Source organism: Zingiber officinale, chromosome 10A (assembly GCF_018446385.1).
Source record: "Zingiber officinale cultivar Zhangliang chromosome 10A, Zo_v1.1, whole genome shotgun sequence".
NCBI classification, from domain to species: Eukaryota; Viridiplantae; Streptophyta; class Magnoliopsida; order Zingiberales; family Zingiberaceae; genus Zingiber; species Zingiber officinale.
The window spans coordinates 33,743,674-33,815,762 of NC_056004.1; the positions used below are offsets into that span (position 1 = coordinate 33,743,674).

At 38.3% G+C, this 72,089-nt stretch overlaps 2 protein-coding genes and 2 long non-coding RNA genes across 4 annotated transcripts; 2 read left to right on the forward strand and 2 right to left on the reverse strand.

Moving 5' to 3' along the window:
- Positions 1–19,684: 19,684 nt before the first annotated feature.
- LOC122028089 lies at positions 19,685–21,720 on the reverse strand. The gene is made up of 2 exons (XR_006124638.1): positions 21,561–21,720; positions 19,685–20,388 (listed from the first exon to the last, which is right to left on the reverse strand). It is a non-coding gene; the product is annotated as an uncharacterized LOC122028089 (long non-coding RNA).
- A 137-nt stretch (positions 21,721–21,857) lies between these two features.
- On the forward strand, positions 21,858–23,410 carry LOC122027781 (B3 domain-containing protein REM5-like). Its single transcript, XM_042586788.1, has 4 exons — positions 21,858–22,221; positions 22,439–22,733; positions 22,811–22,992; positions 23,072–23,410. The coding sequence occupies exons 1-4, from the start codon at positions 22,165–22,167 to the stop codon at positions 23,324–23,326; spliced, it is 789 nt and encodes a 262-aa protein (XP_042442722.1). The 5' UTR covers positions 21,858–22,164; the 3' UTR covers positions 23,327–23,410.
- A 1,504-nt stretch (positions 23,411–24,914) lies between these two features.
- Positions 24,915–30,283, reverse strand: LOC122027255 (amidase 1-like). Its single transcript, XM_042586181.1, has 9 exons — positions 30,053–30,283; positions 29,773–29,925; positions 29,564–29,688; positions 29,000–29,125; positions 27,328–27,510; positions 27,078–27,225; positions 25,900–26,068; positions 25,369–25,503; positions 24,915–25,281 (listed from the first exon to the last, which is right to left on the reverse strand). Exons 1-9 carry the CDS (start codon positions 30,181–30,183, stop codon positions 25,129–25,131), a joined length of 1,323 nt encoding a protein of 440 aa, XP_042442115.1. The 5' UTR covers positions 30,184–30,283; the 3' UTR covers positions 24,915–25,128.
- A 22,873-nt stretch (positions 30,284–53,156) lies between these two features.
- LOC122027820 lies at positions 53,157–54,729 on the forward strand. Its single transcript, XR_006124531.1, has 4 exons — positions 53,157–53,456; positions 53,565–53,670; positions 53,741–53,987; positions 54,371–54,729. It is a non-coding gene; the product is annotated as an uncharacterized LOC122027820 (long non-coding RNA).
- The last annotated feature ends 17,360 nt before the right edge of the window (positions 54,730–72,089 follow it).

Consider the following 72,089-nt stretch of genomic DNA (forward strand, 5'->3'; position numbering starts at 1 on the left):
CAAGAAAACTTTGGAAAGGTTCGAATTGAGATCCAAGTGTCTAAATATGGTACTTGGATCGCAACGAGCCGTGTACAACAAATCAGGTCTTGGTTACAACCCCAAACAAACAAACAAATCATACCTATCTCTAATCAGCCAAAATGTTAGAAGTAAAGTCCAAGCATGGGTCCAAACAAAATATTTAATCAAACCAACTAAACCAAATCTCTACTTGGTCCCTAAGAGTCAAATCCATTACTTAGATAGACCTTATCTAAGCTATGACTCAGGGGGAGCAACTAGAAAAATAATACAACCAACCTGATTAACCAAACTCATACACTTAGGATTAGGTTTATTTTTCTGCTTAGAATGGTTAGATGAAAAAGGTTTACCAAACCCTACAACATAGCATCGAAATGGATTGGGACGATAGTACGTCAAGGAAGCTTTGTTGAATGCATGTCTAGGCTGAATATGGAATTCTACCTGGTGCACTAGACTTAGTGGATCTAACCGAAGCTACCCCAGTCAAACATGGGCTAGTTAGACCAAAATTTAGTATTAAGTTTTTTGGGCAGGAACAGTTAGGAAAGTCTTCAGCAAGTGGTCTATCGTTGATACACAAGAAGACCATATGCCTCGCCACTGAACTGAAATCTTATCCTTAGGACGCTTGCTTGATTAACCCAAAGCTAAGTTTGAATCTAATATGGGTTCAATAACCTTTTTCGAAGTTCAATCTTAAATAAAATAATCATCTTAATTAAAACTTAATAAAAATTATTTTAAACTTAAAACTTAATTAAAATTATTTTAACTTAAAATTATTTTTTAAAACTTAATTAAAATTATCTTTAAACTTAACTTAAAATTTTAAACTTAATTAAAATTATTTTAAACTTAAAATCTTAATTAAAATTATTTTAAAACTTAATTAAAATTATTAAAATTATTTTTAAATTTAATCTAAATTAAAATTATTTTAAAACTTACTTAAAATTATTTTTAAACTTAATTAAAATTATTTTTAACTTAAAATCTTAATTAAAATTATTTTAAAACTTACTTAAAATTATTTTTAAACTTAATTAAAATTATTTTAAACTTAAAATCTTAATTAAAATTATTTTAAAACTTACTTAAAATTATTTTTAAACATAATTAAAATTATTTTAAACTTAATTAAAATCTTAATTAAAATTATTTTAAACTTAATTAAAATCTTAATTAAAATTATTTTAAAACTTACTTAAAATTATTTTTAAACTTAATTAAAATTATTAAAATTATTTTAAACTTAAAATCTTAATTAAAATTATTTTAAAACTTAGTTAAAATTATTTTTAAAACTTAATTACAATTAATAAAATTATTTTTAAACTTAATCTTAATTAAAATTATTTTAAAACTTAGTTAAAATTATTTTAAAACTTACTTAAAATTATTTTTAAACTTAATTAAAATTATTTTAAACTAAAATCTTAATTAAAATTATTTTAAAAATTACTTAAAATTATTTTTAAACTTAATTAAAATTATTTTAAACTTAATTAAAATCTTAATTAAAATTATTTTAAAACTTACTTAAAATTATTTTTAAACTTAATTAAAATTATTAAAATTATTTTAAACTTAAAATCTTAATTAAAATTATTTTAAAACTACTTAAAATTATTTTTTAAACTTAAAATCTTAATTAAAATATTTGAAAACTTAATTAAAATTATTTTAAACTTAATTAAAATTATTTTATACTTAAAATCTTAATTAAAATTATTTTAAAAATTAATTAAATCTATTTTAAACTTAATTAAAATTATTTTAAACTTAAAAACTTAATTTAAACTTTTTAAATTTTAATTAAAATTTTTAAAAGTTATTTAAAATCTTTTAAAATTTAATTTAAAACTTTTTAAAACTTAATTAAAACTTTTTAAAACTTAATTAAACTTATTTTTAAAAATTAATTAAAACTATTTTAAAACATAATTAAAATTATTTTATAACTTAATTAAAATTATTTTAAAACTTAATTAAAATTATTTTATAACTTAATTAAAATTATTTTATAACTTAATTAAAATTATTTTAAAATTTAATTTAACTTATTTTAAACTTTTTAAAACTTAATTAAAACTTTTTAAAAAACTTATTTAAAAAAAAATTTAAAACTTAAAAATAATAAAAAAAATAAAATAAAAAAATTGCGGTTTTAATGTTCGGTCAGCCGAACGGAAGGTTCGGTCGACCGAACGAACGTTGAATTAATCACACGTATTCAATTAATCGGTCGACCGAACCGGTTTATCATTCGATCGAAAACATTAACCTTCAACCGTTCACCTACCTTTTCGACTACCCTTTTTCTCTGCCAAAGTGAATTTATCGGTCGACCGAACACTTGTCTGGTTGACCGAACTCTGTTTCACCGGTCAAAAAGGACGTCGAAATAAAGGGATCGGTCGACCGAACCATTGATCGGTCGACCGATCACCCTCTATATAAACAGAATCGGGCAACCCTCGAGACTCATCCAATCCATTCTCCCCTCTTCTACTTCTTAATCTGTTCGCCGATCCTAGCCTCAGTTCGTGTCCGATAATGCCTCGGTACTTCTCTATTCTTTTCTTTTTTAATTATTTACTGCAATATTAATTTTCATTATTCTCCTTATAGTGAGAAAAGTAGAGCTATTGCACAACGAGAGACTAGCTCTCTTAATCCCATCCAGGACCCAAGGTTTTCTTCTGAGGAATTAAGGCAATCTTTTCCTAATAAGAAATTTAAGGTGATAGGTACTTGATGTCTTGACACTCAATTCTATCAAACTTTTTGTTCTGAGGCTATAGATATAACGCAACACTATCAACTTGATAGCATTATCTTTTGTAGGCATGCATACAATCCTATTCTCTGTTCAGAGTTTTACCACAACTTGTGCGAGCTTGATCCTCATCACTATAGGACTAGGGTTGCCACTAGAGAGATGCTCTTTGATATGGATATGTTTCTTATGTTTTTACAAATACGATCCTCAATAAACTGCATCTTTTTCAGTGCTTCTCTTCCAGATCCATTACCTGCTCTGTTTGCACATCTTACTCTTGATATTATGTATGCCGACTTCTTTGAGGGACCACATCCTAAAAAGATGTCTGCGGTACCACTTAGTCCGAAAGAAAATGCTTTTTATAAGATGGTTGTCTCCTGCATTCATCTCCTGTCATCTAGAGATCAAGGTGTTTTACGACCAGTCCATCTTTTTCTGATGTATGCATTGAGACATAGACTAGATTTTGACTTGGGCTACTGGGTATTCCGATCCATTATCTACTATTCGGGGTACAACACCTCGAATAAAGTTCATATGATCCAGTGTCATGTCCTTACTGCCTACATTGCTTCTCTGGGTGTGGGAGTTCATCGGGGTGAGTTGATTGAGTTATCGGATTTTGATCTTGTCGGGGTTAGGCAGTTGTCCTTGGCTAGGATTGGGACTAGCGCCGAGGCTCTTGTGTACAAACGGACTCATCCACACTACATTCTGTTGGAGCAATCCCAATGGTCCGTGGAACTATGTGTTTTGGTGTTTGGGCAAAGGGTTTAAGTTAGGTTCACCCTTATATTTGATATGTGTATTTGAGTTGTGCAGGTTTGCAGGATACACATGTGACTCAGGTTAATGGCTTCGGGTCTGGTGAAGGATAGAGCATCCGAGGGACCGTGGACAAGGCAGCAAGGACAAGGACCGAGGGAAGCGACTTCGAGGCATACGGGAAGGATGACATTGGGGAAGAGCCGCGGGCTTGAATGCATCCGAGGGACAAGAGCCAAAGGAAGTAGGGTTGAAGGCAAGAGGTCAAGGCTGCAAAGAAGCATCAAGTGAGTCATAAGGGTGAGGGTACGAGTGCACGAGAGATTGTACTCGGAGTAAAATCCAAGTTTTAAGGTTTTACTGTAGCGTTACTATAGCGCTACTATAGCAGTCGACTGCATATTTTAGCAGTCGACTGCATGTTTTAGCAGTCGACTGGTGCAGTCAACCGCGCAGTCGACTGGGTGCGAACAGAATGATTTTGTTCGTTCGGTCAGTGGGGATCAGTCGACTGCATGTTTTAGCAGTCGACTGGTATCGAGCCGTTAGGATGTAACGGTCGAATTTTCATAGAGGGCAGTCGACTGCATGTTTTGGCAGTCGACTGGTAGGCGGAGTTTTCAACCCGCAGCCTATATAACCAAGGCTTGGGAGCTTGGTTATAGTTGACGAAAGAGAGGTGGTTAACCCTTATTAGTAGTCTACTTGTGCCCTAGCTTGTAAAGAGTCCTTGGTGAGAGTTGTGGTGAGGTTTCTCCACCCACAAGGAGCTACGTGAGCTAGCCGGAGGTCTTTCGGGGAGTAATCCACCGACGGATAGGGATCATCCACCTTACGGACAGCCGTGGAGTAGGAGCCCTAATCTCCGAACCACGTTAAACAATCGTGTAGCTTGGTTTGCATTCTTTCTTGTCTTATATTTAGTTTAGCTTGTTTGTTTTATTTGTATTCCGCTGCACAAGCTAACATTGTAAGAAGAGTGATCGATTTGGGGGTGTCGTCTATCCAACCCCCCTTCAAGCCGGCCGTCCGATCCCCAACAAGTGGTATCAGAGTGAGGATGCTCTCCGTTGGACTAACTGCCAAGGAAGCACAAGATAACCAGCTTGATTGAACCGCCAAAGTTTGAAGGCGTAGGCTTATGGGACATTACATATTGGATGATGAAGATGGAGGTCTTCTTCAACACAGATTGGGACACCATGATGGTGGTCAAAGAGCCGTTTGAAGTCCCGAAAGATAAGAAAGGGAAGAAGCTCTAACCACGACATTGGACGGAGGAGCAAATCTCACGATTAAAGGCAAATTCAAAGGTAATATCAATTTTAATTGATATGTTGCCTAATGATGTTGTGAGTCGTGTAGGTAAATATGAGAATGCCCATGAATTATGGAGCAAAGTGAAGAAATTTTCATGGGAGGAATTCTTGCCTACACAAGAAGAAGAAGAAAAATCCGAAGAAAGTAATGAAGTGGTCCAAGAGGAGAAGAAGGACCAATCGGATGTGGAGCCCAAGGAGTTGGGATTAGTAGCTCAAGATGAGGAGGTGGAGCAAACGGAAGTTGAGTCACGCTCAATATCTGAGGAGGAGAAGGAAGATGAGGTATCATCTACATCCTCAAGAATTGAAGAAGATTCCAAGACAAGTGAAGAAGAAATAGTCTTGGAAGTCAACATAGCAAGCACTTCCACCGAAGTGAAGTCAAAGAACAACATAATTTACTTCGGTTGCAATGAAAAAGGACACTACAAGAGTAGGTGTCCATTGGGTAAGAGAGAGATATCTCCTAAACTCAATTCAATTCATTTAGAGTCTAATTTGAGTTGTAGGAAGAAGAAGGAGAAGAAGCACATTAGATGCTTCACGTGTGGAGAAATGAGTCATTATCACACTAAATGCCCAAAGAAGAAAGAGCTCAAGAAGTTGGCGCATTTGAAGATGTGGGAAAAGAAGTGGAGGAAGAATGGAGGCTCATGTCAAGGGAGAGCTCCAAAGGTAAAGGGTAAGGTAAACCCTAATTTAAATTTGAAGTCAAATTTAAATTCCTCCATGCATGTTAGGAAAAATAATGTTAATCATTATATGCCCATACAAAATTTTGATTTCAAATATCATGATAGGAGTAGAGTAATTGTAGATCAAAACCCTAGGAGACTCATTCATAAAAAATCTAGAAATGGTAGACCTAAGGAGACCCAAGGCATTAATCCCAAGAAGGAGAGACATATGCCTAGAAAGGGTAGGTCTAGGAATGTCCAATTTGGACAAATTAACTCTAGGGTTAGGAACCTAGAGAAGGAGAATCAAGTCTTAAGGGGAAAACTTGATAAGTTAGAACAATTCCTTAAGAGATTCAATGTTGGATCTAAGGAATTAAATATGGTGTTGGGTAGCCAAAGACCCAACCACGATAGATCGGGCTTGGAATACCGATCTAGTCCCTCCAAGGCTAATGAGAGATCATGTGCTAGGGTGGCAAATGATCATGGCAAGGGAGAGCCCTCCAAAGCTAAGGGAAAGTCTTATGCTAGGGTTGCATATGACTATAGCAAGGAGAAGCCAATAAATGATAAGGGAAAGTCATTTAAAGGTAAGGAAAAATTAACCAAGGATAAAGTGTCTAAGGTTAAGAAAGTTAGATTTGTAGGCCAAGTGTCACCGGAGGTGCACCGATGTGGCCTAGTCATTGTGGATGAGTCACCTAGGGAGGTGGCTAAGGTTATGAGCTCTAGGGGGAGCTCTAAGAGTCAAGTGTTAGGACCTTCGGATGCGGATAGAGAGGGGGGTGTGAATAGCCGACCCCAAATTCACGTTTCTTCCTACTATTTTAGTTAGCGCAGCGAAAATAAAAGATAGAAACGAAACAGGAGAATATCAAACCTCAAACGCGACGATATAACGAGGTTAGGAGATGATACTCCTACTCCTCGGCGTGTCCGAAAGGTGGACGAATCCTATCAATCCGTCGGTGGATGAGACCCCGGAAAACCGGCTAATAAAAACTCCTTCTGGGTGGAGAAACCTCGCCACAATCTATCTTGCAACAGCAAGATCGGAGTACAAAGATAAAGAAAGAAGCTAAGAACAATATGAATGTAAAAACACTAGTTTGCTTGCCTTCTCATCGACTGGTGATGAAGCAACCACTTCACGGATGCCAACAACAGTAGCAACTAATCAGTTGGAGTCCAGCCGAGGGAAGCTCACACGAAGCTTCAGCAATGGAGAGCTCAGCAAAGCTCAGATCGCAGGAGCAAGAAGAAGTTAGCCCTTATCACCTTCCTTTTCTGTAGAGGCCTCAATTTATATACTGAACCTGCGAAGAAGACACAGAAATCTAGCCGTTGTGACTCAACGGCTAGACCTGGACCGATCAGGCTCCACCCTGATCGATCCAGGATGGATCTGATCGGTCAGGGGACCGATCAGGCCCTAGGCTGATCGGTCCCCAGACCGATCCCAACTCTCTCAGAGAGTTGGTTTAGGGCTCTGATCGGGCTGTGGACCGATCAGGCCCTAGGCTGATCGGTCCCCAGACCGATCCCAACTCTCACAGAGAGTTGGTTGCAGAGCCCTGATCGGTCTGTGGATCGATCAGGCCATAGGTGGATCGGTCCACAGACCGATCCCTTCTATTCCTTCTCCCAATCTGTTTGGTTACTGATCGGTCACCAGACCGATCAGAAGACCCACAGTGAGAATCAGTGTATCACTGGATCGGTCAGCAGACCGATCCAGATACCCATAGTATCACTGGATCGGTCAGCAGACCGATCCAATTTCCCAGCCTTAAACCCTAAAGCCTTCCTGATCTAGAGAACGAGCTACCGAGCCTTCTCCGACTTCCACGTCCGGTCCAGAGAACGAGCTACCGAGCCCTCTCCGACTTCCACGTCCGGTCCAGAGAACGAGCTACCGAGCCCTCTCTGACCTAGTCCAGAGAACGAGCTACCGAGCCCTCTCCGACTCCCACGTCCGGTCCAGAGAATGAGCTACCAAGCCCTCTCGGACCTAGTCCAGAGAACGAGCTACCAAGCCCTCTCCGACTTCGTCCGGTCCAGAGAACGAGCTACCGAGCCCTCCCTGACTCCATCCAGTCCAGAGAACGAGCTACCGAGCCCTCTCTGACCTAGTCCGGAGAACGAGCTACCGAGCCCTCTCCGACTCTATCCAGTCCAGAGAATGAGCTATCGAGCCCTCTCCGACCTCCCATGCCAAGCTTCCATACTTGGACTTTTCCCCGTGCCAAGCTCCCTGCTTGGACTTTTCCCGTGCCAGACTCCCTGCTTGGACTTTTCCGTGCCAAGTCTCCATACTTGGACTTTTCCCGAATCAGGTCAACTCAAGTCGGGAATCAGGTCAACTCAAGTCGGGTCAACCAGGTCAACCTTGACCAAAGGTTGCACCCACAATCCACCAAGTTCCTATTCTTGTCAAACATCAAAATACAACTTCTCTATACTTGTCAAACATCAAAATATACCTCGAGTCAGGTCAACTCGAGTCGGGTCACCCAGGTCAACCTTGACCTAAGGTTGCACCAACATCAAGTTGGGACCCATGTCCAATGGATCTCAAGTGAGTTTTACTTGGGAGTCTAGGTTAGGTCATGAAATGTGCCAAGTGGTTTGGAGACGGATTTGAGTCTCAAACCTAGGGAATTGACACACATGGGTTGTGTTTCATGCTTGGAAATATGACATTGGGGTCATATAGCATGATAATTTATTTTGGATGTATAGATGCCATATAAACCAATGCTAGGGATGCATTGTGGGTTAGTATAGGCAAATACATCAAGAGGAAGCCAAAACTAGGACTTTAGGTCAAAGTTCAATTGAACTTTTTAGCTAGTTTTGTGTTTTGTGTCAATCTTGGGATTGGTGATAGATATATTTATATATATTTTTTTTCCCAAGTAGACATTAATATAATAGACCTCTCCATAAAATTTGGAATTTTTTTGGAGGTCTATGGAATTTCTGGCGCATTTATGAAGTTGGCCAAAAAAAGGCTGATTTTTTCATGAATAGTGTACCAGTCGACTGGTAACAGTGTTTTTAAGCACAGAATGTCTCTGTAAGCTCGTTTTCATGGGTACAGTCGACTGGTACTTCTTGCAGTTGACTGATACTAATCTGAAAGTGTTTTCAGCACTGGATTTTGACCGGGTCAGCTCTTATATGTGTATGAAATCCATGGAGGATTAATACATGAGTTTAGGGTCAATTTGGATGAAAAATTTTCAACAATTGGGATATTGTTGGAGAACTTTTGGATGTTAGGCAAAGGGGGAGAAGTAAGGTTTAGTTGGAAAAACCTTAGTGCCTTTGCGTAGGGGGAGCCTTGTGATAGGTTCTTAAATAGCCCTATGATAAAATTCCTAGCTCAATGGGGAGCCTAGGTGTAGGGGGAGCCTTGGCATAGGTTCCAATGCATGGTGCATTTTCGTTTCGGCATTGTAAGTCCAAGTGTATAGCCTTGGCATCGTAAGTCCAGTCGGTGTTGTAAGTCCAAGTGTGTAGCCTTGGCATCGTAAGTCCATTTGGTGTTGTAAGTCCAAGTGTATAGCCTTGGAATCGTAAGTCCATTTTTTTAGCATATTGTTTTGCTATTTGTTTTCCCTAACTTAAACGTATTGCCAAACACCAAAAAGGAGGAGATTGTTGGAGCAATCCCAATGGTCCGTTGAACCATGTGTTTTGGTGTTTGGGCAAAGGATTTAAGTTAGGTTCACCCTTGTATTTGATATGTGTATTTGAGTTGTGCAGGTTTGCAGGATACACATGTGACTCAGGTTGATGGCTTTGGTTCCGGTGAAGGATATAACATCCGAGGGACCGTGGACAAGGCAGCGAGGACAAGGGCCAAGGGAAGCGACTTCGAGGCATACACGAAGGATGACATTGGGGACGAGCCGCGGGCTTGAATGCATCTGAGGGACGAGAGCCAAAGGAAGTAGGGTTGAAGGCAAGAGGTTAAGGCTGCAAAGAAGCGTCAAGTGAGTCATAAGGGTGAGGGTACGAGTGTACGAGAGATTGTACTCGGAGTAAAATCCTAGTTTTAGGATTTTACTGTAGCATCACTGTAGTGCTACTGCAGCAGTACTGTAGCGCTACTGTAACAGTCGACTGCATGTTTTAGCAGTCGACTGGTGCAGTCGACCGCGCAGTCGACTGGGTGCGAACAGAATGGTTCTGTTCGTTCGGTCAGTGGGGATCAGTCGACTGCATGTTTTAGCAGTCGACTGCACCAGTCGACTGCAAGTTTTAGCAGTCGACTGGTATCGAGCCGTTGGGATATAACGGTTGAATTTCCATAGAGGGCAGTCGACTGCATGTTTTGGCAGTCGACTAGTAGGCGGGGTTTTCAACCCGCAGCCTATATAACCAAAGCTTGGGAGCTTGGTTATAGTTGACCAAATAGAGGTGGTTAACCCCTATTAGTAGTCTACTTGTGCCCTACCTTGTAAAGAGTCCTTGGTGAGAGTTGTGGTGAGGTTTCTCCACCCACAAGGAGCTACGTGAGCTAGCCAGAGGTCTTCCAGGGAGTAATCCACTGACGGATAGGGATCGTCCACCTTACGGACAACCGTGGAGTAAGAGCCCTAATCTCCGAACCACGTTAAACGATCGTGTAGCTTGGTTTGCATTCTTTCTTGTCTTATATTTAGTTTAGCTTGTTTGTTTTATTTGTATTCCGCTGCACAAGCTAACATTGTAGGAAGAGCGATCGATTTAGGGGTGCCGTCTATCCAACCCCCCTTCAAGTCGGTCATTCGATCCCCAACACATTCCACCGGCTGTCAACGACCCTATTGCTGAGGATGATCTGGTCCCAATTTCTGCTCATTCTCCTGTGTTTATTGATCCAGGATTTGCCATGATGCCTTGCTTTGATTTTTCTCAGAGCAGTTCATATGCTCCTCCTCCTCTGACTAGTGACTTTTTTACCCGTCTTCGTGACGATATTTTTAGTCGCTTTACCTCCTTAGAGACGAAGATGGATGATCAGTACAACTCTCTTCAGGGTCAAATTGTAGATTTTCGTCAAGAGATGATCGATCGTACTGATGCTTTAGAGCAGGAGCAACAGAGGCTATTTGACTATTTTAGAGATGATGAGGATGATGCGTGATTTTAGGGTTGATTACTTCTGACTTAGTGTATCTTTTAACTACTTTGACCTATGACTATGTTTGATCTTTAGCACTTTTTATGTTATAAACTTCTTCAGTAGCTTTTGGTAAGTTTAGAATAGGTTTTTTTTTTATTTTGAAAATTATTACATAGTCTATTTTTCCAAAATTATTTTAGTAAAAATTCCCTTTTCAAATTTTTGTTTCAAAACTCTTTCAAAAATTTTCTTTTTCTGGATTAGCCTAGGTCTTACCGTAAACTTGTATGATCCTATAGTTCTAGGAGCCAACATATCACAAGCACAGTAGGATCCCTTGTTTGATAACTTAGAATGAGTGAGATGCTTAGGACCTAGCCCTAGATTTCATATGCTTATGTCAGTGCATCGCTATAAATCTGAGCTTTAAACAACTTACATGAATCAATTTGGGTTAACTAGCTAGTAAAAACCTAGTTAGTATTAAAATACTCAAATTGACCAACCTAAGTCATCGACTACTATCTTGTGGTAGTTAGCCTTGAACAAAGGTTGAACATTTCATCATAAGGACATATTTTCCTTAGTTTTCCTACCTATGCTTGGACTTTTAGGAATTTGTCAATTTTAGAGGGAGCTTTAAACTGAAATTTCTAAGTTTATATTACAAATTTTTACTTAGTAGCTAAATTATTTTCAAAATTTTTAACTCAATAAATTTTTTCATATAGCTTTTTAACTTAAATTTTTTTTTTCAAAATTTATTCTTTTCAAAAATTTTAGCTTAATACAATTTTTCAAAATTTTTCATATAGCTTTTTAGCTTAATTTTTTTTTTCAAAATTTTCAACTTAGTTTTTTTTAGCTGTTTCACTTAAGAAAATTTTTCTTTTCAAATTATTCTTAACATATTGAAAATTTTCTTATAGCTTTTTGACTTAGTAAAATTTTTATAACTTATTCAAAGTTTTCAAGATTTATTTTGAATATCAAACTATTTTTTCTAAAAATACTTTACTATTTCAAAATGTCTTTTGCAAACTTAGTTAATATTGTGATACTTTTAACCTCTCTTTATTGGTTTGTATGTCTTCCCCTATTTTTGATGTGTGTCAAAGGGGGAGAGATAGTGAATTCAGGGGGAGGATTAAAAGCTAAATTGCTTGTTTATTTATTGTTGCATATTTTTAACTTAACTTTGAACCTTGGTTGCCAAACATCAAATAGGGGAAGATTGTTGGTGCAACCTGCACCTGAATCAAACCTGAGTTTTGATGTTGTCAAAGGTTCAAGTTAAGTCTTATTATGATCTAACAAGTTAACTGAGTGTACAGGATGTTTACTCAACTGGGAAAGACCTAGTTTGAGGCTAGGCAGGAGAAATCTTAGCAGATCGTGGAACCTAGGTGAAAGTCCAAGAGCGTCGAGGGGCCCCGAAGCTTGACGGTATGATCGAGAGGTCTGGAGGACCGAAGATCAAAGAAAAAGTCCTGGGGAGCCGATCAAGTTTGAGTGAAAAGTCCGAACTAGATCTGGAGGATCTAACTTTGGCAGGTAGGTTGAGGTAAACAAACTGGAGGAGCGACAGTGAGGTCGGGTTCCCGAAGGGAACAACCTTAGGTCGCTGATCCAACTGAAGAAACCGGGAATGTTTCCAAGTTAAGATTAAGACAGTTCTACTGTCTTTTATACTAATATTATTACTGTGCTAATCTCTGTTTTGCAAGATTATTATCTAACATTGTTTTGCAGGTTCGACTCGATCGGTCGACCGAATAGGAGGATCAGTCGACCAAACCAGGTCAACTCAAAACAGGTATCAGTTTAGATCAAAACAGAGTTCAGTCCGATCAAAGTTTGATTGGTCGACCGAATCATAGGATCGATCGACCGAACCATAGTGACTCAGCACAGGCCAGCTCACCAGCACCGATCAGAAGCAAAAGGAAAGAAGGGCTGATCGGTCGACCGAACCAGAGGACAGGCCAACCGATCCAATCAGCATTAAACAACATTAAAAGAAGATCTCTGGTAGATTTCGACGAACAAGGAAAAGACTTGTTCGGTCGACCGAAAAGATGGTTTGGTCGACCGAACCATTAAAGATCAGTAAATGCAAAAGATCGAGCCAGCTTTGGACTTCAGTCAGGAAGGAAGGGAGCGGGTTCGGTCGACCGAATAGTGGGATCAGTCGACCGAACGTCCAGTATACCTATAAATGAAGGCTCGAAGTCAGAGGCTCAGCAACTCTTTCTAATCTATTCATGTGTCGTTCTGCAAGCTGCTCGTGCTATGAATTTTCATCAATCCTGCAAAGCTACTCTATCCGACTGAGCTTCGATTTTCAACTACTCTTGTCGGTATATCTTATTTTTGTACTGCACTTAATTTTCTGTAAGATAGTAGGAGTGTTACTATCTTACACTTTTGTATCTGTACGATCCACTTCTTTCCGAGGATTTCGGAAAGAAGGATTTTAGTGCTTTGCCCATCGGTGCGGTCAAGGACCGCGGGCCTTCGAGTAGGAGTCGATTTAGGCTCCGAACGAAGTAAACAACCTTGTCCCCTTCTTATTTTCCGCTGCACGATTCTGTTTAAAAGAAAAAGATAAGTTTTAAAGAAAGCGATATTCACCCCCCCCCCCTCCCCCTTCTATCGCTCTCAATCGATCTATCACAACTGTCCGATTTTTTCTCTCGGCCACGCCATTTTGTTGAGGACATCGACTAACTGTTAATTGTCTTTTGATGTCATTGTCTTTACAATACTCCATGAATGGATTGTAAAGATATTTTCTGCCTCGATCCATTCTTAACATCTTCATAAGAAAGCCACTTTGTCTTTCCACAAGTGCTTTAAATTGTAGAAATATAGAGAAGGCGTCAGATTTTTGGCTGAGAAAATAGATCCACATCATTCTAGTAAAGTCATCCACAAAGACAATAAAATATTTCTTATTTCCCGGAGTAGGAGTTTACATTGGTCCACAAATGTCAGAATGAACAAGTTCTAGTGGTGCTTTAGCTTGCCATGACAACTTTGGAAATGGAAGCTTATGCATCTTTCCGTAGACACAACCTTCACAAACATTACTTGTTATTTGAATATTTGGAAGATCAGTTACCATATTTTTCTCCTTTAGTAAATGAAGACCCCTCTGATTAAGATGACCATATCGCAAGTGCCATAGATGAGACAAATCTGCATCCTCAACTTTAAATGCACAATCATTGTTTAGTGGCAATGTGATAGAAAAAGTTTTGTTCTTCATTTCAACATTTGCCACAACAGTATTTCTCTTTTTATCAAAAATTTTGCACTTTCCAACATCAAAATGGACTGAAAAATCTTTTTGAATAAGCTGCCCAATACTTAAAAGATTGTATGAAAGACTTGGAACATAAAGAACATCAGTAATGAGATTTTTGTTACCTTCCTTTGTTTGGACAGCAATAGTGCCTTTTCCTTTTGCACTTCTATAAGTTCCATCACCAAGAATAATGCTTGAGCTAATATTTGGATTGAGCTCCACAAATAATTCTTTGTTTCCCGTCATATGGTTGCTAGCACCGCTATCCAAATACCTTTGATGTTTTGCTGCATAACCATGTTGAGAATAGAATAATATCTCATGTTCTTCTTCTTTCGAGAAATTTGCAGCATCTTTTTTCTCCTTGTTTTGAAACCAGAAATCCCTTTGAGAGTGGTTAGGAATTTTGCATCTTTTGCATTTATAATAGCAATCACTTGTCTCATGATTTGACTTTTTGCAAATAATACAAGATTCAACGTTACTAGATTTTTGTGGCGCCTTGCCTTTCCAATTTGTCTTCTTTTCATTCTTCCTCCATTTATTAGATTTTTCCTTGCTGTATTTTGAGCCTTCATTGCTAGAGTCTCCATAATTTCTTAAGACTGTCGATGATTGCTTTGACTTGAAGGCTTGCTCGGTTGATGGAGCATTAGAACGATTGATTCTTTGCTCATGTGCGAGAAGTGAACCTGTTAACTCATAAAGTCATATTTGACAAGTCCTTTGATTCTTCAATTGCGGCAACAGCATAATCAAATTTTGGAGGAAGCGATCGAAGTACTTTTTCAACAATTCTTTTATCTTGAATCGTGTCTCCACAACCTTTTATTCGATTGACAGTATTTGAGACTCGTGATGAAAAATCTTGTATGGTCTCTCGTTCCTCCATTCTTAAATTATCAAAATCTCTCCATAAAGTTTAGAGTTTTAATGCAATTGTCTTCTTTGTTCCTTGAAATTCTTGCTTTAATATTTGCCAAGCGTCTTTGGCCGTCATGACACCAAAAATACGAGGAAAAATAGTTTTCCCAACTCCTTGTTGAATGTAACGTAATACCATTGCATCTTGCTTTTTATATTCTTTTAGCAGCTTTTCATAATCTTTATCATCGTTGGTTGGGGCTTTGTCATTGTCGACAATAATATCCCAAAGGTCCAAAGAGATGAAGAATGTCTGCATATGACTGCTCCAAAACTCATACTATTCGCCGTCAAATATAGGTGCTTGGCTAGGAGAATATGTGAATAAAGTAGACGCCATTTATCAAGAAAAGAAATTTTCGACACGAGCTTGAAGTTTTCCTAATGTAGATTCACCTTTCGATTTTCCAAAAAATTCTGCTCTATCTTCAGAGAAATTAGATTTTGGATGATAATGATGGCTCTGATACCAAATTTGTTGGGTGTGGAAGCATAGATATTTAGAGGAAAAGAGATTTTCTATTCAAATGGGAGTTGCTGCAGCACACACCAACTTTTACAATTTCTCTCTTGCTCTCCTTACCTCAAGTACTTTTCATGTTCGAATTTATAATGAGAATGAAGCATGATACATTAATTAAAGCTAGTCAACTATATTAACTCTTGGTAAATTACCAACGAGATCTTCTTTCCCATAGTTTGACTATGCAATTGTAGTTCTTCTATGTCCCATAGCTTGACCATGCAATTCCAGATTTCCAAAGATTACTAATTAATACTATTCAATAATATGTGTGATTGTGAGCAAAAGGCAACCTGGAGAGCTAACGTGGACAAAAATCCAGCATTTCTCTGTCTTCAAAATGCATGGGCATATTTTGTCTCTCTCTCTTCCCTTCCCTTAATTTTCCATCGCTAGTTTTCAAAATGTTGGTGCCCTAAACCCTCTTCGCCTCATATCGCTCCTCTCTTCACCCACTTTAGACCTTAGACAGAGGCTATCTTCTTCAGCATATCTTCTCACGTGGAGTCAATTAAGATTTTCATTCAATCTGTACTCCTCATCTCCCTCCTCTCCTTTTTCTACGCATATTTCTTAATGGCACATTCTGTGGGAGATTATCAAGAGCTGGAATGTGCCATTTTGAAAGACCAGCACCACTCATGTGCGGGTTATCTTTAAAATGCTGGTTTTGAAAGCAATGTAGATCAACGGTGTGTTGGCTTTCTTTTAAAACCAACACCAATGTGGTGGTTTTGTGCCTAGTTTCTTTCAAAATCGATCAATAGTATGTTGGTGTTGGTATTGAAAGATCAGTAGCACGTTAGTGGTGGTTTTTGAAAGAAAATCAGTTACGTATCGTTGTTCTTTAAATACCAATACCAATGTAGCACTGTTCTTTCAATATCAGCACCAACGTGACGCTATTCTTTCAATACCACCACCAATATACTGTTATTTCAATACTAGCACCAACGTGTTATTGTTCTTTCAATACCAGCACCAACGTATTGTTGTTCTTTTAATTCCAGCACCAATGTGCTGTTGTTCTTTGAAAACCAGCACCAACATTGGTGTTGATTTTCAAAAACCAGCAGCACGTTGGTGCTAGGTTTTTAATTTTTTTTTAAATAGACAAATATAGTTATCTTGGCCTATACATCCTAAGCAAGAAACCAGTGCTTAATAAACTTCCAAATAGTATTTAAGCTTGACTTATATTTGTCTAGTAACTGATATATTGTTTGTACTTCCCCCTATACTATTACTCGATTACTTGAATCAGACATTCTATATTAATGGAAGAAAATCAGTGTAATACTCAGCTATGCATTTCCCAAGTTAATGATGATCGAAAATAAAAAACTGGGATGAAATTTTCATCACTGGAAGAGGCATTTTATTCTATAATCAATATACACAAAAAGCAAAATTTAACACAAGAATAAGCAATGGCAGAAAAAATAAGAAAACTAATGAAGTATCCTAGAAAAAATTTGTATGCTTTAAAGGACATATAGATGGTCAACGAAATATGCAGATACAAAGTGATAAAATAAAAAAGACAAGAACACGTGGCGAAATTAGAACTGGATGCAAGTCAAAGATTTCATTGGTGAAGAAACAAACTGGACCTAATTGGGTTATCACTAACTTTATTGAAAGTCATAATCATCCACTCTCTCGTACAAAGGTGCATTTTCTATGCTCACATTGTAATATTTTGATGGCAAATAAATCATTCACTCAATAATTTTCAGAGGCCGATCTACCAACCTATCAATAAGTATGATTATTGGATATAGAGCATGGAGTCCTTGAGCATGTAGGTTGCACAAAAAGAGATATTAGAAACTTTGAGAAACAACTAAAGGATGAACAAAAGAGCATCAATGCTAAAACAATGATTGAGCTATTTACCTATAAGAAAAAGAATAATTCAGGTTTTTTCTTTGATTGCGATACTGATTTAGATAACAAATTTTATAAGTGTTTTTGGACGAATCATGTATCAAGAAGGCAATATAGTGTATTTGGTGATGTAGTTGTATTTGATACGACATATAACATCAACAAATACGGGTTGATTTTTACACCATTTGTAGGAGAGCATAATCATCATTAGGCAATTATTTTTGGCTGCAAGTTTCTAAGTGATGAGAAAATAGAGTCTTTTATTTGGTTGCTTAACAAGTTAATAGAAGACATGCCTAAAGGTAGACCAAACATGATCATCATTAATCAAGATCCTACTATGACGAAAGTCATTGCCTATGTTTTCCCTCAGACAGTGCATAGATTTTCTTTGTGGCATATTCTAAATAAATTCCTAGATAAATTAAACTCTTTGACTTTTCAAATCCACTATCAAAACATAAAGAATGTCATTGCAAATTCTACAATACCTAATGAATCTGAGAAGTCATGGCAAGAGGTTATCAAGTCTTCTAACTTAGAGAAAATTGATTAGTTGTCATTGATGTATGAATTGTGACAGAGGTGGGCACCCATTTATTTTAGGCATATATTTTATGCTGGAATGTCAAGTAGTCAGAAATCGCCATGTTGTCTGTCACCCACAATCACCCATATAATGGTATGTAGGGTAATAAAATTGTGTGCGTGTGTGTGTGTGCGGGCACACGCATACACACACTCTTTTTATCCTGTGCGAATGTCATAAGTGATGCTCACAACCCTCGAATGCATTGTTTTTATTTTTAAATCTTCCAGTTGTGTCAATAAACTTTTGACTTTAGGATTTAAGGATTGAGTTATAGTATTAAGAATGTGTGCACGGATTGTGCAAGGTATCAAACATATATATAATTTTACCTTGCACACCCGTGTAAGCACCACACGTGGGCCCTCTCACAAGTTTAAGGCGCCTTGCATGATCTAAGGAGCTTCGAGCAATAGAAATATATCTCTTTTAGTGAAAGCTACTGGAAGACCTGAAAATTTAAATTGATTAGTTTTCTATTATGCACTTATAACTTTCAATACTAGAAAATGTACCTAAAAATATAAAGGTTTGAGATGCTTAATCCTAACTTTGAAATATATTCACGAGTAGATCACGAATTTATTAAATATCTTGTATGTCCAAAAAATAACAAAGGGGGACTATTTAATGATCGTTTTGTTTTAATCATGTAAACGAACAGAATAATCCCTTGGATGCCAACCTCGAGGACCTCCTCAGCTTCTGAGGCGTCTCTAGCGAACCAAAAACTCCATCCGCATTCATATGCCTAACCGCAATGGATTGCAACCTCAATGACCTCTTCACCTTCGGAGGCGTCTCTACCAAACCAAGAATTCCGCCGGCGTTCATGTGCCTGACCGCAATGGATGCCAACCTCGAGGACCTCCTCAGATTCTGAGGCGCCTCGACCGACCTCGAACCCCTAATCTTCCTCCCATCAGGAGCAATTTCTTTCGTGAATCTTCCACTTGAGCCGGGATCACTCTCGCTCTTCTTCGCCTCTCCTGAATCCAATCTAGAAGATCTTCGAAGGAAGCGGGGTGCCGGGACGGGAGGCGAAGTTAGTTTATCTTCAGAAGACGGCGTTGCATGCTAGGTTTCTTCGTTTTCTTGTTGCCGTACGAACGACTGGGAGTAGGTCGTCCAGTCGTCTCGATACTCTTTGATGTCTGGAATCGAGGAGATCCGCTGGGGATTAGGTGATACCTGAGTCGCCGGCCGGTTTCACGTGTCCTGGTGGTCGGAACTCTCTTGGCCATCTCGTCTAATCGGAGCAAATGAAATTGCGTGGAGAGGGGGGAGTCGAGAGAGAGAAAAGCTTCAAAATTCATGGGCCAATTGGGCTTGTACAACCCAATTAGGTCAAAATAAACATTATCCATATCTATTTATAATATCAACAATTTTAGCGGTTAAGCTATAATTTTTAAAACTGGTAATTTTTGTCAATGATTTTATAAGGGCATCGAATTGGTTCGAACTCATTCTAAGACTGTTGAACGTTGTTATAAATAATAATTAAATGTTATAAGTCCCACCTCTTTGTGTTGAAATATGGATGCTCTAAATAGATTCTCATTGAAACAATAAAAAACTATTAGAGAAATTTAAAATATTTGTTTATAAATTAGTTAACGCATATAACTTATTTACATATTCAAATGTATTAACAGAATACTACTTTTCATAACCGGTAACTTGATCTGTCATAACAACCAGAAAAGAAAGTAGCAGTTCAAGACCAAAAAAGCAATCGAAGAAATAATCATGGGATGAGACTTTGGATTCCTCTAATTGAGAAACTAGAATGCACATTTGTGCTTGTTTAAACTTTCTTAGAACTATACATGAAACAAGCACAAAATAAAACACAAAACAATCCATCACAATCTCAACTGGAAAATTCCTAAAGGAAACGATAAACTCATTGTGACAAAGAAGTTCAAAAGTACATCCTTTCTGTCTAGAAATAATCTGTCGTCACGTATATATCAACCCAAGTGCACTGAAAGAGCCGCCAATTTTCAACACTATTAAAACCAAACCTCAAACTTCACTTGATCTGCCAAAAACGTAAAATGCAATTTTATTTGGGATTAAGATTAAGAACATTTAATTAGAAATATGATATTAGCTACTTTGAGAGATCGAACCAAAAGTGCAACTTTCCAAAGAATGGGAAACATCACAGATCCTCCATCACAATTAGGATGAAAGCCTACCCAATCCGTCTACCGTCTACTGAGGCAAGGTTTCTCCCAACTATGGGGAAACTCCATTTTTGAAGGTTGGATTTCCATCGTTCAAATGGAAATGATGATCCAGCTGCTTGGTTGGCCAACTGTGTACACTATTTCAACCATCGAAGTGTTTTTGCCATCAAGTGAGATTACTAAAATATCACCTCTTTGGTCATGCAACTGTGGTTCCTCAAACTGTCCATGGATCAGACAGATCAAGACAAGCCTGAAAATGGTAAATTTCAATAAAATTGTACAGATCAATGAACAATAGAATTGTTTGATAACACTTACAGTAATCTACAATGCAAGATTGGGAGAAAGGTATCTGGAGATATGAGAGAATAAAATTTTTTTATGCAATTTGACCTCAGATTAGCATTTTGGCACATTAATCCTTGCCGCCAATAGCCCAGGCCGCATTGAACCCGGTACGCAGATGCCAATGGGGCTCATGCCATAACTTATCATCATTGTGATCTTAAAAATAATTAAGCACCAACATAAACGCGCAGGAAAAAGATAAAATTAAAGAAATAGCAGTCCATGTTAAAGTGGGAAAAAAATACAGAATAGAGGACTCTTTACACAATATTTGTGCAATAACATGAACGAGTCCTAAAATTACAAAAAACCAAATAAATAAAATTGCATAATAAAAATGAAGGCAATGAAAAAAAAAGACAATAGTAGGCACACAATTTTCCTTACACAATAAAAAATAAAATAAAATTTTGGGAAGCAAATGAAAGCTCAGATTAGCATTTTGACACATTAATCCTTGCCACCAATAGCCCAGGCCACACTGAACCTGGTGCGCAGATGCTATTAGGACTCATGCTACAAGTTATCATCATTGCATTCACAATCAACAAATTCTTTCCGTATCAACATGATCAAGCTATACAAGTACAAAACCAAAGAAATAAAATTCTGTAGTAGAATAAAATTCAAAAAGTTGGATATTCAAATTGGAAATCAATTTATCCTCTAGATGAGAACCAAAAAATGAAAGAGAAAATACCGGAAAAAAAGAATAGAATATGCCAAGCATAGATTGAATTGATCTTGTGTGAGAAAGAGATAACAAAAGGGAACAGGGTTTCATCCCCCGGAGCCGCAAGCAGAAAAATCTTTAAATTTGTGTACAAGAGACAAAAGTTACACCTCCCTGATACATCATATGTGCAAGAGAAAAGGCAGATGGTCGTATTTATGTTCTCTCCTTCCATCCCACAGATTGAGGAGCAAATGAAGATTCCTTTATAGTAATTTTCCATTCATCTGAAGTTTTAATCTTCTTCCCTCTCACTGCCCTCCAGTCTAGATTCTCACTAACAAAATACAAGACAAGTAGAAGGAAAGAGGAAATGATGGCAATGCGTTTTGAAAATTTACCATTCCACTCTCGGCCCCTGTGCCCCTCAATGCCAGACCATGCGTCGGAGTGCGAGTAGATCACGAGATAAGGAAGTGAGACTGCGGGCGGCGGCGGCGGCGCCATCTTCCTTCCTTTCCACAAGCAGCCACCCCCTCATATATCGAAAACCCTAGCGCTTCAAATGGACGAACGAGCCGGCTCGTTACCATATAAACCCGAACCGAGGCCCAATTGTGGCATGTGGCAACCACAATTGGGCCTCGGTTCGGGTTTATAGACTGAGTGGCATCAAATAGACTGAATTTGGCGCCCAATTAAGCCCTAAGTCGAAGACTAGTTGCAGCAGAACGGAGAAAGCTTTTTCCTTTGTTTCACTGATTCAGTGCTTTCCATGGTCAACCTTCCTTCTGCCAAGGATACCTTCTTCGGTGCCTGAGAAAGCTGAAACAGTACTTCACCTGCAGCCTCCATCAGATGGCTTTAGAAGCACGGCAATCGCTGTGACTTGGTTCAAGTTCATCCGCTCCCCAGCCTTTTGCTTCTCTTTGCCCCACAACAAAACTCTGGTGTTCTTCCTCCCTCGTTTCCTTCCCGAGAAGCTTTCATCTAAATCAAGGAGGAATGGGTTCGACTACGGTTTTCTTCAAGGTGCTCTTGCCTGGATTCCTGGAGAAATTGGTATTCTTCTCTTTCTCCACTGATTCATTTTTGCTTCTTATTCTTTTTCAAAAGGAATTACTTGATCAACATGAAGGAATGCTATGCAACACATGATAGATGCCAGTCTTTTAACAGTCTAATAGTTTAGAGCTTTAATGATCATAGTTGGATCGAAAACAAACTCCTCCTCTTCTTAAATGACCAGTTGAAATCAATATATGCTATTTTGTCGCAGTCGATCCCTCGTATATTTGTTGAGAACCTTCCTGAAACCGACCGTCCCCTAAAGGTCAGCATTCGAAGCCCTCTGAAGACGTTTTGGCAAGTTCAAATCAAGCGGGAAGGCTGCGCCTTATATTTCACCGATGGCTGGAGGGAATTCGCTGAAGCTCACAACTTTGCTGTCGGATTCTTCTTGGTTTTCCGCTACAAAGGCAACATGGTTTTCACCATTGAGGTCTTCGGCTTGAATGGAGGTCTCAAGGATTACAATCACACTGGTGGTTGCAGATGCTTGAGCAGGGGTTTAGGTAATGTCGCACCAGTAGATCAAGTAAAACGCTTCACTGGTGATTATCCGAAAGTGCTTCTAATTTTTTTGTTGCAGTGCGATCAGGCTATGAGGAGAAACAACAGTTGGTTGTGGATGAGAATGACGCCTTGGTTGAAGAACAAGAAGAAGATCATATCATAGTCGAAGATTCCCCACTGCAATTGCCAAGTGGAACAGAACCACCACTTCAATTCGAGAAGAAAATACGTCCGTACAATCTGAAGTACAAGATAATGGTGAGTTCTCTAAACTTTGCTGTTGTACATGAAGAATTTCCTAGTGTTGAAGAGTAGTAAAGGAGGAAATCTGATGCAGGGTATTCCAAGACACTTGGCCTCGCGTAGTGAATTCAACACAGATCAAATGTTTCTGCTCAAAAATATGAGAGGGAGACCATGGCCAGTAAATTACCACCAAAATGGCAAGAACGGTTTTTTAAGGAGTGGATGGGATGCTTTCAGTAAGGATAATAATCTAGAATTGGGTGATCGATGCATCTTCAAGTTTATATCAAAAGGAGTGATGGAGGTAGAGGTGGTGAAACATAGGAAGTATTTGCTAGGATACTAAGATTTGATGATATAATTGATGTTGGGATGTAAAAGTTGAAAATGTACTGAACCTTAAATGTAAGTTATCAATTATTTTTCCTCACTGAATAGTTCAGGTAGAGGTCTTCATTCTAAATACTTGCAATGCATCATTTTTAGTTGCTTCTTAACATAAAATTAAAGGGTAAATACCCAATTTGAGTGTATCAAAATCTTCCTTTCTCACTCTTGCCAATCTCAACAATCCTAATATTTTGCGTTTACAACCTGATGATCAACCAACTATACTAGTTGATTGTTCTTCTACGTTGTCTTACTGCGAGGCCTATGTAAACTCACGGTAGTGTGGCAATGACCAAACCTAGCCACAAGGGCTAACGTAACAGCTAAGCCTAGTCATGAGGCCTCTACAAGGTCATAGAGGTCTTGCATAACCTCCACAAGGCACTTGCCGCCTCTTCGATAGTTCGCGATCATGTACATCCGTTGTGACCTCGTAACAATTAGGCAACATACTTATTGTGTTTTTGCCCCTCGATCTCACTAAGAGCTCACGGTTGGACATTGTCATCATGAACTCGCCTACGACCTCATGACAAACTGGCCACAATGACAACTAGTGGTCAGCAAAATCTTGATTAAATTGAAATAACTTACCAAACCAATTTAATTTGAAATTTTGACTAGGTTAATTCAAAATGTTATTTTTTTTTTAAAAAAAACTTATTTATTTTGATTTATTCAATCCAGTCTAATTATAAAATTTTAAACTCAGCTAAACCATTAAAATGAAATAAAAAAAATTCTAAACTACAGATAATTGACTAATACATTATCATCAGTTAATTGTTGGTGTAGATTTGTGACCGTTAAAAGAAATATGTAGTCGAGTGACACAGTCAACTAATATTTACAAATTAAGAATAATAAATTTAGGATAATCAATTAAATACATACAATACTGCTTGCTGGCAGCCGATTGTTGATAAAGGAACGGTAAATTATAATTAATTTTTCTTTTAAAAAAAAATTAAATTAGTCAGTTATTGAATTAACCAATTTTATATCAATTAGATTTATTCAATTTTATGATAAACTTGGATCCGTTCCATTTGTCTAAAAAAAAAATTTGAATTTGATTAGATCAATTTTGATTAATTCAATTCATTCTAACTAAATGCTAACTTATTTTTTGATTAATTCTATTCCATTTTAACCAAATGCTTAGTTTTAACGAAAACGGATCAACTTCCCATTTTTTTTCTTTTTGTATTCCTTTACTTTGTTTCCATTGGAGATTTTTTTTTCCCAGTGTTAATTCCTTTCCCTCCTGACCGCAGAGTGAAAATAGAGCATAAGATCGGTAATTGATGATGTACTCGTTTTTCAACAAGATTTTAGAGGAAGTAATACATCCTCAAATATGGATTTGATTTTTTTTTTTTTCAAAATGAAAGATATTTGCAATATAAAAACCTTGCTCTATTGGAAATGGGCAAACAAATTTGTGGAATGAATGTAAAATCACCAAGCTTTCAAATGCTAATGCTGTGGTACCATATTAATGGTGAGATCTCACATATTTGTTTCAGATATCCTTCTAGCAGTGACCCCAACAATCGCTGAAAGGATTCAATTATATAACTCCATTTACATAAACTTACAACATCAAGAAATCATGAGTGTTAATGATAAAGTATACATTAATTATCTTTATTTTTTTTTTTTTTAGAATAACAAATGGGGAAAATTCAAACGAAACTAGAGATCATATAGTGTACAAGAGACTCAAATAAACAACTTCTCTTTTGATAATTACACTTAATTAGCATCTTCCCAAGCTATGCTTGCTTGCTCCTTAAGGGCGCCATAAAGTGTTTGAGCTAGATTTAGTAGAAAAAGATCTGAATTATGCTTCGCTAAAAGGGAAACGGACACAGGAAGGCCATCATGCATCCCAAGTGGTATAGAAATCTGGGCACCATGATACCAGTGAGCTTGCCATCCGGTAGTATGATAAAGAGAAAAATAGCGAAACCATGAACATATTTACTTGGGTACCTGGCAATATCCAGACATTCCAGCAATAGAAAGCAAGGAAAATGCCTTAGATCGAAAGTTGCCCAGCTTATCGACCTCCATGTTTAATTTAGGTGGGGCGCCAGGAATTGTAGGCAGTGCAAGAACTCCGTTGTCCTGTGACCAAAAAAAAAAAGAGGAAGGGAAAAAAATGAATTGGTTACATTCTCAAATTATAGTAATGCACAACTGAAGATTCGGGTTCTCTCTTCCAAATGAACGCAGTTCTTAATCACTACTAGACACGATCAATTGTTGACAATATCAAAAATTGAACATCCATCAGTTTATCCAGTCCTTTTATAGTTCTACCACAATTGCATAGCATGCCTAGATAAATCTACCAGATCTTTTAGTACATGGACTACACATCACAATAGACCAAAGAAGAAAAATGCAGTTTAACTAGTGAAGGTAGAGAAACTTAAAACGTTCAATATAATTAACATTTGTATCACATTCGAAGAATGTGCAATAATAAAAGGAATAACTATTGGATAGTTTTCAGGGTACCTGCAAAAGGTTCGACAATGACACTTGAAGCTCGCTTCTTATAGGATGACATAATTCCGAGTCTTCATATGTTGCATTAAGAGCTTCAGATACCCGTTCCAGTATTCCAGGACCTAAAGTAGGTTTTGTTGAATTCAACCAAGCTTCATGATTTGTTTTGAACTCAAATCTACAGAAAGAAGAGAATGCAGAATAACTTGTAACAAAAATAATTTAGATTATCTCAAGATACATTAGTAGGCAATGGACAAAAGAAAAGAATCACTATAATAGTTTGAAGCAGGGCTCTAATCACAAACTGAATCAATCCATCATACTGGGATATGATGGCTGGCGTTCATTATTGTTCTCAACTCTTTTACATCATTAAGTGTATATTGGTACTCTATTGGTCGAACAAATTGTCAAGAACATTATGAAAATGACATGGTCTCCACAGAACATACATAAGCTCCAAGAGTTGCTACATGAGCAGCTCGTTGATGTGAAAATTTCTACTGAACTATATATATATAAAAGGATATGTGACCATAGATGAAAGGAAGTTATTTAATAGTTTTTCTTTAAAAAATTGCACAACAGAATATGGTGTTTTAGTGGAGTACGAACTACTAGGCCATAATATACTACGATATGCATAAATGATCAAATTCCAATGGTAACTGTTGTTCAAACATTAATAGTTTTGTTGAACAGGTAGTGGCCTGACCATGATAAAAAAATCTTCTGTGAATTAAATTTCAAGCACTTATTAGTAATCAGTTCTTCTTTGGATAGAGTGGATATCTTATGGCAATAATGACATTGGAATCATAAGAGACACATTTTGGTCATTGTTTATAGAAACTCCATATTGTATTGATTTAATCCTAATACTATTTAATTCTAAATTTATGACGTTAGATATATTGCCATGTTACCATTAATGCCTTTGATGCACTTGGAATGCTATAGGATTTAATGTTCTTGTTGGTTGCACATGGATGAAGCAAGAGCAGACTGCTATTACTGCACTGGACTATCTATCAATGTTATGGTGCTTCCAGACTAAACAATTTCAGTAGTTCGAGCCATTACAATACAAGAAACAGCTTAGCACTAATGGGGGATAAATATCCATGAAAATATAGATAGCCAATAGCTAGAGATACGGACAAATAATATCTAGAGTGCTAGACCTTTGAAGTAGCCGCATGGCATGTGAGAGAGCTGCAAGAACTGGTACAGTAGATTCTTGATTTGCATATAACCCACTAATGAACTTCAGCAAACTTGGAACATTATGGTAAATGTAGTCACCAAGATTTACATCATTAAGTAAACTAGCTGCAGAAGTTTGTAATAATTATTTGAGAAACAAAGTAATGATAGGATAATCTGGTGATGAGTGTTAAAACTAATTTTGTGAGGTAAGAACTAAGAACTCACAACCAAATATCTTTTTCACAGAATTTTTGAGAATTTGAGAGACTTTATCACTGGGAGAACCCAAATACTCGAAGCAATCGCCTGGAACAACAAATTGTGTTGGTAATCCTGTTGTGTTGGATGATGACGGTAGCAGAACCTGGCCTACCCGAGTCAGGGTAATAGGGTCTCTAGCAAACCATCCTGACAATATTTAATTGTAAATCAAGTCTATGAACTCAAAGATAAAATTAAAGTAAACAATCTTCAAGTGAAGATTAGGGACAAGCATTCTATAGAAGATCCCTCTACAGAGTTTTCATCTATGACAATCATTCTGCCTTGTTGTGGATCTCATCCAAACATAACTAATTTTTACCATCAAACCATATTATTTCTTATATGTATGGATGATAATCCAACAAGAAGGAACCAATGGTCGTAGATGACAGCTCCATAAAGAGATTTATAGATGGGTCATCTATGATAGAATCTTTGTCCAAGATTAGACAAGTTCATCCGTTTTACTCTATAAACCCTACTTTCATTATTCTCTTCACACCCTAGCAGATTTTGACCTATATGTTACCTTCCAAAAAAATGTAATAAAAAACTAACATAAGACCAAATAGAGGGATGTGAAATGTAGATGGATGCACTTTTCTTATTCCTTTCCAATTAGCTTATTATATAGATTTAATCATGTCCAAGCTTGAAATAATGCTACAAAGGTTAAATTTAAAATACCACTAAACAGCTTTCAAGCTGTAAGGCAAACAACCAAAATGTTCAATATCCACAATCTGACAGGTCAGATCAGGTTCATATAAGTATACACGTACATTAAATTCTATAAAGCATTATGCAGTTACAGGTGGATACCTATATGAGAGAGGAAGCAAGAATGACTAAAATCAAAACAGAGAAGTTGCTTCTTTAGTATTTTCAAAATTCGCATACAGTCATACAGATGTTTTAAGCGACATGACTGTGAGAAGATGCCCTAAACAATTGTTCACAAAAATAGTCTTCATTAATATCTGACTTAAAACGTGTTAAGTTTAGTTGTTATTCAAATGATCTTGGTAATCTCAAAAATAAAGTAGAATACATATGAGAAAAAAATATGATGAGTAACTGCAAGATAACTTTAATAATATATGTCCCAGTTATATCTCAGAGACAACTTGTCTTACAAATCTGAATGGCCTTGGGAAACACAAGAAAATGAAGACATCCAGTCTAGTAAAGAGACCCTCATCCTTACTTGAGAGGTGATTTCTGTGATTTTTTAATCTAAACTTGTAATATTTAATAAATTTATTATTGGATGGTATTGGAGAGTTCTACACTTCTATGTAAAATCTGAAAACATAAAAAATCAATCTTTTCATGGATCATTCTTCAAGTATGAAGTTGATGCATATCTAGATCACTGCACGGTGCACCTTGTGGAACCTAGAGTATTTTCAAATTTTATGATAAAAGAATAGATTCTGAATACTAATAGGTACAATATCCATGCAATAAAAAGCATATTCAGATTTTGGCATTTGGTGAAGAACCACTTTCCTTCATGATTTGGTTTCTCCTATGATTAATGCATATATAGTGAGGGCCTTACACTGTAATGAAAGCATAAAATAAATCGACTAGAGTAAATTGCATTGAAAGAATGAAGTTTGATCCTTACCTACAGTGTCAAAGATTTGTGCCATTGGAGTTACACCTACTGTGGAAATAATGCCATGCGAAGGACGGAAACCAAAAATTCCACAATAAGAAGCAGGAACTCTAACACTTCCACCGGTATCAGTTCCTACAGAAACATAAGCATGTAAAGGTGTTCATACTGATATAATGGATATGCTAGGATTGTTTCTCCTTGTTGAATTTACAAACAATAATAATGATACTAAACAACTGGTTCATATAAATAATTACAGACAAACAACATAAAAAAGGCCTTGAATCAAACTTACCCTTGATATGGTTTTCATTGCACATTAATATTTTGACCAAACTATAGTTTTAGCAATAAACTTGTGATTTTTTTTCTTGTCTGGTCTTGATTGTAAGACTTCAAGGATGAGGACCTAGTTTGATTGATTTGGAAGAAAAATGGTCTTCAAGTTCATTTGCTTTATAATTACTCGACCTCGTTAAGTGAACTGTGTAGGTATTTGCATCCATAAAATTCAGCATAAGAATAAATAATTTATTAGAATAAATACGAGAAGAAATTTGGTGCAAAAACCTAGTGAAAAGTCAACTAGATTTGCAGCAACCGCTACTGCAGATCCACTTGATGATCCGCCAGGGACTCTATCAGGGGCACATGGATTAGTTGGTGTGCCATAATGATAGTTTTCTCCATTAATGCTGCATCAAATTTTGTTACTTTTCCAATAGATAAAATAGTTCTATCAACTTCATAGAAAAATAAGCAGTATGCCTGCTTTTAACCTGTATGCCATCTCATCCATGACAGTTTTACCCACGCATGTCGCACCAGCTTCGAGAACGGCCAGTACAGAGGGAGCAGTGAAGGTCGGTGCCGTATGCGTCCTAGCCCAGTCGGGGTTCCCAAACCCGGTAGTGCAGCCGGTAATGTCGAATCTAGAACCAGAAACAGCATAAGAAAAACGTGATATGAAAGGAATGAGAAAAAAGATGGTCAAATCGGAAGGTAAATGACGCAGCAAGTAGAGAGGAGGAGGAGGAGGAGGAGGAGGAGGAGAGGCACATGTCTTTGACAGCGAATGTGAGGCCACGGAGTAGGGGAGGGGGTTGATCGGGGGAAGAAGATGGCGGCGGAAGGAGTCGCAGATTGTTGAGGAAGGCCCCGAAGGGATCAAGGTTTGGTTTCAGCGCCATGTCGCGCAGCGCAGCAGCTTCCCCTTCTCCCTCGCTTTCGCTTGTGGCTCCTTATCCCAACTCCGCCTCTCGTTTTCAGTAGTGTCAGGCTAGAGTTCACAATTTTTTTTCACGCTCATTTCATTTTTTTTTTCACAATATAAAAAAATATAAACAAAGTGAATGTGTCTGTGAGAGGAAAAAAATCAATAATTTTTTAATGGTATAAAGATATAAAAATTAGTAAATTGATGTTATGAAAAATATTTTCTAAGGTAAAATATTTTAAATTTAAATATAATTTAATATGGAAGTGTGGATGAAAAGCATAATAAATTATGTGATATACTTTCCTATTATAAAAATAATAGTTGAATAAATTTTTAATATGATGAGGTATAGAGTTGTCAGATGGATTAATTATTGGCTGACTCATTTTCTTGAGATTGATAAATCTTTAATCTAACTTAATCCAAGAAGAATTGTGGATTATGGATTAGACGAACCAATCGGTGGACCCATAAAAAATTGTTAAAAAAATTAAAAAGTTTTATATCTAACGATTTACTTAAGTAACAATCAATTCTAAAAAATAAACATTTTAAATATAAATAGACAGAAATGAATACTTATGTTTGATAAAAAATACTGTTTTATTTCAAAATTATAATAAAGAAAGTTAATAAATTGACATAAAATTTGACTTATATGTGTTTCTCAATCTACGAGTCAACCCAAGCCTGTCATGAGTTGACTTGCGTGGATCTAGACGGGCTGGCCCGCGACGGACTTGAGTTGATAAAATTTTAACTCAATCTACTTAAATTGTTTAGGGGAGAGGGGCAGGCCAACCCGACAACCTCAATCTAAATTGACGACTTTAATGGGGTGTCAGTCTTTTAAAGTGAAATAATAATAAAATGTTATTTATTTTTAGAGAAGTTGTCTTTAAATCCTAATGACAATTCTAACTCCCTAATCGGTCCCTGTGTTAGATAAAATTCATTTTCACTCCCTGACAAATAGATTCCTTTATTTTAACTCCCTAATGGATAGAAATTTACCTCATTACCCTCAATTTTAATTAAACCCCCCTAATACATTTTTCCCTCCCGATTCCCAACATCGGTTTTTACCCTAAACTATCGACAGCCATACTCATCGAATGGAGTTGATGGCCGAAATCAGAGAGGCAATTAGACCTTTGAAGTGAAGCAGCACCTTACTTTATTCAAACCAAGGGAAAACTAGTGAACAAGAGAAAAAAGTATGATTTTTTTCCATTTAAATTGCACTTTTATGAGTGGATTTGTGTTTGATCATTTTCAATTGAATAATTCCATGAGATTTAGGGTTATATTTCTGATTGGGGTTGTGTAATTTCTTGTCAATTAAAGTGAAACAGTGCCTTAGTTTTTTGCTATCGATTTCATGCCCAATATTTAGGTTTAGTTTTTTTATTATATTTGTATTTTATCTATTTCCATTGTGGAGTGATTATCTGAAAATTCTTTATAGTAGTTGATTTCATGTCCAATTTTTATTGTTTAGTTTTGAATCGAAACATTGTTCAATTTTTAAGAATTCTATAGAAAATTTATTTTTTATCTTGAATTTTATATGAATGAAGTTTTGATCTTTAGTTTTTATATTATGAATTGAATGTAGTGTTTTTGTTGATTAGGTCGAAAATGGATTCTGAAAGTGGACCTTGCAACCTTGTATTTTTGGGTAGTTGTAAGTGTAAGAAGCAGTTATTTCTGATTTCAATTTTTAGTGATTATAATTTAATAATAGATATATTTGTGAGTCTTGGCAACAAATGTGCAGAGATTAATCTTGAATCTATGATTCTACAACACGTATCTCTGTAACATAAGATGTATGTGACTTTGAACAATGATGATGATGTCCTTAATATGATACATCTTCATATATGTATAAAGCTCAGTATGGTCGATTTGAGGGTAGAGAGTAGAAACGAACATGTCGACAACCTAAATTTTGGGAGGTAGATTATTATATCCCTTTTCATATTATGGTTTTGATAATATTTTATGTTACATCTAGTATAAGTGGATATGATATCATTTAGTTAACACTACTAATCGTATTTACATTTATTGCTTTCATTATATATGTATGGTATATACCTTTTTATACTTATTTTTGTTCAATGCATCTTGATAATTTTGTATCAAACTGGTAACAATTGAGCAGAAACACACACAATTAAGGAGTGATGAGGAGATTGAATAGACCCGTTGCCGAATACTCTAGATGCTTGGATTAATTGTATCCATGGCGAAGGGCAAAAATTCAAGGATGTTGCTGATTATAGAAGATGTGTTAAAACTATGTTGTTGCTATAAGACGTTCATTTTTTATCGAAAAAATGATAGTTAGAAGATTATTGCTATTTGTAGTAAAAAGAGTTGTGGATAGAGAATTTATGCTTCAAAATATAAAGCAGATAGTATATTTGAGATTCAAAAATGCAACTTACGGCATACATGTGGTGAGAACAATCTACTTAGTAGAGGACATCCTAAAGCTGATGCAACTTGGATTGCTAATGTGGTGAAAGATAAACTGAGAGCAGAGCCCTCTTATCACCCTTGTACAATTCAAAAAGACTTGTAAAGAGATTATGGTATAGAGTTAAACTACCACAAAGTGTGGAAAGACAAGGACTTAACGATACGTGATATTCATAGCACAGAGAAGGTATGTTGCGACAAGCTAAGATGGTATTGTCATGCTATTCGAGAAACAAATCCTAGTAATGTTGTTGAGTGTGAGATTGATCTCATAACTAATAAATGTTGATGGTTATTCATTTGTTTCCATGTATATGTAGTTGATTTTGTTACTAGTTGTAGGCTGTTGATTTTTTTAATGGGATGCATATAAAAAATAAGTATAAAGGTAGTATCCTAGTTGTTGTGTCGAACGATGCCAATGATGATCTTTTCAGAATTACTTATTTTGTAGTGGATGCAGAGAATGATGCTAATTGGGAATGGTTATGTTATCATTTGAGAAATATCATACTTTCATGTCAAAGAATTCTATTCAACGAGTTCACATTTTTCTCTGACAGACACCCGAGGATTATGAAGGCAATTGAGCAACTATTTGTGAGTAGTCACCATCCTTATTGTTTAAGACATTTAGTGGATAATTTTGTAAAGTAAGTAAATTAATTACTTACTTTCGTCTAGAAAATTTTTATTTTAATCTTTATATTAATATATGTTTTAAGGGAAATTTATGAATCTTTTGAATCTGAAATATTTTTTATTTTTGTCATTCTAAGTGTTGCAAAGTTATCCAAAACATAACAAAAAGCACTGGTCTTCAGTATTTAAGAAAGCTACATATGCTCCATCTTTGCAAGAGCATGAACAACATATAAACAATATCATACACTCCACGCTACTTGCCATTGGATTTATTGCACATTCCCAACCACAAAGTTGGGCAAATGATTTATTTTTTGGTCATAGATGGGGTATTATGAATAATATTACAGTCGAATATTGGAATAATTGGGTTAAACCAGCTCGTTATCTCCCTATTGTGGCTAGGTGGACCACATACGCATGTAAATCATGAACATGATGCTTCTGCGATGTGAATCGACATTAGCAATGGTTTGAGATAGTGTTTATTCTAAATCCTGCAATTTAATAGTGCATTGGTCATATAATTGGAAGTTTGAGATAGTTATGTTGGGTTCTTCGAGCCGCGAAAATCGCTTTTTCGCGTCGCGGAAACCCCGAAGGACCCAAAGCCGTAGATCCGTGCAAAGATTCGTATACAAAATTCGAAAAACTATTTCTTGTACGAGTTCAAAAACTGATCTACTACTTAGATCTACGAGGAAAAAGTGTTTACCCTTGATGCGCGCCCTACGCGAATCCCGCTCTTCCAAGGTGTTGCCGGATCTCAAGACCGTCAAGCGCCGGTCCTCTAGAAGTATCCACACGGACAACTTAGGTGGAGAAAAATCTCACACAAAGGTGTGCTAGCACCTTGGTGAGATTCGGCCAAGCAAGGAGGAGAGGGAGAGGGAGAGCTTGAGAGGAAGGAGGAAGAAGATGCACCACTTGAATGAAAAATCAAATTCTCCTTCACACCCAAAGTGGCCGGCCACTCTCCATGGTAAAACCACCAAATTAATTGCAATTAATATGAAACCATTAAGAGTTGTAACCCCCATGAGGTGGCACTCTAGGATGATGTGGATCAACACCATTGGTCCACATATTGCCACCTCACTAAATGACATGGCAACATGTGTAACCTCCTCATTTAATGTGGGCCGGCCACATTAAATGCTATGGAGGCTTGTAACCTCCATGAGGTGGCACACATTGATGATGTGGAGCAATCCTATTGGTCCACATCTTGCCAACTCACTAGTGATGTGGCAAAAAGTCAAGTCAAACATGACTTTTTCTCTTCCTCTCAAATCAAGTCAAACTTGATCAAATCTCTTTCATGGTTGATCTAGTCCAACCATATGATTCAAACCAACTTAATATAATGAATCTAATTCATTAAATTAAGTTGATTTAAACATGAATCAACTTGAGTCCAACTCAATTAGCCCAATTTGGATTACTCTTAATCCAATATGATTCATCAAATGAATCTAATCCTCTTGGTTCATCATATGAACCAAATCTCTATCTAATTGTCCTAAGTGTGTGACCCTATAGGTTCTTGTAACGTTGGCAATGCCCTAAACCCATTTAGGAGCATAAGTAATGAGCGGTATCTAGCAACACATCATTACTACCCAAGTTACAAGAATGTTGAGATCCAACATCACCTTGTGACTACTAATTGTGACTCCTCACAATATGTGACAAATGTCCTTCTATCCTAGACATCTAGATTGATCAATGTGAGGCATAGACCGTGTCATCCTCTAATCAATCTAAATCTTGAACTCCAAGTAGACTCACTCGATCAAATGAGCTCAACATCTAATGTTGACTCATTTGGGCATGGCCATGCACTTAGTGGTCTCACTCTATCAAGAATACCGATGTCGCTCCCGTCATATGGGAGGGATAGATCCCATCTACATCACTCACATCCCTCTACATAATTCGTTATATACCCAGAATCCACCCAGTTACGGGTGACGTTTGACGAAACTAAAGTACATAACTCCTTATGTAGGGATCCATGGTGACTTCAGGTCTAAGGACTAATAGTCATACTAATAGCCACATGAGAAAGTATATGACACTCATATAACGATCCATGATACTTTCTCATGGCGGGTCATTCAGTATACATTCTCCAATGCATACCCATGTGTCAACTTGATATCTCCATATCCATGACTTGTGAGATCAAGTCATCGAGCTGACCTACATGCTAGTCTTATTGCATTAACATTGTCCCTGAATGTTAATACTCGACTATGAATGATTTAGAGTAGTGTTCCCTATATCATCTCACTATCGATTCAACTAATCGATTGATATAGGTATGAACCTTCTACTCAAGGACGCTATTATACTTAGTCTATTTGACACTAATACAATTAAGTATAATAACCAAACAAATGCCTTTATTAATATACAAGAATATGATATACATGAGTCCATACAATCATCAAATGATTGGCTCTAGGGCTCTAACTAACAAGTTAATGGTGAAAATCCTTTGCTATTGATTTAATGGATAACAGTTGTTCATGTTATTGGTGCAGTTTGCACTAATGGTCTAAATCAGGTTTTGATAAATAACAAATAAGTTAAGTTAGGTTATATTGTGATCTAACCACATGATTAAGTGTGCAGTACGAAGTCCAGATAGGTCGATAGGCCAATCGAATATTTGGCAGGAAACCCAGCTAGGTCAACGAGCCGACCAAATAGCTAGTGCGAAGTCTAGTTAGGTCAACGGGCCGATCGGATAGCTGGTGCGAAGTCTAGCTAAGTCAACGGGCCGACCGGATAACTGGCATGAAGTCCAGATAGGTCGACGGACTGACCAAATATCTGGTAAACTGGTAAGTTAAGATAAGTCACTTGAGGAGAGTGACCAAGTGAGGACGCGTCCCGGTTGAAGGGACAGTTGGCATCGATCCAGTTTAGGTTCATTTGAGATCCTTAAGCTAAGACCTTGACTAGTTCCTAGGAGGATAGGAACTAATTATTGCTCTTTATTATTAAATTATTATTTGTCCTAATACTTGTTTTGCAGGTTATTTGGACTAACATTGTTTTGCAAAATAAAAGGAGAAAAGTTACCTTCGGATGAATAGTGTCTAAAGGCGCCTTCAAGCAGTGAAGTCACCTTCGTACTGTTTATTAAAGGCGCCTTCCACAGGATAAATTTTGGCTGAAGTCATGGATAAGTGTCTGGCTATTCAGGATCGAATTTGCCTCATTAGAGGCGCCTTCCATGGCTATGGAAGGTGCCTTCCATGGCTATGGAAGGTGCCTTCCATGCCTTTAATAAGGCTGTCTTGAGAAGGCATTGGAACACAACTGATATACGAGCTACTGCGCGCTCATTTAAGCTTTTGACTGCTCCAGGCTTCTGCTACGACTCTGCTACGAAGCTACTACACCCGACGACTGTTTCGAAGACTTCCAATCACAGTTGATAGACTGACACTAACACATGAACGCTCTCACACTCGATCCTTACGTGTTGGTAACAAGTTCTATTTTTGTACTTAATTTCTGCAACGGGAAGTGCAGCCTGTTGCACTTCTCTAATTTTATTTGTACTCGATTCCTTCTTTTAGAGGTACCAGAAGAGGTCTTTAGTGAATTACCCATCGATAGGTTCGTGCGATCTGGGTCTTGGAGTAGGAGTTGCCGAAAGCTCTGAACCAAATAAACCACTTGTGTGTTTTTGGTGTTGGCTTTTCCTTTTAATATTTCGATGTGTACTCTACTTTGTTTTTAAAACCGAAAAGAAAATTTTTGAAAATCATATGATTCACCCCCCCCCCCTCTCACATGCGATCGATTCAACACATGCAGAGCTTGGCAGATCAATAAGCATCCATGCAAGCATGCTTACAACGTTATTGAGTTGAAGTCATTATCATTGTATGATTTTTACGACAAGTATTTAAAGATGGGAAAGTATTGCCAAGCATACAAATGAATTATTAATCCAATCCAAACTTTTGACATTAACGAGTCAAATCTTGATAAAGGAAATGTAATAAATGCTCTTAAAGTGCGTAGTTAGCTAGGTCGTATGAGGACTAAGAGGATACCATTGTAAGTTGAAACACGTATGTCAAAGTATAGTCATTGTTATACAAAATGCCACAACAGATACAACTGCAAAGAAGCTATAAAGTAGCTGTTATTTATTCATTTCATTAAAATGGTGTTTCAATGTTTTAACTTACCTATTTGTTAGTAAATATATGACACTTAGTTTTTTGCAATCTTACTCTATATTTTTTGTGGGTAGCCTGATAAAGTTTTTTACACTTTCACAGGAAAAAGATATTTCTAGAATGGAAATCAAGCATGGTCTTACGTTGAAGATGACATACACGTTCAAGTGACAACATTGGTGATTTATGTATTGTTTGATGGTTCTCTTTTTGGAAATATTGTGCAAGACTTGGTTTGTTTCGATATGTAGTCATTGTAATATACTATGATGTATTATGTTTTTATATGTGGTTGTATGGTGGGAACTTATAGTTGTGTTTGAGGTTTATGTTGACTTTGTATAATGTATGGTGGGAACTTATGGTTATTTTTGTGGTTTTTGTTGACTTTGTATCATGTATTAGTTATTGTTGTATTTGTGGATGATGTTAGACACTTGAATAATATGTGTTTGTGTTTTGATATTTGATTTATGCTTTGGTTGAAGTGGAGGGTTTATGGATGACCAATTCATATCAAATTTTGGCCAAAAACTTGAGTATAAATTTTGATAAATTGGATATATGAAATGCAAGGATGAATACTAATATTGAGAAATTAGGTATATAATAATAATCACTAATTAACTGAAATATGATATCATAAGCACGTTAATAATCACTAATAAACCCTTCCCCATATATGATATATAATGATGTTTCCTCAATAAGTATGTGTTATACAATGCACCATCCATTTTATCATAAAGTTTGGATCACGATACCATTTTCAACTTTAGCTACTGTTTAATGAAACATGATATGGGACTAATTAAAGTATAATTATACAAATTCTCAATACACAGTTTACTTACTATAACGGTAAATTGCCTTTAAATTTCCAACCACAACTCCAACTATCTTGTCAATCTCTGGGTCAGAAAGCATATGTTCCCACTAATATGATACCATTTGTTAACATTTAGGTACAAATTATGCAAATTATCCATACCTAAATATTGTTCAATTATACCCAATTAAATTATATACATACTTGAATTTTAATATAGTGTATGGAATCAATTGGTGTTGTTTAGTGGGGACCACAACATTCCAATTAGTGCCTAATTTGCATCCAAATGTACTCAATAATTTACAAATAATACTGCAATCATGTACATATATACTTGAATTGGAGTTAATTGTACCTGATTTCTTGAGGAAACGAGACCTATTGAGGAAGTCTCATACCTGGATACTCAAATTTTGTACAATTATACTTAATTAAATTACAACATACTTGAATTTTGATATTTAGTACCTAATAAAGTAGATTATGTACCTTGATTAAGAATGTGAAGCAATAAGTCGAGAAATAGTATTATTGACCTTAATCCCCTTAGAAATAATCATCCATAGCGGTTCTATTGACAACAACATCATGTTGATTAGTAGGGACCACAACATTTCAATTAGTGCATAACTTGCATCCAAATGTACCAAATAATTTACAAATAGTACTATATTTGTGTATATATATATACTTGAATTGGAGTCAATTGTACCCGATTTCTTGAGCCAATGAGACTTATCGAAGAAGTCTCATACCTAGATACTTAAATTTTCTACAATTATACTCAATTAAATTACATACATATTTGAATTTAGATATTTAGTACATAATAAAGTGGATTATGTACCTTGATAAGGAATGTGAAGCAATAAATCGAGCAATAGTGTCATTGACCTTAATCCACGTTATATGATCAATGAAACTAGGTCATATGGCCAAAAAACTCACCAACATTAATCACTTCTAGGATTTGATTATGGGTGTACACCACATCATGTGATGTCAAACATATATAGCATACATTTTCCTTTTCTACTTTTGAAGTATTGAATCTCATATTGGTTCATCCATATTGATGTTATTGTGTTAATGCTTTCTCGATGGAAATAATCATTCATAGTGGTTCTATTAACATCAACACATGTTGATTAGTGGAGACTACGACATTTCAATTAGTGCCTAACTTGCATCCAAATGTACCTGATAATGTACAAGTCATACTACATTATGTACATATTATTGGTTGCTATTCGGAATACCGTCCTAGTTCCCCTGTACAAAAATTTGTACAAGCATAGAACTATCCTAGCTACCCATGTGTTCTATTAAAGTTAAATTTGGATTACAAACGATGCTTAACATTATTAATCCAAATTTTTCCGTTAGAAGTTAAACTTGAATTGGGAACGAAACTTAACATTCTTACTTCAAGTTCAACTGATGTGATCTTCCTAAGTTAAATTATATTACAGAAGTTGATCAAATATCTATTTCAAGGATCGACTTCCAGGTCAAACATGGTGAGGCACTAGGCCTTCTTGGGTATGAGATCATCCACCACTGCCTAGTCAAAGCCTTTCAAAGAAATTAGATATTTAAACTTTTCACAGTAAACAAGGTTTAACAATAGAGACCTCAATAGAAACACATTATCGAAACATGAAATTGAAACGAAAATTGATAACAAAAATGATAATTAAAATCGATAACCTCTTGTGTTTGATTTTTCAAGATCTATACAAAAGATGAACTAGTTATACCTCTTGTAACTTATAGACCTCTTGATCTTCTATTGTATTCCTCTTCTTATCTCGGACGTCGTGTGGGCGACGATCTACCAAGACGAGAATCCACCCAAGCCTTCTTCTTCCTTTCAAGTTTCAGCCACCAACTTTCTCCAAGAGATGTTGAAGTTCGGCCATCAACTTTCCTCCAAGGGGATGCTAGACAAGAGAACCTCCTCTTCTTCTTCTCCTTCAAGCAACCGACCATCAATGAATCTCCACACCAATATACCGCCGGCCACCAAGAGTGAAAACAAAGGAGAAGAGAGAAAGAGTAAGGGCCGGCCACCACCAAGGAAGATAGGAGAGGAATAGAAGATGCATTATTCTAAGGTGAGGCACCTCTACCCTCTCTTTTATATTCCTGGGTCTTGGCAAATAAGGAAAATTTTAAACATAATTAAAACTTCCTTATATTCCTTGCCAATGACTAAAAAGGAAAGTTTTAAAATAAAAAATTAAAACTTCCTTTTCTTCTTATCATGGCCGGCCACATGCTTGTTCTCCAAGCAAGGAAAGATTTTAAATAAAAATTAAAATCTCTCTTTTAAAAATCTCTTTTGTGGATAGTTCTAAAAGGAATGTTTTATAAATTAAAATATCTCTCTTTTAAATCCTTTTATGGATATCTATAAAAGATAAGATTTAAAATAAAACATGTTTCAAGAAAGGAAAGTTTTATTAAAAAATTAAAATCTTTCTTTCACATTTTAGATAACTACAAATAAGGAAAGATTTCAAATCTCTCTTTTATTCCTTTGTAGAAACCTATAAAAGGAAAAATTTTAAAATTTAAAACTCTCTTTTAAAACCAACATAAAAGGAAAGTTTTCAACAAGATAAAAACTTCCTTTTATTTCCTTTTTATGACCAATCTAAAAAAGGAAAGTTTTATATTAAAATCATCCTTTTAAATTCTTTTAATGGATCTCTGTAAAAGGAAAGATTTTACAAAATAAAACTTCCTTTTGAATTCAATGTGGCCGACCACCCTTGCTTGGGCTCCAAGCTAGGGCCGACCACAACTTGAACCCATCTAACCTTGGTTTGGCTGGACCTAGCTTGAGCTCCAAGCTTGGCTTGGCCGACCACCTTAAGGTGGGTAAGAAGTTGTGTTTGGGCGGATGTAAGACTTTATAAATAAGAGACTACAATAGGGACCAAGAGGAGGAATTAGCTTTGGTCTCCTGATGAGCTTGAGCTTCCCGTGTTTGCCCCAAACACCGAACTCAAGTTCATCAATAATATCTCATTCTTCTAAAGAGTTATTATTGCACTACCACACCAATCCCATATTACTATATGGGCTCCTTCTTATCATGAGTGTGTTAGTCTCCCTGTGTTTAAGATATTGAATGCCCACTAATTAAATGAGTTACTGACAACTCACTTAATTAATATCTAGCTCCAAGAGTAGTACCACTCAATCTTATCGTCATGTCGGACTAAGTCCACTTGTAGGGTTTACATGACAATCCTTATGAGCTTTTCAAGGGGACATCATCAACCTAGATTACTAGGACACAGTTTCATTCTATAATCAACAACACACCATATAAATAATATCATTTCCCAACTTATCGGGCTTATTGATTTAACGAGATAAATTGCACCCTTTGATAAATCAAAGAAATAAATACTAAGTATATGTGCTTGTTGTTATATCATGATTAAGAGTACACACTTCCATAATAACAGAGGTATTATTCTTTTATATAGTCAGTATAAAAAGATACTACCTCAATTGGTCCTGCTCAATACACTCATAGTGTACTAGTATAATTTATTAGTCAAGATAAACTAATACCTAATTACACTACAACCACTCCAATGGTTTTCCTCATTCCATCTTGGTTGTGAGCAACTATTTATAATTTATAAGGATCTGATAACATGATCTTCTGTGTATCTTCTCACACCATGTTATCTATAATATAAATTAAATGGACAACTATACTTAGCATAAATGTAGGCATTTGACCAATGTGATTCTTATATATTTATACAAAAAGCTAGACTTTTAGTATATACTCTAACAATCTCCCACTTATACTAAAAGTCTATGCTGCCAAATACCCTGCCATATATGTAAAATACCAAAAAAAAGGGCGAATAACCATAAGAGAATTTTTAGAAATTTTTCGAAAATTTTCCGGAGGCCGTATGGCTAGGGTTACGAGGATAAAAACTGGGTCTCGGAGAAGCCTGTTTAGGCTACCCCATTTAAATGAGAAAAAGGTTGAAATTTTATATTCTTTATCTTTTTCTTTTTCCTCTCCTTCCCTGTTTCCTCACCCGACCCGCGCCCCCACGGTGGTGCCGGTTCTTCTTCTCTTCCTCACCCGACGACGCGGCAACCCGCAAACGCCTCGCCTTCCCTGCGTTCATAACCCCCCGACCAAAGGAACGCTCGAAGACCTAGCGTCACTTCTCCTTCGCCTCTGCCCTATCCCACGCCTCTTCCCTCTGCCCAATCCCTTTCACTTCTCCAACGCCAACGATGCCCGGGGAGCTGATTGCCAGTGGCTGAGCACTTTATTTTCTTCATCGGTTGAGCTAGCTTGGAGGTCATGTTTCCTTCCGAGTTGTCGCCTCTGCACGGGCAAGCTCTCGGTGGAGTTGAAGGGAGATCCAAAACCCTAGTCTTTGCCCTCTATCTTGTGGACACGTGCCTTAGATCGTCGGCCAATTACTTCCTCTACTCCAGCGCCGACATCCTATTCCCTTCAAACTCTGATCATCAAGCTATGCCCTAGCTTCGGGCTTTGCCTCCTCTTCACAGTAGTGGTGTTCGGGGAAGGTGACAGCAAGGTGAGTTGGGTTGATGTTTGATCTGTGATCTCCGCTACTTGATCTTCTTCTTGTTTCGTTTGATTCTAGCAGTAGGGAAGGAATTCAGCAAGGTTGTGTTCTGTGGATCCGAAATTCTATTTTGTGGGGTCTTCGTTTGGTTCTAGCAGCACTCCAATCAGCAGCTCCCACTCCAATCAGCAGCTCTCTTTGTTCCAGCATCAAGAGGGGCTGTGAATTTAGGTAAGGGTAGGAATTTGACACGTTTTGTAGTTAGATGTTTATGTGTAAAGGGAATTAGGTTTGGATTTAATCTAATGGGTTGATTGGGGATTAAGTAACTAACTCTAATTAACTATTAGATTTAAATAGGTAAATTGAGGTTATGTTGATTAGGGTTGTACCCTAAAATTAGTCTTAGGGATTTTATTTATCCATTCTTATGATTTTAGCTAAATAAAATATGTATATATTGGTGATGCAGGACTCTTATTCGAGACGAGCATCTCGACGTCGGATTTGACTGGATTGGACCTTCTATTTAAGGCGGGTACCTTGACCAATCTATTTTGATACGTCTTGTTGATATGTTTAGTAGATTTTAGCAAGTAACAATAATTATGTTTATATCTGCATTGGCATGTCACTATTTGTTTCTGAGAATGATTTGTTTGTTACTTGTTTAGCGTTCATGCCCTGTTTATTATTTATGTTATGGAGGTAGTGACATGCCATGTGATCCCGTCCGGAAGCTGAGTCAGACGAACCATCGGGGGAGGTGGATGAAATATTGACTGAATCGCGACGTCCCGGAGGGGGGTGTGCTGAGATGGCTCCCGTGTTGACCAAGTCTTCAAAAGTCCTCTGGTTAACGCTACTTGCAGCCAGCGACCGGGTTAACCCGGCCCCCGGTACCCCGATGCTCGAGGCAGATCCAACGAATATATGAGTACAAGACTAAGCCACAAAATAATAAAAATGCATATGAAATATGAACGAGGAACGTACCCTGGCCCAGGGGGGCGCCCTCGGATGGGACGCGACTCGAGTTGTCGCGACTCGGAAGAGTAGCTGACTCTGATCAGGCTGTAGAGCTGAATCTGAAGACGCAGATCTGGACGCGGCACGAAACCGGGAGACGAGCTGTAGGTCGGGGTATAATACTGGCACGCAGACCGGGACACGAGATCGGTACGCAGATCGGGATAAGACACCGGTACGCAGACCGGGATAAGACACCGGTACGTAGACCGGGATAAGACACCGGTACGCAGACCGAGATAAGACACCGGTACGTAGACCGGGATAAGACACTGGCACGTAGACCGAGAGGTACTGGTTCGGCACATAGGCCGAGACATGAAACCGGCACGTAGATCGGGACATGAGACCAGCACGTAGACCGAGACATACTAACGCCAAGGAGGCTCAGCACGACACATAGTCTGAAACACAATCGCGGCTCGAAGGCCGACACACAACAATGGATCGATGGCTAGCATAATGTCGCTCATCACGGATACCGGATCGACATCAAAAGCGTGCAGCCATGCAAACCGGAAGCCTTCCACGGCGATGGGAGATAGCTACGGCTCAGAACCGTCTGTGACGCTTGCGAACGTGGGTCGATGACGGTGACAAGGGGCTGATCAATGCACAATTACGCCCTTGACGCGGGCGAGGGCAGACCGAGCTCGTGGAGGTAAGGGTTGATCGCTATGACGAGGAAGGAAACGAGGGCAGTGTCGGTCGAGTGGGGGCATCATGAGGTGTGCATGAGTAGGGAGAATCCGACTGCAATCTCGCGAGGAGAGGAGGCCGACAGCGATGTTGCAAGGAGGAGAGGAGAGGTGGCTGTCGATCTATCCAGCAGTGGCTCCGGCGAGAAGCTGCTAGCGAGGGAGAGATCTTGGACTCGTCCTTCTCCTTTGGCGGCGAGCAGCGACGTGAGCCGGGGAATTCGGAGGTGGTATCACAGGGAGGGAGGAGAATCTGGCAGTAGTGTCGCGAGGAGAGGGGCAAGGAAGAAAAGAGGGCGGCGCTGAGGCGGCTCCGGCGAGAGGCGATCGACTCCGGCGAAATGCATGAGGAGGAAGGAGTCTTGTGGTGGTGGCGCCTCTCCACGCACGAACCTCTCCTCCCCATTTTTTGTTGGCGGCTGCGACGGGAGGAAGAGAGAGAGAGATAGAGAGAGGAACGCGAGAGGGAGGAGGGGAGGCGGTGGTTGGCGCCGGTGCCGGCGAGGAGCAGTAGAAGGAGGAAGAAGGAGGCCTCCTTCTCCTGTTGGCGATGGCGGCGCACCCACGAACCCCAGCCCGCCTCCTCCTTCACGTGCTACAGTGCCACACTTAAACCCCTAAACCCCACACATGTGAAAAGACCAAAATGCCCTCATTCTTCCCCCTAACTTCTTCTCCATCCCCCATATCATATCCGTATCACCATGCTTTATGATATACCGGACTAGTTAGATACCATACCTGACATGTGTACCTAGATCATATTATTTGATCCACATATATGGTACATGTTTTTATGGAGGTATATAGGATTAAGATATTTCTATGCTTACTGTCATGCACCATCTCACATGATTGCATGTTGTGCGATAGTCGGCTCCATTATTGTTGAGCGCATCGCCAGTTACATGAGTCTGCACACACAACCACTCATGGGTTAGTGATTTTTATTCAGGCAGGGTGTGTGTAGCAGGTTGTTGTGTTTGGCTCCGTTGGTCCGCTCATGGGTAGTGTGACGCAGCGTGGTAGCCGGCAGGGATCCCTCTTTTGGACTGACTCAGGGATATGAAAGCATTGCGCTCCCCCACTTATGATTTGGGGTAGGAGGGTAGGTGTACTTCGACAGCATCCCGTCCACTCGGTCGCTCAGGAGCAGTGATGACAGAGTGCACGGTTGTCACAACCCTACCCACTCGGTTTCACCATCGTGTGTAAGATGGCTAACTGGAGTCAGGGGTGACCAATACATGTCATTGACATCATATGCATTATTTGCATTTATTGCTTGCGTTTGTTGCACTTTATATGTTGTTTATTGGATGGATGCATATATTTGACATGCATACAGGATTTATGATACTTTGGGTCTGACGGCCTAGATATCCCTATACCCAGGTTCTGGTTAGTACAATTACTCCTTATCTTCCAGTTTGCACTTTTCATATGTTATGTCCAGGAGACTGTACGCATATTTATTTCCGCTGGTTATTATTTACTATGCATGTCAACTAGGTATCCGCTGAGTGTTGGACTCACACCCCATTATTACTATTTACAGGTTGATGTTGTTCAAGAGGTTCCAGTTGCTAGTCCCCCACCACTGCGCGTCGCGACGAGTTCACACATTTTGGTTTATGTTATTGTCTATGTTATTTAGACTATGTTTTCAGACTTGTAGCTTTTAGCATTTGGATCTTATAAGTGTTATTATGTGTCGATGAGTTTTTATTTGAATATATGCTGGAGATTTGTGTTTTATGGGTGTAGTTGAGTAGGATATCAGATTTGTATTTTATGGGTGTAGTTGAGTAGGATATCGGATTTGTGTTTTATGAGTATAGTTGAGTAGGAATTTTGTGATGATTTCCTTATCTTTGCTTTAGTTTAGTTGTTACTATTAAACTGCGTGGATGCTTGCTTATAGTACTTTTATTTTTATTGTTATTGTTCCGGCCGTGTTGGCCGATGTATATGTGGCCCTGAGGGCATTGTAGAAAGTTTCATATTGTCACCCGTACAAGGAGATGCTACCGAAATTTCTTCTGGCAGGGACTACATGGGGCGTGACAATACAACTGATTCCCAACCCTTCAACATGTCCATCAAAAGCTCTTGCCTTAAGGGCCTTAGTGAAGGATCTCCCAGGTTATGATCTGATGCAATCTAGGCGGCAATAACTTCTCCTCATTATACGATGTCTTGTATTGGGTGGTACTTGCACTCTATGTGTTTACTTGCCTTATGGGCTCGTAGTTCCTTCGAGTTTGCTACTGCACCACTTATTATCACAATACATTGTAATAATTTTTGGGCAAACCAGGAATCACATCTAAGTCCATCATGATGTTTCTGAGCAATACAGCTTCTATGGCTGCCTCAGAGGCTACCACATTTTCCATGGTGGAGTCCAAAAAGCATCTATGCTTATCACTCCTCCATTGTTATGGCTTTACCTCTTAAAGTAAATACAAAACCCCGAGGTCAACTTACTATTGTTCCTATCTGATTGGAAGTCAAAATCCGTGTAATCCACAGGGATCAAATTATTTTCTTGGTAAACCAGCATCTGGGGCGTGACAATATTTTTGGTATTAGAGCCGAGTTTTGGATGCTTGGGTTTCGTATTTAGGTTTCGCGTGTTAATCTGATACCAATTTATTTGGTATCAGAGCTGGTTACTATACCTACTTTTCGTGTTCTGGATTTGAGAGTTATCCCAAGTTTGCTAGTTAACTTGGGTATTTATTTATCTTTTGGATTTGTACGGATTTCCGTCGATTTTCTCGTACGGGATTCCAAGGTTATATATAGGGACTGGACAGCGATGGAACATCTCATGACAGCAAATAGGTAAAAAGGTAATTTTATAATTTTTGTTACTTGTAGTAATATTTGCATCATAATTCAACAGATATGAGGCGAGGTGCACGTGCTCCCGTGCCGAGACGTGGTGCAGGACGACTACGTAAGAGGACGTTGGAGTCCCTGGTGGCAGAGTCGCCAGAGACATTTACTAGGGTTGAGCCTGCTGGTTAGGGACAGACTTCGCATGGTACTGCGGGCGCGTCGGGTTCTCAGACTCCGATGGTTTCAGAGGTACCTACCCCGATCGTACCCATCGTACCTACTCCTACGGTATTCACACCAGCGGTGCCACCTATGACATATTCGGCACCTCCTCCGGTCGTGCCCACTGCGTACCCAACACCATCACCACCAGTGCCTATGGCGTACCAGGCACCACCGCCACCGGAGCCTACTGCACACCCGACACTTGCACCAACAGCAACAATTGCTCCACCTCCGGTACCACCACCCACCGTACCTCCAGCTGCGCCCACCTATGCTGACCCTGCGGTGCGACCAATGGCACCTGCCCCAGCCTATGCAGCAGCACCGGGGATGCCTCCCCCGGCCTATGCAGCGGTACCACCTGTTATACCAGCTCTAGTGGTTTCGCTAGTTCCTACAGCCGTCCCTACTCACCTCACTGATATTGTCGCGGCACGAGCCCGAATTCCAGCATTGGCAGAGTCGATGAAGAGTTGATTCACACTCTTCCGAGGAGAGATTGATCCGAGTGTGGCTCAGTCTTGGATAGAGACCATGGAGCGAACCTTCTTCTACATGGCTTGCTCCGAGTGGGAGAAAGCAGAGCTGGCTGCTTTTCATTTACGGGATGAGGCTAACACCTAGTGGGTTTCACAACGATCCATCATAAGCGAGCAGAACATCACCTGCGCCAGATTCAGAGAGGCTTTTGAGAGCCGCTACTTCCCATGGGCCTATCAGATGACTCGCCGATAGGATTTTCTGAGTCTGCGGCAGAACAACCTCTTGGTGACAGTACAATGCCGAGTTTAATCGGTTGGCTAAATTTTGTCTAGAATTAGTTGCCGAGGACAGCTCCCGTATGCATCAGTTTATCCAGGGACTAGATGGACATTTACAAGTAAAGCTTGCCGATTTTGGGAGTTCATCTTATTTAGAGACGTTGGATAGAGCTCTCATGATTGAGCCAGCTCAACAGAGAGCGTTTCCGGACAAGAAAAGGAAGCATACGGGTCAGACATCAAGACAGATCCAGTCACCACAGGTGACCGGACAACAGCAGAGTGGTCGCAGTTGACCAGGTCAGGTACTTTTGGGGCTTGTGGTCAGCCTCAGAAGTCAGGGCGATCTTCATCAAGACGTTCTCGGTCTTCTCAGCAGAACCGGAAACATCCCGCCAGCGACACTCACTGCACCAGATGTGAGTCCAGAGACCACGTCACCACAGCTTGCTCCTTGGGACAATCGGTTTGCTATTATTGTAAACTGCCCGGGCATCTGAGGGGGATTGTTCGCTGAAGACTCAGCATATAGCTTCCGAAGTGTCTGGTCATGGAGGACAGCCCAGTCAGACAAGAGCTTATCGAGGAGGGCGGAGAGCCCAATCTTCACATAGCCAGCAGAGGATAGCTACCCCGGCAGCAGCTGCATATGGCATGCATGGACAGGAGAACTCCGGAGCCCACATAGTACCACAGTGTTTTTTTTTGAGACCACAGTATCTGACTCAGGGGTAGTTGTCACGCCCTAGAGGAGTCTCTGTCCGAAGAAATTTCGGTAGCATCTCCCCTGTATGGGTAACAATCTGAAGCATTTCTACATACAAAATATACATCAGCCACATTCGGTTGGAATATATACACAACCACACAGTTTATATCATCAGCCCACTCGGCTGAAACAAAATAAACACAACCACGCAATTTAATAAGCCTACACGGCTGAAAGTAAACACACAACAACATAAACGCAGCGGAAAACACAAAACAATATGAACATGAGACCAAAAACGACACTAACAAAAATACCTGCAACCACCAAGCTACACTCCAAAAATCCACAGTGACTTGTTCAAAAGCAAAATACGCAAAATTAACATGTCACCCAAATAGTAACAAAATCCAAAAAGAAAACTATCCTCGTGTGTGACGTGGGACTGGCAGTCGAGACTCTCCAAGCATCCATGACTCATTTACCTGTTACTTGGCGAAAGAAAATCAAATTACGAGGTGGTGAGTATTGGAACTCAGCGGGTAAGATAAGATAGTGCATGAACATAAAATACAACTAGAAATTGAGCCAAGAGTATACAGTCTCATAAGAGGAAATAACAGATACTACAATAGAATCAAAATAAATGTTCATACTTGAAACCATATCCTAGGCTAGGTATAGTAGGTCAGAACTGGTACTAATCTGCTACAGTACTGCTCATAACTACAGAGGTAATAAGCAAGGTATATACAAATTTATAATGACTAAACATCTACAATGAGAATATATCTCAACACAAGTAAGCATATCAGCATATGTGAACAACAGTAGTAAGTAAGCAATAACAGCATATATAGACAACAACAACCAAAACAAATATAATAACAACAGCGTATGCACGGATGGTCACTCCCGCCCACCTCTCTGCACCATGACCCCTGTATGGTCGAGACGCCGGGTCAGTGACAGACTATACACCACTCCAGCTACCACTCTCACGAGTGGCCGAGGGGACAATTGCATAGTAGCTAACTAGCTACATCTACGACGGGAGTCCCTGCTGCTCATAACTCCAGCTACCACTGTCCATGAGTGGCCGAGTGCGGCACGACAGGACAAGCGACATAAACTCCAGCTACCACTCTCTCGAGTGGCAGAGGATACGACCTTGGTCAACGACTCTCTCGACCGCAAGGGAGAATTGGTCGTTGACATGCATGCCATGACATGATGTGCCAAATGCAACAATCATCATACAAATATAAGCAAAAATTAGGTATGCTACATGAAGCCAGCATGCTCAATATAGTACATAAATTAAACAATAGTCAAAGCATACAAACATGGTATCTAGTATCTGCTACTGATCAGGGACAACAACAAAAGACTGTATAGATATGGAAACGAATTTCTCAAAGATCGCGTGGAAGTATCAAGCGCAGGAAAATAAGAGTGGAGTTAAGGTAAAAATAATTTTTATCCAAATTAGTTCATGCACCAAGGTCAAAGTACTAAAAGAAACAAAGCAAGAAGTACCCACCTTTATACGTAGATCGTGTCAAGTAGTCTCGCGTCGAGACGCTCGTCTCAAATCAACGTCCTGCAAATAATATGATATATGGTTTAGCTAATCACATATACAACAATTAGCTAAATCCCAAAATTCAATCCTAATTCGATTAGGTAATTGTTTAATTTCACCTAATAATCCAAATCCAACTAGTTGATAAGCTCATCTTTAATCCACCAATCAATTCAAGATCTACTCAAATTCACATATCACAATAGCATAATCCGCTTGTCAACTACTAAGCATTATGAACCAAACATACATAGTTCATCCACATAATCAATTGTTAGCTATCCCTCCACTAACTAATCTAACTCATTAATCAATCTCCACTAATCGCCACACCAAATGAAATCCAATAAGCAACGAAGTTAATTCTAAAACTCACCTAGATCTGGATGCCCCGCTATAGGACTCTCAACCGAAGAACCTGCTATCAAAATCATGGTCAGAGCTAGGTTGAAAAGCTGATCTCCCAATTTGGTCAACCTAAATCACAAACAACATATTCACATCCAAGCATTAGACCTAATTCTTAACCCACAGCCTAATTCCAACATCCTACCCTTATGATAAGGTCTCCCCCTGTTGGCTTGCGGCTAGGAAGACTGGTTGCCGGATTGAAAGCTGGAGATAAACCAAAACTCAGAACCCTTTGAGACTGGCAGAACCTTGCCCGAAGGGGATGTAAGGGAGATAGCAAACATTGTTGGAGAAACCACTCCATCGAAGTCCAGTGATCGTCGCTGCTATAGGTCCGCCAGAAATCACCATCGTCTTCTTTGTTGATGGTTGCTAGGGAGAAATGGGAAGGGGGCTTCGGGAAGAAGAGAGGAGCAGAGTCATGCCTAGTAACCTCACCCGAGCCCCAAGCCGAACCTCCACTGCTCGGCGGTGACCCACTGAAGGAAAGGTAGGCTGATGGTGAAGACCAAACTAGGGCAGAGGAGACGACGCTAGGGCACAGAAGAGGGAGGTGGGGTGGCTTTGACTTCCGGTGAGTGCTTGGCATTCGCGATGAGAAGAGGCGGCGGCTCTGTGGCTTCAATGCTAGGGCACAAGGATGGCGGCCTGTGGTGCCTGCGTTAGGAGGAGAGCCGACGGTGTGGCTCGAGGGAGAAGAGGAGAGCCGGTGGTTGCTGGGGTGCGCGCGCGCGAGGAAAAGAGAGGAGATCGGCGGCTGTGGCTCGTCGTGACCGGCGGTGGTGTGGCATCTCGGGTGCTAGTGCGAGGAGGAGACGCCGGCGGCGTCCGAGAACTTGAGATAGGGCAAGTGGGATGGAGTCGACGGTGGCTTTGGGGAGAAAAATCGTGAGAGGGAGAGGCTCGGGGAAGAAGAAGCCCGGCGCCGTGTGGGGAGCTAGGGCACGGGCAAGGGCAAGGTAGGGGTTTGGCGCCAAGGGCTTAAGGGAAAATCAGGAAATGCAGCTTTTATAACTTAGGCTTTTAAAATTTAACCCTAGATAAACCTCTCAATCAATTCCCACTTCCGGGTATTCTAAACAGGCCTTTTCCTACATCCCAATAATTGGTCCCCTCAAAATACATCAAACGAACTCCGAAAAATTCCCAAAAAAATTTCTAAAAATTCCAATAAGATTATTTGTCAAATAACCCTATTTTTAGTTATTATTTTGTTACCGTATTTTACAGTAGTATCAGCCCCAGCTGCTGGTCCAATATCAGTTGCAGCCTACCTATCCGTCTCTGGCTCAGTACCCGACACCGTCACAGTGGCAGGCTCAAGCTCAGGCGCCGCAGCCTTTGGCAGCACTACCACCTCCACCACTGCCGGAGACTGGACATATTCATGCGGTTACCAGAGAGGATAAGCAGCGGGTCGACAGATCTGTTTTCCACGGTATGGTTTTACTTTATGCATTATCCGCTGATATGCTGATAGATACTGGTAGCTCGCATTCTTTTATTTCTCGTGCCTTTATGAAGGACATAGGTGTTGGAGTGTATACTAAAAGCCTAGCTTTTGTAAACATTTATTTTTGAAATAAAAGAATCACATTGGTCAATATCTGCATTTATTTGGTAAATGTAATTGTTCAATTAATTTATATAGTAGATAACATGGAGTGTGGTGTCACACTCAGAAGATGTGAGATCTCAGAAAAATTTAAATAATAGGGTTATTTGAGAAATAGCCTTACAAAATTTTTCCGGAATTTTAGAAATTTTTTGAGAATTTTTCGGAGCTCGTATGACGGGTTTTGAGGGGATCAATTAACGGGTACGGATAAAGCCTGTTTGGGATACCGTTTAGGTGAGGAAAAGATTTAATTATAAATTCCTTTTTTTTTTTTTTTCCCCCCCCCCCCCCCCCCAAAAATCGCCGATCCACCCGACCCTTACGATCCCGATCTCTTCTTCCCCGATCTCCCCTTCTTCCTTCTCTATTCTCTCTCTCTCGGACGAGCGACGGCGACGGGAGCAAGGCTCCAGCTCCGGCGATCTTCCTTTACCAGCGTCGGCGGCCGTTGAGCACAGATCCAGGTGGCGCTGTTCCTCTCCGGATCGCAGGCATGACGTCGCATCTCCTCTAGCCGACCTTGCTTCCCCGATCCGACGCTACTGGATCGATCCAGATCCACCCGATCGTCAGCGTGGAAGGAACATTAGGGTCTTGAGGGTAAGCGACTGATCTTCCTCTTTTCCATTGCTCGGATTTGTGCCCTAGCTTTGAGTTCTTCCTCGATTCTGCTCTCTTACTCTCTAATGGTCAGCGATCCTATATCAGATCTTGGATCCAATCTTCGTTCTTGTTAATTTGGGGACAGAAGAATTCCTAGTACGTTGCTTCACGGATCGGATGGGGCGACGTTTTCTAGAGACGATCGATTGAGGTAAGCTTAGGTCTTCTTCTCTGCTACCGATACTCTATCCTTGATCCTCATCTTCTCGTGATTGATTTAGGTTTCGGTTGATGATGATGGGATCAATTGAGTTGTTGGGCAGAGGATTGAAGGGTTGATTGATGTCTTGGATTGCTTGATTTGAGATCAGTGATCTGCTTGTTGACCTCTTCTCTTGATCCGATCAGTGAGGTGAGTTCTGTTGCTGCGAGGCTGGGATTGTGATCTTTGAGGTGTATCCAGCAGCTTTCCCTAACCGGCAGCAACCCCTTTGGTTGTGATCTATTGGTGATCACCTTGGATTCGAGGTAAGGAATAGGATAATTGATCTTGTTGTAGATCATGTATTGAAATTGGATATTAGTTTTATGATCTTATTCTAGATGAATTTGATTCATGTATTGGATTAGAAATGCATTGGATTAATCCATGATTAGTTAATACATGTGTGTAGATTTAATTGTGTAGAAGAAATCTAATGAAATGGTTAGGGTAATTAACCCTAGTCAACCGTTGGATTTCTAATCTAATTGGTGATTAGGGATTAGGTAACTAACCCTAATCGACCATTAGATTTAAATTGGTAAGTTGAGATTGTGGATTAGGGTTTTACCCTAATTTAGTGTTAGAGATTTTATTTAGCTATTCATGTGGATTTAACTAAATAAAATATATATGTTGTTTGACGCAGGAGTCTGATTTGAGACAGGCGTCTCGACGTTGAATTCGGATTTGGATTGTACCTTCTATTTGAGGCGGGTACCCTTTGACTTATCTTGTTGATATTGTCTTGTGATATGTGCAGTTTATATATGTTTACTAGTAATTGGTAGATCTTTCTCTTCTCTGGTTATAGTTTATTCTATACCTGTAGGCGATTATTAGCGATTGGTAGTTAGCATATTCCCTGGTTTAGTTATTTGATACTTGATACATGTTGCTACGATTAGCATCTATACCTTAGTCTAGCATGTTTTTCTTTCTTGCTATGCTTATCTGTGTTCATAGAGATGCATATCTATAGTGCTCTACTCTACTGGATTAGTTGCTTTACATGTGTGATACCTGCTCTTGGATTCATGATACTTACATCATTGTTATATGTGATGTCTTTGGATTTATGCTGTTTATTATCCTTGTTATATATGTGTTTATCTGTTTGACATCTACACATATGGAGGAGGATATGTTCAGGTATGACATACTGTAGCCGCATGCACCATATCGCATGATTGCATGCTAGGCGATTGACGACTCCATTATTGTTGAGCTCGTCGGCCGGCTACATTGACCTGCACACCACGTGACCATTGCTTGGGTAGTGGCACATCACACAAGGTGTGTAGGTTGCTCGGTGGTGCTCCGTTGGAGGCTCCACTCATGGGTAGTGTGATAGGCAGCGTGGTAGCACACCGGGGTCCCTCCCCGTCATTGTGTACCGGGAGATGAGAGCATGACACTCCCTCCTATAGTGAGGTTGGAGGATAGGTGTACTCCGGTGCATCCCGTCCACTCGGTCACTCTTCAGGGGTAGTGACGGCAGAGTGCACGGTGTCACAGCCCTACCCACGCGGTCCCATTTGCATCATATGCACAGATTGCATTAATTATGATTGATGCATTTTGGTGATTGCATATGATTGACATGCATACAGGTTATATGCTTTTGCTCTGACTATCTTTATCTGTGTATGTTTACAGTCAGTTGCACAAGCCTCGCAGGTGAGTACAGTTTATTACAGTTATGCATTTTCTTATTATTCTTGCTATAGACTGTACTTTATGCCTATTGCTGGTTACTACAGTTTATTTCAGCTATGCATATCTGTTATTCTATTAGGAGACTATACCGTAGGTTGTATGGCTAGAGAACTGTACTCTTGATCCCATGGTTTAGGAGACTGTACCTTAGGCTATTACTGGTGGATATATATTGCTGTACATGTCTATTGGTTTACCTGCTGAGTTCTTTGAACTCACCCCGTTGTTACTATTTTTCAGGTTGAGGCCGTCAGGAGAGATTCCAGTCGCTAGCCCCATTATCGCGAGGGTTTCTAGATATCATTTTCTGTATTCGCTTTTATACGTATACTTGTGATGTGAGTTTGTATTGTGGACTTTATGACGCACATTGGGTTTACTACTTTTGTTTTCCGCTGTGAATATTTCATTACTTCGTGGATTTCGTTTCTTCGTTGTAGTGGAGTAGGATGTGTACGTATATCTTCGTTGATTTCTATATCACCTTTTCTTTAAATATAACTGCATGGATTGTTCATATTATATCTGTGTAGAAATGTTGAATATAACTGCGTGGATTATTTACTATTTGTATGTATTGTTCCGGCTGAGTGTGGCCGAGGTATAGATATATGTATACTGAGATTCATATTATCCGCCGTACAGGGGAGATGCTGCCGAAATTTCTTCGGACAGGGACTACCTGGGGCGTGACAGAAGATCATGTTGTCGGTTCTCTATAAATTATAAACAGTTGCTCATGACTAAGATGGAAAGGAACAAACCATCAGAATAGTCATAGTGTAATTAAGTATTAGTTTATCTTGACTAATAAATTACACTGATACACTCTAAGTGTATTGAGTAGGACCATTTAGGTAAGTTCTTTTTGTACTGACTTAGTAAAAGAACTAGACCTTAGTTATTATGGAAGTGTGTGCTCTTAATCCTAATATAATAACAAGCACATATATTTAATATTTATTTCTTTGACTTATCAAAGGGTGAGGTTTAGCTCGATAAATCAATATGCCCGATAAGTTGGGAAATAATATTACTTATAGTGTGTGTTGTTGATTATAGAAGGAATCTGTGTCCTAGTTATCTAGGTTGAGAATGTCCCCAAGAGGAGCTCATAAGGATTGGCATGTTAAACCCTACAGGTGGACTGAGTCCGACATGATAATAAAGTTGAGTGGTACTACTCTTGGAGTTAGATATTAATTAAGTGAGTTGTCAGTAACTTAATTAGTGGACATTCGTAATCTTAAACATAGGGAGACTAATACACTCATGATAAGAAGGAGCCCATAATGTAATTTGGGATTGGTGCGGTAGTGCGATAAAAACTCTCTAGTGGAATGAGTTATTATCGATGAACTTGAGTTGTGTGTTCGGGGCAAGCACGGGATACTCAAGCTCATCAGAAGGCCAAAACTGTTGGATCGTGATGTCTCGCTAGAGGGGGGGGGGTGAATAGCGATTAAAAAATTCGTTCAAAAAGAGTTACGCGCAGCGAAATATAAAAACAACGCTAACACAAACCAGTTTTACTTGGTTCGGAGCCTGTGTCGACTCCTTCTCCAAGGCCCGCACACAAGGGTGCTTTCGGTGGGCAATCACTAGCAGTTCGAAAAATTATTACAAACTAAGTGCTGAAATGCTAATGAAATTAAAGCGATATCGACAAGAAAATTAACCAAAGAAGAAAGAGCGCGTTGTCGGAGCTTTGTTAGCGTCGCAGAAGCGCAGAGTAGCAGGGCAAGCAGTAGAAGATCTCTCTTTGAATTGTTGTTCTGAAGCTCCCCTCTGACCCTCCTTTTATATGAGGCTCGGGGCGCCCCGGATCCCTTCCGGGCCCCCTGGTGAGACGTGGCAGGTCCAACCAGTGAACTCCACATGGCGACGCGCGATCTGGATAAAAATCACCTCCCGGGCACCTGGATCCCTTCCAGGCGCTCGGACCTCCGGGCATCCGGACCATCTTTCTCCAGAAACCAGCTTTCCTGCAAGACAAGGTTAGTCCGAGGCAAATAAATAGTGTATATCCTGCAAAACAGAGTGTTAGCACAGTTCATAAGTTTGACATAAAAGTATGACTTAGATTCTGTCTTTCCAAGACTGGAATCTAGTCACGATCTCGACTTAGAGATCCGAAATGGATCTAAGCCGGATCGACGCCTAATGTTCCCTTCCCGGGAACGCGTCCTCACAGTCACTCCCTTCCAGTGACTTACCTTTACTTACTTGCCAGACGTCCGGTCAACCCTTCGACCTGTCTGGACTTCTCGCCAAGCACCCGGTCTTCTCGCCAAGCGTCCGGTCAGCCCGTCGACCCGCTTGGACTTCTCGCCAGCTATCCGGTCAGCCCGTCGACCTAGCTGGACTTCTTGCCAAGCGTTCGGTCAGTCCATCGACCCGCTTGGACTTCGTGCCAGACATCCGGTCAGCCCGTCGACCTGTCTGGATTTCGTCTGCACACTCGGTTAGATCACAACAAACCTAACTTAACCTGATTTGTCATTCATCAAAACCTAAGTTAGACCGTTAGTGCTAACCGCACCAACAATCTCCCCCTTTTTGATGGAATGATAACCTGGTTAAGTTATTAAAAATATGCGAAAAAAAATTAAGCATTTTGTTCTAGCATGGGGTTTTAAGTTTCTAGCATTTAGTTTTAAATTTTATTTTGTTTCTAACTTAACCACCTATATCCCTCCCCCTTTGGCATTCATCAAACAAGGATATAATTTAAACATTCAAAAATACAGAATAAAAAATGTAGGAAATGATGTCAAGTTAACTTGGACGAGTTTTAACTTACGAAGATTGGTTTAAAATATTACATTGATTTTGAAGACTAAGTTTATAGGGTAGCTAAAACATGTAAAATAGTCTTTTGGAAAATAGCTAAGCGTGGCTAAAGATAAGGCATTTAAAGATTTTATTTTTTGCAAAACTTTAATTCAAAAATGACTTTTGTAACTTCATAGAGGATTTTCAAATCAGAAAAAGTATAAGTTTTAAATTTTAGGATCAAGGTGAATTTTCAAAATATGCTTCAATTTTGAAGTATTTTTCAAACATAAGTTTTGACAATCAAAATTTTAAGGCTAAGTTTTCAAAGCTAGATTTTTCAAACAACATTTTTCAAATTTGAAAAAGTTTCAAAACTGAGTTTTTTAAAAAAAATATAATTGAAGAATTTAATTTTATAAAGGCTAGTTTTAAGAGAATATTTGAAAAATAATATTTCAAAAACTAAGTTTGAAAAAAATTTTCTTTTCAAGACTTATTAAGTTTGTCAAAGTTTTAGATTTGAAACCAAAGACCAATTTGAAAAAAAAATATTATAAAAAATATTATGTTTAAGGTGGAGAAAGTAATTTTGGTGTTAATTGTTGGTTTAATCCTCCCCCTAAACCTGACATCTAAAATAGTTGTATAACCAATTAGGTACTTACTGACCATCAGAAGATAGAAACTTTCACTTGGTTAGTCAAGTTAAGTTCATTGTGATCAGTTTAGCAGTTGACTGAACTGGATAACTTAACTTGATCAATGTATGTTTTATATTTAACGCCCAGACTTATATCGATGAAATGACATAAACATCTTAAGTCCAGGCAATTGGCCTATACATCTCACCCCTTTCTATGTTTGTCAATCACAAGCAAGGTAAGCCTAGGGTGTTGGTGAGATGCTCAAATACTAGTCCTGGGGGAACATGATTTCTAAGGGGATTTTTCTAGGCTAAGGCTAAAATTGTTTTGAAATTCTAAAGGTAGGAAGGTTTTAAAACAAATGGAAACAAGTTTAACCTAGAATTTAAAACAAATTAGAATTTTGAAAATCCTAGTCTATTAAATTAGAGTATAACTAATCAGATCTGAAAATGAAGATCAATAGAATAATATGTACTACAAAAAGCTGTAATAGTGTCATAACAATGCTACGTAATAATCACGACTACTGAGACGATGACGGAGGTGGTCCGGAACCCATCGACCGAAGCAGTGCCAATATCTTAGTGTGACGAGCCCGGTCGTCCTCTCGTAGGTCTCGTCACAGGTTGGAGATCTCCTGCCGCACATCTCACCGTAAATTAGAGACCTCCTGTCGCACCTCTCGTCGGAGATCGGAGACCTCTCGTCGTATGTCTCGGTGGAACTTGGAGGACTCCTGCCGAAGGCTCGACATGGCTCTCTCTAGCCCGGATACTCAATCGGCTAGAGTGCGAGGAGAGGGATGTGGGGCTCGAGCTGGTGCTGGGGCAGGAGCGACCTCGTCAGGAAAGAGTGCGAGAAAGAACTCATCGGCCTCCTCCTGCTGTGCGTTTGGGTCAGGCTGGTGTTGTGCCCCCTCTGCCAGGTCATGATACCCTCATCATCTATATGAATACTAGCTAGGGAAAAGTTCCTAGCTCCTATAATGTCAAACTCGGTCATATAGTGGATGTCACCTCTGGTGACATCAATTCCCAAAGAGGACATATATGCTGTCAGAATATGACAGTAGGGCATATGAACTCGCCCACTCGTCACATATCCGGCCGAGTAAATGATGGTGGAAAAGATATGCAGGCTAATGTCAATATCTAGCCTATGACACAGAGTATAGAGGAGAAAGGAATGGAATGGGCGCATCATCGCAATGTCGCGAGTGCTCAGTGGTAGAATGCAAAAGACTAAGACCCTATAAAGGCCGTAGTCCTAGACTCGAAGGGTAACTGACCTAAACTGGGTCACTGTGGGTACTCGCTCGCCCCCGAAAAAATACGAATAAATCATATCAAGAGTGATATGCGAGTAGGGATCTCCAAAGGGTAGCTCCCTGGGAGGATAACACTGAAAGAGACAGGTAGACTCTCGTAACGCCAAAAACTCTCGGATGGCAGTGGGGGACAACGTGATATCAGTCCCAGCTGCCCTAGTAGTATAGGTAAAGTCGTCTACTTTTACTAGGTTGTTATAAAATTCTGCACACAAACTTATGTTTACTGGGCTAGTACATTCAACAAGGTTCTGAAGGTTGTAGTGGTTTATGGCCTCTATAGCTGGAATGCAAGAGTGTAAAAAGAACGCTTTATCTATACATTTGGTCCTAATGGCCATGTAGATGGTTGACTCAAACTTAATCCTAAGCTCATCAGTGGGAAACCTAGGATCAACACTGGGAGTAGAGTGCCCAGCAACAGATTTATAACGTTTCCTAAATTATATAATAAAATAATACTAATTAAAGAAAATAAACATGCAATAATAAACTTTAAATAGAAGGCAAGAATTTTACCGAGGATCCATTGCTAAAATAATTTTAGAACTGACGACCTCGATTGATTCGCGACCGCGTATTAACCGTAGAACGAGAGAAAATTTAAGTTTTGAATGCTTCCATAGTGAAGCTTGGAAAAAGCTTGAACAAAAGCTTGGAGGTGCAAGGGTAGGGGGCGCCCTTGCCCTCCTATATATAAGGAAGTCCGGGCGCCTGGGGTCAAGTGGGGCGGGGCGCCCGGACCCCCTCCGGGCACCTCGGGTCCATATACCAGGGGCGTCCGCACCTGGTTTTTAACTCCGGTATTGGTTTTTTTTTTTTGAAATTTAAATTTTTAATTGAAAACGAATTATTAAGTTTAGAAAAAATTTAAGTGTTAATTTTAAAATAAATTTTTAAGTTTTTTTTTAAAATTTTAATTTTAATTTTAAAATATATTTTGAAGTTTAAAAATTTAAGTTTTAATTTTTAAAATAAATTTTTAAGTTTAAAAAAATTTTAAGTTAAAATAAATTTTTAAGTTTAAAAATTTAAGTTTTAATTTTAAAAAAATTTAAGTTTTAATTTTAAAATAAAATTTTAAGTTAAAAAAATTTAAGTTTTAATTTTAAAATAAATTTTCAAGTTAAAAAAATTTAAGATTTAATTTTAAAATAAATTATTAAGTTAAAAAAAATTTAACTTTTTTAAAAAATTAAGTTTTAATTTTAAAATAAATTTTTAAGTTAAAAAAAATTTAGGTTTTAATTTTGAAAAAATTTAAGTTTTAATTTTAAAATATATTTTTAAGTTTAAAAAAAAATTTTAATTTTTAATTTTAAAATAAAATTTTAAGTTTAAAAAGAAATTCAGTTTTTTAAAAAAATTAAGTTTTAATTTTAAAAAGGTTTAAGTTTTAATTTTAAAATAAATTTAAGTTTAAAAAAATATTTAAGTTATATTTTTAAAATAAATTTATAAAAAAGTTTATGTTTTAATTTTAAAATAAATTTATGTTTAAAAAAAGTTTATGTTATAATTTTAAAATAAATTTTTTAAAAAAAAGTTTAAGTTTTAATTTTAAAATAAATTTAAGTTTTAAAAAAATTTAAGTTATAATTTTAAAATAAATTTTTAAAAAAGTTTAAGTTTTAATTTTAAAATAAATTTTTAAGTTTAAAAAAATTTAAGTTTTTAAACAATTTAAGTTTTAATTTTAAAAAGGTTTAAGTTTTAATTTTAAAATAATTTAAGTTTAAAAAAAAGTTTAAGTTATAATTTTAAAATAAATTTTTAAAAAAAAGTTTTAGGTTTTAATTTTAAAATAAATTTTTAAGTTTAAAAAAATTTAAGTTTTAATTTTAAAACAAATTTTTAAGTTTAAAAAATAAATTTTTAAGTTTTAATTTTAAAATAAAATTTTAAGTTTAAAAAAATTTAAGTTTTTTTTTTAAAAATTAAGTTTTAATTTTAAAAAGGTTTAAGTTTTAATTTTAAAATAAATTTAAGTTTAAAAAAAAGTTTAAGTTATAATTTTAAAATAAATGTTTAAAAAAGTTTAAGTTTTTATTTTAAAATGAATTTAAGTTTAAAAAAAAGTTTAAGTTATAATTTTAAAATAAATTAAAAAAAAAAAATTTACGTTTTAATTTTAAAACAAATTTTTAAGTTTAAATTTTTTTTTAAGTTTTAATTTTAAAATAAATTTTTATGTTTAAGAAAAATAAATTTTTATGTTTTAATTTTAAAATAAATTTTTAAGTTTAAAAAAATTTAAGTTTTAATTTTAAAATAAAATTTTAAGTTTAAAAATTTGAATTTAATTTGAATTTAATTTAATTTGATTTTAGTTTGATTTAATTTAATTTAATTTGCTTTTAATTTAATGTCCTTATTCATCTCACCCGATCTATGTTTTCAATCAGGGAATCCCTACAATTTTGTGAGATGAATTAGATTCAATTTTGAAGTTTGTTTTTAACTTGTGTTAGATTCAGGTTTAGATTTGGGTTCAACAAATAGGCGTTCTCTGGATAAACTTTTGGGCTATGGTGAGTCACTCGGACATCATTAAAGTAACCATGCCTTCGAGATTTTCCAAATAGTCCTATCCACTAGACTTAGTACAAAACCTTGGTCTAACTAGTTATGATTCATAAAGGGTAGCTTCTGTCAGTTCCACTTAGCCAAATGTACCAGGTCGAAGCCATATCTTCCTAGACATGCATAGACTAAGCTTCCCTAACGTACTATCATCCAATATTTCACGAGTACTATTTTTCAAGTTAAACTTGAACCCTTTTTAACTAATCCTAATTACCCTGCCGGGTAGGTTAGTTTTGGAGGTGCCAACTATTCTGGGGTCTCCCCCTGAATTGATTACCATTTAATTTAACTTTGTTCTCGGTTTATGTCTATTTCTTTTACAATTAAATTTCACTTGATGATAGTTTACATTTTGTTGAGTTTTAATATGTTTAGATTTTAAACCTCTTGGTTCAGGTTTGTATTATGGTTTATTTGATTTATTTGACTTTATATAATATATTTTATCTTTAGGGATGTAGTATTGTTTAAGTCCTACTTGTGTGATTAAACACGCTTTTGGAACCCAAGCTTGTTTTGTTGGTTTGTGTTGGATTATTAATGACTTGAATGTTTTATTTGAGCTTGACTTATAGCCAAGTCTGATTTTATTATAAGTTGCTTTTTGATTATTTAATATTAAATCTATGTTTTTGGATCTTGTTGTGAATTTTTCTAACATTTCTTTTAAATTATTAATTTCATTTTTTAGTGATAAATTCTCCTCCTCAAGTGTTAGATCTTGAGTTGGATTTGAATTTTTTATTTGTTTCTTGAGATTTTGATTTTCTTCAAAAAGCAACTCATTTTCTTTTTCTACTTTAACTAATTTATTGTTTAAGCAAGAAATAATTTTAAAAAATTTCTTATTTAAATTTAGATATACCTCTTCAGGACCTTCGGAAACGAGTACGGACTTGTCGCTTGATTCGGGTTCGGACCCGTCTTCCGATTCTTCTTCGTGGGCCATCAGCGCGAGGTAACTCTTATTCTTCTGTTCTTCGGCTTCCGATTCATCCGAGGAAGTGTCGTCCCACGTTGCTTTAAGGGCCTTCTTTTTGGTCGTCCTTTGTTTCTCGTTTTTCAATTTCGGACACTCGTTCTTGTAGTGGCCCTTTTTGTTGCATCCAAAGCATGGCACACTCCTTGGGTCGGTTGGAGAGTTGATCTTGTGAAGGTCCTTTTTGGTGAAGCTTCTTTTCCTCCTGGTGAACATTTTCCTTACCAAGTTCACCAGGTGCTCTTCATCTTCAGAGTTCTGATCAGAGTCGTCTTCAGGTTCAGACTTGTTTTTTTATCTTCTCCTTGGAGGAACCTGCAAACAAAGCTACACCTTTCTCGGCTTCGACGTTAGTTTGTTCGTGTAGTTCTAATTCATAAAACAACTCGTCTAATTTAAGTTTAGATAATTTTTTTGAAATTTTGTAGGCATCCACAATAGATGCCCACAAACTATTACGTGGAAATGCATTCAGTGCATACCTTATTAAGTCCCGGTTCTCCATTTGGTGGCCTATCGCGTGGAGCCCGTTGAGATTGTCCTTGATCCTCACGTGCAGTTGACTTGCAGTTTCCCCTTCCTGCATTTTTATATTAAATATTTTATTTAAGAGTAAATCCCTTTTTGTTACCTTAGCATCGTTGGTTCCTTCGTGCAGCTCGATCAGTTTGTCCCACAACTCTTTGGCGTTCTTATGTGGTCCGACCCGGTTTAGTTCTTCTCTAGTCAATCCGCACTGTAGGGTGTTGATTGCCTTGTTCTCTATTGATGCCTTCTTTTTTAGGTCTGATGTCCAATCTTCTGGATCTAGTAGATTCTCGGAACTGTCTACTAGTATTTTGTAGGGTCTGGTGACGCTCATCCATTGGTCGAAGTCCGTCTTGAGATATACTTCCATTCTCTTCTTCCAGTACGGGAAATCATCCCCGTTGAAAAGAGGAGGTCGTACTGTGCTGAAGCCTTCGAGCTGAGACATTTTAAATCCTGCACACAATCATACAAATAGACAGGCAAATTCCCAAGACTTGGTCTTGGATTAGCAGTGCGGGAAGAATTGAAAAATAATAAATGAACTAAATTGGTGTTGTACCAATTTAGATTTAATTGCAATGAGAAAACTTTCCAAACAGATAATAATATCAGTTTGGAATTAAACGTAAGACTGAAAGCGAAAGAAAGAAAAGAAAATCCCCCCCTTGTCTGATTGGTGGTTGTACCAAATCAGAGCGGTACCTGCTCTGATACCACTTGTTGGATCGTGATGTCTCGCTAGAGGGGGGGGTGAATAGCGATTAAAAAATTCGTTCGAAAAGAGTTACGCGCAGCGGAAATATAAAAACAACGCTAACACAAACCAGTTTTACTTGGTTCGGAGCCTGTGTCAACTCCTACTCCAAGGCCAGCACACAAGGGTGCTTTCGGTGGGCAATCGCTAGCAGTTCGAAAAATTATTACAAACTAAGTGCTGAAATGCTAATGAAATTAAAGCGATATCGATAAGAAAATTAACCAAAGAAGAAAGAGCGCGTTGTCGGAGCTTTGTCAGCGTCACAGAAGCGCAGAGCAACAGGGCAAGCAGTAGAAGATCTCTCTTTGAATTGTTGTTCTGAAGCTCCCCTCTGACCCTCCTTTTATATGAGGCTCGAGGCGCCCCAGATCCCTTCCGGGCGCCCTGGTGAGACGTGGCAGGTCCAACCAGCGAGCTCCACGTGGCGACGCGCGATCTGGATAAAAATCACCTCCCGGGCGCTCGGATCCCCTCCGGGCGCCCGGACCACCTTTATCCAGAAACCAGCTTTCTTGCAAGACAAGGTTAGTCTGAGGCAAATAAATAGTGTATATCCTGGAAAACAGAGTGTTAGCACAGTTCATAAGTTTGACATAAAAAGTATGACTTAGATTCCGTCTTTCCGAGACCGGAATCTAGTCACGATCTCGACTTAGAGATCCGAAATGGATCTAAGCCGGATCGACGCCTAATGTTCCCTTCCCGAGAACGCGTCCTCACAGTCACTCCCTTCCAGTGACTTACCTTTACTTACCTGCCAGACGTCCGGTCAGCCCTTCGACTCGTCTGGACTTCTCGCCAAGTGTTCGGTCAGCTCGTCGACCCGCTTGGACTTCTCGCCAGCTATCCGGTCAGCCCGTCGACCTAGCTGGACTTCTTGCCAAGCGTCCGGTCAGTCCGTCGACCCGCTTGGACTTCGTGCCAGACATCCGGTCAGCCCGTCGACCTGTCTGGACTTCATCTGGACACTCGGTCAGAGTGTTAGATCACAACAAACCTAACTTAACCCGATTTGTCATTCATCAAAATCTGAGTTAGACCGTTAGTGCTAACCGCACCAACAAAAACCAATTTCTCCTCTAGGTTCCTGTCATAGCCTCATTATAGCCTCAAGTCCATCTAATAAGGCTCTTCTTGGTGTCCAAGAAGTGGGCCGGTCCAATGCTTGGTGACCAAGCAAGGGTCAGCCACATCCTCTTCTATAGGGGCCGACCCTTTACTTGGTGACCAAGCATGAAGGGGCCACCACAATAATTCAAAAAGGGAGGGTTGTTTTGAATTTTTAAAATTTTCTCTTTGTAGAAAACTATAAGTTTTAAAAGAGAGATTTTAATTTTCAAAACTTTCCTTATTTGAATTAGGCCACATGTTTTAATAGAGAGTTTTAAAAGTTTTAAAACTTTCCTTTTTAAACCATCCTCATGGTTTAAGAAAAAAAAAGGAAGATAAGTTTTAAAATTAAAATTTTCTATCATCATGTTAAAAAAGGAAATTTTATAAGAGAAGTTTTAAATTTTAAAACATGGTTTTAATTTTTAGAACTTTCCTTTTTTAACTCCTACTTTAGGAAAGAGAGCTTGTAAATTTTATAAGAGAATTTCTTCTTGTAAAATTTTTAAAAATATATTTTTCTTTTTTTTTTCTCTTGATGAGGTGGCCGGCCACCTTGCTTGGTGCCCAAGCAAGGGGTCGGCCATAATTAAAATAAAAAATCATCACAAAATTTAAAATTGGTGATTGATTCAATCAAAGGAAAGAAAAGGAAAAATAAAAAGGGAAAAGGAAAAACTAGAGGATGATTTTATTTTTTGTAAAAACTTTTTCCTTATTTGCCTTGTGCAAGTAATATAAAAGAAGGGGTGAGCAGGCCTCATGTGACACAATTCTTATTCTCTTGCTTGGATTACCTCAAGTGGTCGACCCTCCCTCTCCCCTCTCTTTTCCCTTTTGCTCTCTTCTCCTTGGTGGTGGTGGTGGTAGCCGGTTTTTAGAGGAAGAGGAAGGAAGCTTTTGGGTGGTGATCATCTTGGAGGTTCGTCGCCCACACGACGTCCAAGGTGAGGCGAGGAATACGGCAAAAGATCTCGAGGTCATTAGTTTACAAAGAGAAGGTATAATTAGCAATTATTTTCCGCATCATGCTAGTTATTTCTTTTTGTAAGAATTCCAAACACAAGAGGCATTAGATCTAGTCTTTTGAATTAGTTTTTCGAGTTTGTGTTTTCTTCTTTTTCGAATTTGTGATTCGATTGTTCTTTTTGGTTAACCTAGAGTTATTTAATGAAATTAAATATTAGCTTTCTTTAAAAGGCTTTGTCTAGGATGTGGTGGTTGCTCCCATATCCAAGAAGGCCATGTGCCTCACCATGTAGTCCTGGAAGCCAATTTTAGAAATTAATATTTAATGGAATTAATGACATAGGTGGGTTTGAATCAATAGTGTTAAGTTCCGCTTACGATTCAAATCTAAACCATTAAGAACAGATAAGTTAAATTTAGAATCAATGATGTTAAGTTCCGTCTGCGATTCCTAATTTAACTTCTAAAGAACACAATAGGTTATTTAAGGAAAGGTTCGACACTTGTACAAAAATTTTTTGTACAGTGGAATCGGAACGTTTTCTTAGGACTAACCAACAATTGGTATCAGAGCTAGGGTTTGCCTCTGTGTATTTTGGTTTTCAAATTAATTATGCACATGTCATATATAATTTAGGTAAGATAATAGTAGGATGTGCTAACTCTGTGGTTGCATGCTCCAACTATTATGACATTTAGATATTGTGTGTGATTGGACCCTTGGATATGTCAAGGGCATTATTTTGTGTGCATGATTATATGTATCAAATACAGCAGGAGCTGTATTATTTTTAGAATTTTATTTTTGTTCGATCTAGAATACATGTACATTCCTTTATGGAATATAGGATCGATATTTGTAAAATTCTATATTTATCGCGGATCGTATCTTTGCGACGCGTGGTGCTATTGGAGGACCAGAGGCGCAGCAGAATAAGAAGCAAGATAGATGCGACAACTCGACCCAATGGCGGTGGCTAAAGATGGCAGCAGCTAGGGTTGGAGCATACTGAAGACAGTGAAGAAAAAGGTCATAATAGTTGGAAAATTAATTTTCAAATTTATTGCTTTTATTTATTGTGATGTTTATGTGCATGTGATGTATGCTAGCATAGGTTAAAATCCTCATTTTTAAATAACTAAGTGGGAGAGGGATTTTAATAAATCCCATGGTCTCCATTACTGGTTTATAAGTGATGCAACAAGCTTGCGTGTTGGCTCTGAGTGCCTCCCTCCACAACGGATGAGTTTGTTGCGGATCACTAGATCAAACTTCCTTTATGGATGGTTATAGGAAATTATTTAGGAGCGTGTGATCTTTTCCAACTGAAGGGGCACAATCCTATTTAATGGACTTAGTATCAAGTAATGGTATACACTTAGACGCATTCAATAGTATCCTCCCCAACGGAGTCACTGCTATTGTTTTGTGTGACCAAAGTGAAACCAACTATTAATTTTATTTGTCATAAAGTTAGGATGACAAGATAATAAAATTAATGGGTCACACCCTCCTCTTACAAATGTTGAATTTGTATACGTCCACACTAACGTGACATGTAATATTCACGGTGATTTGAGGTGTTGGTTAATTTAAAATAGTATTATTTGAGGAATCAATATTATTCTAAATTTAGAGTCTTGACCAAAGTTTATTTTTGTGATTCTTAGGATGACTTTCAACCCACTGCCATTATATTGAAAGAGAACAAACCTACTGGTCCCAACTATATTGATTGGAAAAGAAATCTGGACATTGTTCTTACTGCTAAAAGCTATAAGTTTGTACTGACTGAGGCTCGCCCTGATGCACCTGACGGTGACTCTACCCCAGAGGAGATTGAGTATCATAAGAAATGGGTGAAAGCTGATGAGATGGCGCGGTGTTATATTTTGGCATCAATGTCAAATGTATTGCAACATCAGCATCAAGATTTACCAACAGCTTATGATATAATGAACAATCTCAAAGAACTCTTTGGGCACCAGAGTCGGACTATTAGGCAAGAGGCAATGAGAAAGCTAATGACAGCCACCATGCCTGAGGGGACACCCGTAAGGGATCATATCCTTAAAATGATGGCCTATCTGAACGAAATACAAGTTCTTGGAGGAGAAATCGATGGGGAAATCCAGGTCGATATAATTCTCCAAACGCTACCCAGAAGTTTTGAGCAGTTCCGCCTGAACTATAACATGAATAAAAGAGAGTATACGTTGGCGGAACTTCTAACAGAACTACAGGCAGCAGAAGGTATATTTCGTCAAAGTTCTCAGATTCACTATGCTAAAAATGGTTCTACTTCTAAGCCGAAAGGTAAGAAGAAGAAGAAGCATGTCTTTTCAGCAAAGAAGGTGAATAAACCTCAGGGTAATGGACAAAAAGCTGGAATGAAGAAGCCGAAGGGCAAGTGCTTCATCTGCAAGCAGTCAGGACATTGGAAGGCGTACTGTCCTCATAGGAATTAGAACAATAAAGGTATATCTTATGCTCTAGTAGTTGAAACATGTTTAGCGGTGTTATCTACTAGCACCTGGTGTGTAGATACGGGAGCCACTGATCATGTCTGCAATTCTTTGCAGGGGTTCCAGGAAACCCGACGACTATTTGAAGGAGAGATAACCGTCTGCATGGGCAATGCTACTAAGGTGGTGGCTGTTTTAGTGGGAGACGTCTACTTATCTTTTGATAGGAATAGAAATTTGTTTTTAAGAAATTATCTTTATGTACCCAGTTTTAGAAAGAATTTAATTTCGGTTTCTAAACTGTATTTGGATGGATATTCAGTTTCCTTTAGTAATAATGTGGTTATAAAGAGAAATAAGGTGATTATCTATTCTGGTGCATTGGTAGGCAATTTATATACTTTAAATCCAATTTCTCTCATAAAGCAAAATATGGAAATTAATAACATATCTTCTAACTCTAATAAGAGAAAAGAACCTTCGGAAATGAACCAAACGTATCTTTGACATTTAAGGCTTGGTCATATTAACTTAAGTAGGATTCAAAGGCTTGTAGCCGATTGACTCTTGGGTTCATATAGAAATGCAAGCACAAACAATAAATACAATCCATGCATATGATATAGAAATGACATGGTCACCCCTGACGCTAGTCATCCATCTCACACGCGATGGTGAGACTGAGTGGGTAGGGCCATGACAACTGTGCACTCTGCCATCACTGCTCCTGAGTGACTGAGTAGACAGGATACTGTCGGAGTACACCTATCCTCCTTCCCCAAACCTAGTGAGGGAGTCTAAGCTCTCATCTCCCTGTATCGCAGTCAAAGGGAGGGATCCCTGCCCGCTATACGCTACAGTCATCGCTACCCATGAGCGGACCAGCGGAGCCCTGACAGAGCAAACTGCACACACCCTACCTGATGTACCACTAACCCATGAGTGGTTGTGTGTGCAGATCAAGTAACTGGCGATTTGCTCAATAATAATGGAGCCGACAATTGCTCAGTATGCAATCATGCAAGATGGTGCATGACACTAAACATGTAGATACTGACAGTATACACCCCCATATAAAATGTATAAAAAAAAATAAATCCATACAATGATCTAGGTAACAATAAACTAGATGCAAAAGTCAGACATGACAAATAACAAGTCTACTACATAGTAGGTCAATGTATATCACTATTTCTAAGAACAGGAGTATACATAACAACAATCAAGATGATATAAGCAGGAAGGTATAACAGATACGAATATAGGCATACTACAAGAACCAAATAATGACATACCAAAGCAAATTCAAACATAATCATTGCTACTAGCTATATACTATTATGCATATCTAAAATAGCTATATCAAAGAGATAAGTCAGAAGTACCTGCCTCAAAAATGGAGATCGTATCCGAAATAGATCTCACGTCGAGACGCTATCTCGAATCAACGTCCTGTAATACATGATATATAGATTTAGCTAATTACTTATAAATTAATTAGTTAAATCAAATCCCCAACTAAATCTAATTCATCAATCAACTAGGGTTAGCTCCATTAATGCTAATCATTCCTTCATTCGCATTAAACCCAACTATCCTTTAATCAATTAACATCATTAAGACAAAATGATGAATTGATCTCCAACAAACCATAAATTTTTGAAAGGTTACCTTCTTATTCACTGTCAGAGCATGATCACTGCCGATATGGTGGCCTAACTAGTGCGATATCCCTGTCCAGCATGAATAGATGCTTGGAACTTAGCAATCTATCATTGCATCTCCTAGATTAGAGACTAGGGTTAGCACTTACCTCAGATTTTGGCCAAAACAGACTGGTGTTGCTGTCCTCCAACCTAAAACACCTTAGTTCTATACCGAGCAAAGGTCTGGCACATCCTCGAGTGTAGATCTAGCACAAGGGAAAGAATGATGGCACACGGTGAGGAGGTTCTGGTTGACACCAGTGAAAGGGATGAAGGGAGGTTATGAGCAGTAGACCTAGGCCACGGGAGGACGCCGGCTTCGACATCGCGGTAGCAAAAGGGGAAGAAGAAGTGCAAGGCGTCGGGAGGCGACGCCGGTTGGGGAAGCCAAGAAGGTGGTCGGAGTCAGGTTGGGATGGTGGTGGCGAGCTCGGGAGAGAAGAAGAGGCAGCGGCTCGGGGAAGAAGAGAAAGCGTTGACACTAGGGTAGAGGAGGAGGCGGAGACGGCGTCGGGTGAGGGATGGTGATGGCTCGGAAAAAATCAGGAAAGAAGAAATAATTAGGGCACGGGCATAGTAATAGGTTTTTTTTTAAACTTGAACTTAGGTTTAGGTAAATCAAAACCTAAGTTTATTCGTCAATCAACTCCCACTTTAATTGGTATATCCAAACAGGCTTTCCCTTGGCCTAATACTTGATCCCCTTAAACTCGTCATACGAGCTCCAAAAAATTTCTAGAAAATTTTTAAAAGTTTCTAAAAATTCTCTTATAGTTATTCGCCCTTTTCGATA

Bases quoted from the DNA above. Each gene is read 5' to 3' on its own strand.
- LOC122027781 (XM_042586788.1), top strand. From the start codon at position 22,165: ATGGGTTCGACTACGGTTTTCTTCAAGGTGCTCTTGCCTGGATTCCTG. The intron at 22,734-22,810 runs GTAATGTCGCAC...TTTTTGTTGCAG, and splicing joins ATGCTTGAGCAGGGGTTTAG to TGCGATCAGGCTATGAGGAG. The intron at 22,993-23,071 runs GTGAGTTCTCTA...AATCTGATGCAG, and splicing joins ATCTGAAGTACAAGATAATG to GGTATTCCAAGACACTTGGC.
- LOC122027255 (XM_042586181.1), bottom strand. From the start codon at position 30,183: ATGGCGCTGAAACCAAACCTTGATCCCTTCGGGGCCTTCCTCAACAAT. The intron at 27,226-27,327 runs GTGAGTTCTTAG...AAACTTCTGCAG, and splicing joins TGTGAAAAAGATATTTGGTT to CTAGTTTACTTAATGATGTA. The intron at 25,282-25,368 runs GTACCCAAGTAA...CATGGTGCCCAG, and splicing joins GAATGTCTGGATATTGCCAG to ATTTCTATACCACTTGGGAT.